This window comes from Mus caroli, unplaced genomic scaffold, assembly GCF_978045245.1.
Source record: "Mus caroli unplaced genomic scaffold, Mus_caroli_1 scaffold_2, whole genome shotgun sequence".
NCBI lineage: Eukaryota > Metazoa > Chordata > Mammalia > Rodentia > Muridae > Mus > Mus caroli.
The window spans coordinates 113686073-113758161 of NW_028227257.1; the positions used below are offsets into that span (position 1 = coordinate 113686073).

Genomic DNA, 72089 nt, shown 5'->3' on the forward strand with positions numbered 1-72089 from the left:
GAGTATGAAGGAAGAGCAGGAATACAGCTTCCAAAGTTTACAGAAGTAACAGAGACAGCTGTAGCTGACTGCCTGGTCAGTCCCCAATATTCTTTATAACACTGGAGCATCTATCTTTAGTCTTCTGGCCCAGAACATCTGAAAGACCTTAAGTGAAGCAGGAATTATGAAGGACTAGCATACCTTGCCTTGGTGGAATTTAAGAGGTTAGTTTTTCCTTTTGCTATCATCTGGAAACTAGAGCTCCAGCCTTGTGCTAGACTTAAACCAATATTGTAAAACCTCATCCTGAGTCAGAACACTAGACCTTTGCAGGGAGGTCAAAGTTTTCCACAAGAGGTCATTCTGCAGATGGACAGCTACACGTTTTTATCAAAGTTATTGCACAGGTCCTTAAGAATTGTACAAGACTTGATGGTATTGGGGAAACTTACATATTCAAGTGTGAAAATGGAAAAATTGGAATAGTTTTAGCCTCAGGAAGAAATGTTCGCTGTAGAGATGCTTTGCTTTATCAGTTTCTCAGCTACAGTGACTACATTGTGTCACTTCAGTCAGGGCAATGCGGAGAGCCTACAGACTTTGACACCCTGTTTTGCTTTGTTTTTTTCTCTTTATCATTTAGCAGTATCTAATAGAACTATTCCTATAGCTTTAACTAAGGATTTGCTAAATTACTCATACAACTCTTTTGTGGATAAGAATAATAGTAATAATAAAACAGTGTGTTTATTCAAATATCATGCCTAACTCCTAACACATTTGGTCCGAGACTCATCACTTCACCCCACAACATCTCTGTTACCTTATTTTCAAAAGAGCAAAGTAGAAAATCCTACTTGTCAGAATGCACGAATATGTGCCATGGGACGAGTGTTCTTATTTTACCAGCTTGAGATATGTAAATTGCAACAGACAGCTAGGTAGAACATTTATCCTCTGAGTGTCTATGCCCGAGGAGTTTTCTTTTCTCCCATAGACATCAAGCAGAATCATTTACTATCTAAACTACAATTGCTTTTTGACTGAAGTTACTTCAATTCAGCATTTAAATCGTGTTGTGTTCTGTTTGTGTAAGCCTTCTCTCTACAACAAGGCTCCTGAAGGGCAGGTGAATCCTCTAATGCATCGCTCCATGTACCTGAGATAATTAGTTCATTATGAAGCCTATAGTAGAAAGTCACCAGGTATTTGCTTAGTTAGGTAACATCACCAGCAGATAGCGGAGGAGAACACATCAGGTTTCCTCTTGATAATTCTCTGGCTGTTTCCTCAGCAGTACAAACCCTCCCTGCCTGCAGCCTTTCCTGACTTGAGTCAAAACATTACTCAGATGGTGGCTGTTGTCAGCAGGATCACAATCACATCCCTCTGAGCCAAACACCAGGAGGTTAATAAAAGCTGTTTTGGTGAGAAAACATCATGTTGTTCTTTGTCTACCAAATTTCTTAGCAGACCTCAAGAGCTCTCACTAGATGAAGACTATAAAGAAGATTTCTATTTGTAATGCAATTGTCTCATAACTAGACTTTTTGTTAGTCCTGTGGTCTGAGGAATAGACTGATAAGAGAACATTCCTAAAGATGCTTTTACTGGATTTTCTGTTCTTGACATACACTGAATCTGTTTGTATTAATGACGGGGGGCGGGGGGGGAGTCTTGTTTCTTCTGCCTGTTACCTTTTTCAGCTTATTGCAACTGTCAAACTTAAGATAATGAATATTTTCTAAGTTAGAGGAGTAGAAAAATCCCTACAGCTGTGGATGCTGCTTGTACGATTCAGTGCAATATCTCCTCCACTAAAACAATACTCCTGACTCTGTTGAGCATCCTTTATTGATTGATTCTCTTTGTCACACAGAACAAACTCACATAGCTTCACCAGGCGAACAGTAGACTCTTCTGAGATTGGCCCAGGTTAACTCTGATAGAGAGGCACAATGATAGGATTCAGATCGGTTAGTGTCTGTGATGACAAAAGATAAAGGCTAAAGACATTGAGAAGGAGCAGAGAAGTAGGAGAGAGAGAGGGAGAGAGAGAGAGACAGAGACAGAGAGAGAGAGAGAGAGAGAATGAGAAAGAAGAGAGGGAGGCAGGGAGGGAGGTAGGGAGGGAGAGAGGAAGATTGCTTCACGACACAGATTGCCTTGTTTGCATTGATTGTTAAGTATAACTGCCATTTTTTAAATGTATAATCCCATCGCACAGGAAGTGATGATTCTAGCATATTATACTATGATTCTAGCATAGCAATAACCTGAACACATACCCAAATTAAAATAAAACAAAACATGCTTATACCCTTCATCGTCCTTACTTTTAGAAACTCAGTTTAAATTTCCAACTGTTTACTCAATAGGCTGTGTTTTTGCTGCAAGAAGAGCCTACGTGATCTTTTTCTCTACTCATGCAATGATTATGAAGCCTAACAGCGGTAGCTCAAAATAGGTAGAATAAATAGAGTTCTTGAGCCTCTCGGACCTTCTATATTTAATCTTAAACATCCTGTACAAAAGAACTGTCACCTGCCACACAAGCCGCACTCAAACTGGATCAGATTACCCTGATATTCTTTCTCTTTGCTTGCTCTTTAACAAGGTGTCACGGTCTATGCTTTGCTGCCCTCTGCTGGTAATATGTGAAGCAGCAAAAAGGAAATGGGGAAAAGGTGTTTATCTTACAAAAAGTTTGTACAGACATTTATATGGAAAATAAATATCGATACTGGCTAACATTTTAAGGACTCTAGGAGCTGAATGGGTTTGCAGCCCCATAGGAAGAACAACAATATCAACCAACCAGAACCCCCAAAGCTCCCAGGGACTAAACCACCAACCAAAGAGTACGGGGGTGGGGGTGGGGGGCACCTATGGCTCCAGCTGGATATGTAGCAGAGGATTGCCTTATCTGGTATCACTGAGAGGGGAGCCCCTAGGTCCTGTGGAGGCTTGATGGCCCAGGATAGGGAAACATTAGGTCACTCAGACAGGAGTGGGTAGGTAGGTGGGGGAGCACCCTTACAGAGGCAGGGAATAGGGGGCTTGTGAACAGAAAACTGGGAAGAGGGATAACATTTGAAATGTAAATAAATAAAATAGTCAATTAAAAATGAAAAAATATTCTTCATTTTACAGGTGTTTGCAATAGTGTAGTTCTTATGTAGCATTATACTGGAAAATTAATGTAATAATTAATATTTTGTCGATATATCAAAATGTTTGACACTTTATATTGTCAAGTTAAATTTTAGAATTTATGTAATTTATTTTGAGGGAATGTCACAAGCAAAGCAAAAATTATATCTTTATAATATTCCCAGAATATACTGATATATTGCATTTAACTGTATTTTTGTACTAGAGTTGCTGTAATTAAGTTGTTGGTTAGACACTCATAAAATTTAGTCCTAATGGCAATAATTTCTCTTTGGCATTCTTTATAATTACAAGGTAAAATAAATGTGTGAAATTTTGCTCTTATATAAAGTGTCTATTAGAGGACATTTAAAATAGTATTAAATGAATTATCCTTCCTCAGTGTTACTGAATTAATATAGATAAAGAATGAGTTGGTAGGGTTAATTTTTACATGAAGAATACAAAATTAAACAATAAGAAATCACAATGGTCTTAGTGGAATTTTAGTCACTATATTAATTATTTGTTATAAAACCAAATTAATCTCGGAAGACTCTTAACACACTTAATTTAAACTAAGAAAATACCTTTGTTCAAATGCGTACAAGAAATTCTTTCAAAAGTTCAACTAATTGGTAGTGACTATAAGTGTATAGAGTCCATAGTCTTAAGTTTGAGGCATAGCACCTTAGAGTAGGAGCCTAAGCCATTTGATTCAAGAGCTGTGATGTATATTTATCACACACACACACACACACACACACACACACACCAGGTCAAAAATTTGAATTTATGCTTAAACTACTTTTGATTCTTTTGTAATTGTCCTTTTTATTTCCTCAGATGACGGGATAGAAAGAGAACTGTACCCAAGATGTGGGAATACACATCTTGGGCTGAAACCAGAGAGTTTCCTTCTCTGTTCTGACTATTCCTAGGCTGAGGCCTGGAAGCTTCTAGCCTCCATATGATCTTCCAAACTACCTAATTCAATCCTCTTTCTCTCAGCTTCTGATTGAATTGTTTTGTCTGGCCTCATCATAACATTGGTAATATGATTTAATCTAGCTCTTTCTCATTCTCCATCTCATTTTGTTTCTGTCCTCATTTATATCTAGCTTGTTCTCTCTGCAACCTCTTTCAGTAAAACTTTCCTGGTGCCACACAGCCACACACAGTCACACACAGCCACACACACACACACACACACACACATCACCACCTCTGTCTCTCTTTGTCTTTCTCTGTCTCTGTCTCTTTCTGTCTCTGTCTCTCTCTGTCTCTCTCTCTGTCTCTGTCTCTGTCTCTGTCTCTCTCTCTCTCTCTCCCTCCCTCCCTCCCTCCCTCCCTCCCTCCCTCCCTCCCTCCCTCCCTCCCTCCATCCTCTTCAGCAGCCTCTCTTCTCCTGTGAGTTGGATTTATCTTATCTCTGACCCACTCTGTCCAATATCTGGTGGTTGCCTTGTCTGCTCCTCAATAAGATGTCACTTTCAAACATGGCTGCTTCCTTCTACAAACTAACCTTACCTTCATTGTTAGGGATGAAAGGTGTGTAATAATGGCATGTCTATACTACAGCCAGATGCTACTGTAATCCAGAGTATGTCTGCATTCCAGTAGAATCATATCTTTGGATGTAATACCTTATCAGAGCAGCCTTGTTGCTAGATTAAAATTCCTCTACTTTCCTTAGGGGAAAAATGAACCATTTAAAAAGCAATATAGGTTTCCTACTAGGCATCTGAACTATTTTGATCCTTAGCATCTACTTTCAAATCAAACTTTTATTTAAACTACTAAGTTCCTATACACTATTGAGAGACATTAGCTGAAGATCCAAAAAAGTACATCATATTCCGTATGAAATACAGCAGAAAAAGCCCAAAAAACAAATGTGTACAGAGTTTATGTAGTAACAATGGAGCTTCTCCAGATAGAATTTAAGATTGGAAACTTAACTAATTACAAATTGTGTATTGTACTTGGCCTTACCTTGCAGAGTGTCTTCTAAGTACAGGTAATATGTTTCTCCTTGCCTTAGCACACTATGAAGAACTGATGTAAACTGCTGCTGATCAAGATGAGCACTCACATACAGGCAAAAGGGAGGGTGGACAGATGTGGGATCGGGGGTGGCAGAGGAGTTACTGGGAAGTGGGATAACATGGGATGGCGGGCAGGGGGGTGATTTAGGGGATAACCAGGAAGTGGGATATCATTTGAGATGTAAGCAAATGGAATGATTAATAATAATAAAAGGAAAGAAAGAATTTAAATGCAACAACAACAACAACAAAAAAAAAAACCAAGATGCTTTGCCTTACTTCACATTTATCCTCATACAAAGCCTTCCAAAAAAACATCGGTCCACTGAGGGAGAAGTAAACCAGGAAAGTAATATCACAAGTAAATACATTATAGGAAGATTTAATCCCACTGATTTTGACTAACATTCTCATGTTCACAAAAACAACATTTACCAAATCCTGTATTACATTGTTTGATTTTTAGTTTAAAGCAACTATGATTGAATTTGCCTATCATCCAAAATTATGTTTTACTTTCAGTGTTTAAGTAACTTATAACCAGTTTGCCATGACCTATTTTATCCAAAGATTTCTACATCTCTATCTAATCAACATTTTCTTCTGATTATTAATAATTTTTAATCGGTCATTTCTACATTATGGGATCATGCTGAAGGAGAAAGCAATAACTGAAAAAGTAGCTTTTTGGAGGATACAGAAGTGACACAGTGAAGGCACAGTGATGCCCTTCAATTCAAAAGTGCTGTTCCACAGGTACCAAGCCAGAGTAAAATCCCCTGTAGACATGTAATCATGATGAGATCTAATGCTTACTGAACCATCAGCATAATTTTCAGAAGGGTTCCATATGAAGCATTGTATGACCATGAGTTGACAGAGCCCTCATAGACAGCTATGAAGTAAGAACTACCCAGAGAGAATCACCACAATAGCAGGCAATACCAGAACTCAAGGCAGATATTGATACTGTAGACTTTAATAACATTGTTTCTCTGCTGTAGCCATTACTGTATCCGGTCTTCTCATTGTATAGCTTCAAGGGATAGAATGAATATATATGGAGGGAGAGAGAACTTAGGACTTCTGTAGTATGTAAGATCCTATGATTTCCATACAGCCTAATCATTTATTAATTGAAAATTATGTCTGAGGTGTGGGCTGCTGTGATAAAGTAAAAGAAAAAGATATAAATTGTTCTGTGAATGCATGTAATTTACTGTGGTCAGTTAAGTGAGAAGCAAGCAAGCAAACAAACAAACAAAACAAGACAAAAGAAACAAAAAAACAAACAAACAAAAACCATGGAACAAGCTTTGTAAGAGGGAGAGAAATGTAAGGGTCCAAACCAACACCAAGGGAACTTTCAGTATGGTGTGGAAGATAAAAGGCATTTGTCGACTTGTAAAGGTTTTGTTTCATCTCTTTGGAGTCCTTTGCTTTGAAGATCCCCTTCTTTGCAGAATAGATTTGGCTGTTGTGGTCACAAACGGTATGGGTTCATACCTAAAAGAAAACAATAACTTTATTATCCAGATTAAAGGACACACATGATATGTACTCACTTATAAGTGAATATTAGCCATAACATACAAAATAACCATGCTAGAATCAACAGACCCAAAGAAGCCAAATAACAAGGAGGGTCCAAGGGAGAATAGTTGAATCTTTCTCGGAAGAGGAAACAAAAATAGGTATAAGAAGTTGATGGAAGGAGGTAACTGGCTGGAAGAGAGGATGTGAAATTGAGGGGGTGCACATGTAGGGAGAGCAGGGGAGAGAGAAGAGAGATTTGCAGGGTGGGGAGGTCAATCTCTAGGTTGTGCCAGAGGTTATGGGGGTAACTCTAGCTAAGACTCCTAAGCATGGATCCTGAAGTGACCAGGAAGCCAGGAAGAACTCTCAGTGGAAGGATAAGGACAGCAACTAACTCAAAACCTTCAACACAAAATGGGCCTTGTCTACAAGACATGAAGGGACAAAGATAATGAAGAGACTGAGGGAATGGCCATCCAGTGACTGCCCCAAATTGAGTCCCATCCCATAGGCAAGAACCAATCCCTGACACTTAATGATACTGTTATGCTTGCATAGAACCCATCAGTGCTAGTAGAAAATAACAGTTCACTTTAATTTCTTGAGTTCATATCTTTATAAGCATAAGGAGAGAGACAGAGACAGAGACAGAGACAGAGACAGAGACAGAGACAGAGAGAGGTGGGACATAAAAGGAATGGTACTTGCTTTTCCTGAGACCTTCATGTTCTTCCAATTATATAAGCACAGTAAATTATAAAGACTCCAGCACAGCCAGAGAGGAGCACGAGAGAGTTCTACACAACACAGGGATATCAAAGATAAAGTTATAAAGTAACGTTTGCAGAACTGATTTGCAACATGTGGATGGATATTTATAGAATTACTACAGTTTCATTATCTGGTCAAGGTGGGAAGGATGGAAATGCATTAAGATTCCTATAAAAGCTGATTGAGCACACTAGATGAAAGAGAGGGAATATGAGGAAAAGCATCCCACAGAAGATGTAATGGTTTAATGTCCTTCAATTACATAGAAACACCTATAGATAGGAACTCAAATGAACCGTGACAAAAGCAAAGCTTTCTTCTTAGTTTGAACGTATTTTTCTTTCTTTGACAAAATGTATTCAGATAATAAATGGTTATTGGGAGAATAACAATGTATCACTTAGGCAAGAAGTAAGTAGATGACAAAGTTTATCACTTGTCCCACTTCAGATATTTAAAAGATGTGCAAATTCACACAGAAGGTAGTTTTGAGGGTAGTTTCCTCAAAAATATTTACATCAAGGCATAGGGGTGCACACTTGTAATCTTGCACAAAGGAGTCCAACTATAAGTGGATGCTAGAGCTTCTACCAATGGGACCCTGTCTTAAAGGGAGAAACACAATAGAAGAAATTTTCAAGCTATAATATCTTGTTTTTCCAAAGCGGTGTGTGTATTATTAGGAATAACTTTTTTTTTTTTTACTATCTTTAACCTTTCCTTAAATACCAGTTGTTATCCCCCTCCTGTCCCACCCTCTAAGAGTTCCCCATCCCATTCCTCCTCTCTCATCACCAAGAAGATGTCCCCACAACCCCACCCTCATATGCACACACCCCACCAGACCTCCACACTCCCTGATGCCCCAAGTCTCTCAAGGGCAAGATGCGTTTTTTTCTCATTTAAGTCAGACCAGGCACTCCTCTGCTGTATATATGTTGGGGGCCTCAGACCAGTCATTGTATGCACCCTGATTGGTGGCTCAGTGTCTGAAAGATCTGAAGGTCCAGGTTCTGGAGACTGCTGGTCTTCCCATGGGGTCTCCCTCCTCCTCAACTTCTTTCAGCCATTCCCCAACTCAGCCCCAGGAGTGGCCGACTTCAGATCATTGACTGAGTGCAAGTACCTGCCTCCATCTCGGCCAGCTGCTGGTTGGGCCTCTCAGGGCAGCCATGCTAGCCTCCTTTCTGTAGGTACACCACAGCATCCGTAATAGTGTCAGGTCCTGGAGACCCCCGTAACCCCTGAGATGGGTCCCAATTTGGGATCGGTCACTGGACCTCCTTTCCCCCAATCTCTTCTCCATTTTTGTCCTTGCAGTTCTCCCAGACAGGAACAAGCCTGTGTCAGAGTTCCTGACCCTGGGATGGCAACGGCATTCCTCCACCCAATTCCCTGTCTTTCTACTGGAGGTGAACTCCACAAGCTCCCTCTTCCCACTGTTGGGCATCTCATCCAAGGTCCCTCCCTTTGAGTCTGAGATTCTCTCACCTCCCAGGTGTCTGGTACCTTCAAGACATCCCCAACCTCCCACCTCCCACCTTCCGAGGTTTTATATCTCCATTCATTCTGCTGGCCCTTGGGGCTTAACTTCTGGTATCCCCCCCCCCTTCCAATGCCTGATCATGTTTCCCTTTTTCTCTGCCTCTACCCTTCTCCTCTCCCACCCAGTTCACTTACTCCCTCTGCCCTCTGCTTTCTCCTCCCTCCCAAGTAGAATTGAAGTATCCTCACTTGGGCCATTTGGCTTGTTAAACATTTTGAGTTCTATGGATTGTGTCCTGGGTATTCTGTACTTTTTTGGCTAATATCAACTTATTATTAGTGACCACGAACCATTTTTGAAGATCATTTTGGGTCTGAGTTACTTCACTCAGGATGATATTTTCAAGTTCAATCCATTTGCCTGAAAAACTCAGGATATCCTTGTTCTTAATAGCTGAGTAATATTGCATTGTGCAAATGAACCACATTTTCTGTGTCCATTCTTCTGTTGTGGGACATCTGGGTTGTTTCCAGCTTCTGGCTATGACAAACAAGGCCAATATGAATATAGTGGAACATGTGCCCCTGTGGCATGGTGGGACATCTTTTGACTATATGCCCAGGAGTGATATAGCTGGGTCTTCAGGTAGATCTATTTCCATGTTTTTGAGGAACCTCCAGATTGATTTCCAGAGTAGTTGTACAAGTTTGCAATCCCACCAGCAATGGAGGACTGTTCCTCTCTCTGAATGTCCTCTCCAACCTGTGCTGTCACCTGAGTTTTTGATCTTAGCCATTCTGATTGGTGTTAGGTGGAATTTCAGGGTCATTTTGATTTACATTTCTCTTATGACTGAGGACTTTGAACATTTCTTTTGGTGCCTCTCAGCCATTCAAGATTCCTCTTGTGAATTCTCTGTTTAGTTCTACTTCTCATTCTTTGGTTGGGTTGTTTGGATTTTTGGAGGTTAGCTTCTTGAGTTCATATATATCTTGGATAATAGCCCTCTTTGGGTGGGGGATTAGTGAAGATATTTTTCCCAATCTGTAGGTTGCTGATTTGTCCTATTGACTATGTCCTTTGCCTTATAGAAGCTTTCCAGTTTCAGGATTTCCCACTTATCAATTCTTGATCTTGGAACCTGAGCCATTTGAGTGCTGTTTAGGAAATTTTCCCCTTTGCCAATGAATCCAAGGCTCTTTCCCACTCCTCTTCTCTTAGATTTAGTGTATCCGGTTTTATGTTGAGGTTCTTGATCCACTTGGACTTGAGCTTTGTGCAAGGTGCTAAATATGGGTCTATTTTCATTTTCCTACATACCAACTGCCAGCACTATTTATTGAAGATGCTTTTTTTCCATTGTATATTTTTGGATTCTTTATCAATGATCAAGTGTCCATAAGTGTGTCAAAGTCTCTGACCATTATTATAAATAATAGTATTATGTGACAAATATTATTTAAATTCAGTAACATAGACTGATATTCTAATTTTAAGTATTTTACTTCTATTTACTTATTTGGGATTTATATGTGTGTGGTGTGTGTGTGTGTGTGTGTGTGTGTGTGTTTGTGTGTGTGTGTATGTATTTGTGTGCATATGTGTGGGTTTGTATGTGTGGCTCAATATGTGTTTTTTGTGTGTGTTGTGTGTGTATGTTCATATGTGTATATTTGTATGTGTGGGGCTGTGGGACTGTGTGTGTTTATGTGTGCGCACATGTACTGTAGGACAGTATGGAGGACAGAAACCTGGTAGAGTCAGTTCTCTTCTTCAACCTTGTAAGCTCTGGAGATTAAGATTAGGTCATCAGGTAACAAACACCTTTACCTATTAAGCCATCTTCTCAACCCTAAGTAGAAATGTTAACTAAATAATCATAAAAGATCATTGACCAGTAATCCAACATAGTGAATTAATAGATTAGACTTATAAAATACACATTTTTATAGCTTATGAGATGAGAACAATGTGTCAGTAGGCTCTAGTAATTATGGACTAAGTTGTTTGGCTTTAGGCTCTAGTTTCAAAGCAACTCTTCTCTTGCTTTATTTAAACTAAAAAATATAGATGTTTTACAACTCATTTTTCTCATTTATATTTTTTACTCATTTACTATGTCATTCACTGGCAATTGAGCATTAATTCTATACCAAGACTTTGGTAAAAGGAAGATGAAGAAGAAAAAGAAGAGGATTTTTCTGGGAAATTGTCCTATCGATTCTCAAAGTGGTTGTACTGTATTCCCCTTCCATGGGCTATGGAGGAGTGTTTCCCTTGTGCCATACTTTTGCCAGAATGTGCTGTCATTGTGTTTATGTTAGCCATTCTGACAGGTGTAATATGGTATCTAAGAGTTATTTAGGGAGGAAAAAATACAGAATAGCTAAAACAATTCCATACAGTAAAAGAACTTCTACAAGTATCATCATCCCTGATTTCAAAATGAAATATAGAGTAATAGTAATAAAAATTACATGGTATTGGCATAAAAGCAGACAGGTTGATCAATGGAATTATGCACTTTATTTTTGAAAAAGAAGCCATTATACAAAGGTAAAAGAAAGCATTTTAAACAAATGGTGCTAATCTAACTGGATGTCTGCATGTAGAAGGATGTAAATATATTCATATATATCACCATGAACAAAACTCAAGTCCAAGTGGGCCAACATAAAACCAGATACATTAAACATGATTAAAGAGAAAGTGGGGACAATCTTGAATGCATTAGCAAAGGAGTCAACTTCCTGAACAGAACACTAATTGTATAGACACTAAGATCAACAATCAATAAATGAGACCTCATGAAACTGAAAAGCTTCTGTAAGGCAAAGGGCACCACCAAGAGGACAAAACAGCAGTCTACAGAATGGGAAAAGATCTCCACCTACCCCCTATTTAACAGAGGGCTAATATTCAAAATATATTTAAAGAAAAAAAAACCTAGAATCAACAAACCAAATAATCTAATAAAAAACAGGGTACACTTTGGTCTTCCTTCTTCTTGAGTTTCATGTGTTTTGCAAATTGCATCCTGGGTATTCGAAGTTTCTGGGCTAATTTCTACTTATAAGTGAGTACATATCTTGAGTGTTCTTTTGTGATTGGGTTACCTCACTCAGGATGATATCCTCCAGATCCTTTTGCCTAAGAATTTTATGAATTCATTGTTTTTAAAAGCTGAGTAGTACTACATTGTGTAAACACTCATGGAAGTTATTACAGAGACAAAGTTCGGAGCTGAGAAGGAAGGAATGACCATCCAGAGACTGCCCCACCTGGGGACCCATCCCATAAACAACTACCAGACACTAATGCATATGCCAGCAAGATTTTGCTGACAGGACCCTGATATACCTATCTCTTATGAGGCTATGCCAGTGCCTGGCAAATACAAAAGTGGATGCTCACAGTCATCTGTTGGATGGAACACAGGGCCCACAATGAAGGAGCTAGAGAAAGTACCCAAGGAGCTAAAGGGGCCTGCAACCCTATAGGAGGAACAACAATATGAGCTAACCAGTACCCCCACCCCCCCAGAGCTTGTGTCTCTAGTTGCATATGTAGCAGAGGATGGTCTAGTCATCATCATCATCCATCAATCGCAGGAGAGGCCCTTGGTCTTGTGAAGATCATATGCCCCAGAACAGGGGAATGCCAGGGCCAGAAATCAGGCGTGGGTGGCTTGGGGAGCAGGGCAGGGGGAGGGTATAGTGGACTTTCGGGATAGCATTTGAAATATAAATGAAGAAAATATCTAATAAAAATTCTTTTTGAAAAGATCTCCAAAATATGAATTACAAATAAAATTAAATTTAAAAATAAAAAAATTAGTTAAAAAAATACGGGGTACAAATCTAAACATAGAATTCTCAACAGAGGAATCACAAGTGGTCAATAAGCACTTAAAACACTGTTCTACATCCTTAGCCATCAGGGAAATAAAAATCAAAATGACCTTGACTTTTTTTTTATTATTATTCAATCCAGGACCATAGCTCGTATAATGATGCAACTCATGATGTGCAGTGTTTCTACTTAAATTAACCTAATAAAGACAATTCCCCATTGGTATGCAAGAGGATGACTTAATCTAGATAATGTCTCACAGGAACTCCCGGAGGCTAACCTAACCTAGATCATTCTTGGCAGGCATGCACAAGGACTTATATCTAAGATTTGTTAAGATATTAGCAAATTGTTAGTCAATATTAACCATCACAGAGTCTTGACTCATTAGTGAATCACATCTATTCTACTTTACATTATCCCCTATTAATTATTTCTTTTCCCCATTTTAGGATGACAGGACTATATTATAAAAACAACTTCATAAGTTATTTCCTTCTCTTAAGATACTTACTTTTATCCAATTTATAACTTTCCAAATATATTCCAAAATATTGCTTTTATGTCATTGCACATTGCATTATATTCCTCTAAAGTCTTCAATGTTTATTTTTTATAGTGATCAAATTTCTTGGTGAGGTGTTCCTCACATAGTGAACACTATTTCAACATTATCCATTCTATTAGAGTCTGGCAAAAATTGTTCCAATTAATTATTTTAATGTTCACATTTTTGAATGTTTATATCATACATAGTTAAGAAAAAAATCAAGCCACAATATCATGAACTACAATAAATTGTAGAGATTAAAGTTTTTTCTCCACCAGACTGCTTGACCTCTTTGTTTCCCTGCATCCTTGGTACATAATTATTACGATGATGTCATCACCTACACCCAGTGTTACCATGATTTTCAAATAGATAATGCAAAGTAAGTATATACATAGTGCTAAACCTTTTTATTAGTGTCACAAATTATTAACAGTTAATCAGGTTTTTACACAGCCCTTCTCCATATTATCCATGGAGACTTTGTTTTTCCTTATCATGAACCTTATGCTTCATCCCACAGAATCCTTTATCTAACAGGTCATTTCTGTTTGTCTGCCTAGCTCTTTTTCTTAAGCATTCTTTGGTGATGTACCTTCTGCAGGGAAGCTCTCAGGATCACACCTTTGTCAATCTTTAAGTCTCTCAAGTTCATCATATAAAAACTTAACAAGTGTTTGCAGAAATAAACTATCATCATTACTGTACTCTCATAAATTTCTCTGTCCTACTCAATATGAGGTGCTTCAAAACACTTGGCATGATTTATGTGTGATAATATTCAAATCTGGAGATAACTATGTCATCTATCACTTCTCCCGTTTTGAATAATTTCTTTATAATTTGCGTATGAATAAACAATAGCATTTATTTAAAATTCTGAGAAATTTAGCACTTAGCTTATAAGGAAAGCTTCAGACTACGCTAAGTTTTGCTTGAATTCTCAGAAGAATTTCCACCTGGCCAGGTGTGATGGCAAGGCCTATAATCTCACTACTCAGTAAGCTTAGGAAGGGATCTTCAGTTTGAGTGCAATTGTGGGTAAACAGAAAGGTCCTGTATCCATGGTTCTCAACCTTCTTAATGCTGCAAACCTTTAATACAGTTTCTCATTTTGTGGTCCCGGACCATAAAATTATTTCATTATTAATCCATAGCTGAAATTTTGTTACTGTGATGAATTGTAACATAAATATCTGATAGGCAGTATATCTTATATGTGACCTTCCAAGGAGATATAACCCATGGGTTGAGAGTCACTGCCCTATATAATGTCAAGCCAGAAAAATGACTTAGAAGTGGGGGTTTATAAATAGTCAGTTTTGAGGTCTTGGTTATTCTACTCCACAAAGTAACCTTTATTATTGTATTTACTTATTTAAAATCCTTATGAGAGAAAACTATTTTAAGCAGTTAAATTCATTTGCTCTTTCAGAATAATTTAGAGGTACTTGGAATTTCAGAATACCTCTAGAAAATAATGACTGTTTATGACTTTGATGCCTGAAATTTGAACATAAGTTTGTCTATTGGCCTGTTACACTAACTAGTAGAGATATTAGATGGAGAGAAGAAAGAATTTACTTATCAGAGATATTCAGATGTCTATTGTATGTAAATATTTGTCATTGAATTACTAATAAAGGTTAATATGATCTAAAATCCCTGATTATAACCTATTATAAGTTTTCAAAAAACCCAAAGTGGGACAAATATATTGAACTACAAAGATGGCCATAGCTGCATGTAAATATCACTACATTCAATACTACCTAACTTTCAGTTTCCTCTGTGACACTAAAATTAACAGAGAGAAGCATGACAGTGGAACTTGCATTGGTCTGGGGATGTAGCTCAGTAATAAAGTACCTGACTGGCATGCTCAAGGCCTAGGGTTCAGTCTTTAATACTGCAACAATAACAACAAATTTAAACAAAATAATCTTGTATGGGCAAAATATGCTGATTTATTTAAGACAGATTCAGTGCATCCTCGGAGAAATATCATCTCTTTTCCTGGGATTGTCTGATATATTAAATGTGTCAGGACAGCTGGAGGTATAGAGAGGACCAGTTTAGCAATCCATTTATCTTATCATATTTTTTGCTTCAAGAAATTCATCTTGACAGTGGCTTTCCCCCCAGCGACCACGGCATAGCACAACCTAGTCAAAACATATTTGGTAAATCAATTGCTCATTCATATTTGAGTACTACATCACTGTGTACAAGAGAGCTGACTGCTGTTAGGGGCACAGTGAATTATTTCTTCTCTGATTTTGTCTGTAGTGCCAGAAAAATGCATTCCTTAAACTTAAGAAGGCAAAGTAGTTTCAGTGGATAAAGGCTTGTATAATCTGGCAGAGGCAAGACTTGGGCTCTGCAGTTTCATTTCAGGGTCCTCAATTTTTCATGTATCATTCATTATATAGAGGTGGAAAATGCTAATTCATTACTCTACTGTATACAAGTGCACATTTTTTTCTTTGAAATTAGTTGAAATTGCATCTTAATTAAGCTTTGCAAATGAAACTTCTAGACTAGAAATAAGTAGATTAATTTCATTTGCAGACAAGGGAGAATGATACAGCTTCAGGGCAGAAAGCCTTCATATTTCTTGAATAAATGACATATATTTTTGTGCTAGCTGAATATCATACATAGCTTTTAATAGACGGTATCACACGTTATAATGACAACTGATTTTATTATATATTTTAGAGTTAAAGAGATAGAGCATCATAGGGACAGAAATATTCATTATTGTTCAACAATATATGTCCTATATATGTAGGACACAGCAAAATTGGTTTTAGCATAGGTATATTTGATTTTAAAACAAACTTGATTATCCTATAAATACTGACTATCAAAAGCACTGTGAGATAAAAAAGAAAACAAACAAAATCCCATAAGATTTCCAGGACTAACCCATGTCACATATCTACTGGATAAACAGGTCTTCCCGTGGGGCTCAGAACTCTTCTTTCAGGAGACCAAAAATCTAGTTGGTTTTGGAGCTGACCATTTTTTTTCTTTTTTTCTTTTTAATATTTTTTATTACATATTTTCCTCAATTACATTTCCAATGCTATCCCAAAAGTCCCCCATAGCGCCCCCCAATTCCCTACCCACCCATTCCCATTCTTTTGGCCCTGGCATTCCCCTATATTGGGGCATATAAAGTTTGCAAGTCCAATGGGCCTCTCTTTCCAGTGATGGCCGAATAGGCCATCTTTCGATACATATGCAGCTAGAGACAAGAGCTCCGGGGTACTGGTTAGTTCATAATGTTGTTCCAACTATAGGGTTGCAGATCCCTTTAGCTCCTTGGGTACTTTCTCTAGCTTCTCCATTGGGAGCCCTGTGATACATCCAATAGCTGACTGTGAGCATCCACTCCTGTGTTTGCTAGGCCCCTGCATAGTCTCACAAGAGACAGCTATCTTTGGGTCCTTTCAGCAAAATCTTGCTAGTGTATGCAATGGTGTCCGCGTTTAGAAGCTGACTATGGGATGAATCCCTGGATACGGCAGTCTCTAGATGGTCCATCCTTTCATCACAGCTCCAAGCTTTGTCTCTGTAACTCCTTCCATGGGTGTTTTGTTCCCAATTCTAAGAAGGGGCACAGTGTCCACATTTTGGTCTTCATTCTTCTTGAGTTTCATGCGTTTAGCAAATTGTATCTTATATCTTGGATATCCTAAGTTTTGGGCTAATATCCACTTATCAGTGAATACATATTGTGTGAGTTCCTTTGTGATTGTGTTACCTCACTCAAGATGATGCCCTCCAGGTCCATCCATTTGGCTAGGAATTTCATAAATTCATTCTTTTTAATAGCTGAGTAGTACTCCATTGTGTAGATGTACCATAATTTCTGTATCCATTCCTCTGTTGAGGGACATCTGGGTTCTTTCCAGCTTCTGGCTATTATAAATAAGGCTGCTATGAACATAGTGGAGCATGTGTCCTTCTTACCGGTTGGGACATCTTCTGGATATATGCCCAGGAGAGGTATTGCTGGATCCTCCGGTAGTACTATGTCCAATTTTCTGAGGAACTGCCAGACTGATTTCCAGAGTGGTTGTACAAGCTTGCAATCCCACCAACAATGGAGGAGTGTTCCTCTTTCTCCACATCCTCGCCAGCATCTGCTGTCACCTGAATTTTTGATCTTAGCCATTCTGACTGGTGTGAGGTGGAATTTCAGGGTTGTTTTGATTTGCATTTCCCTGATGATTAAGGATGTTGAACATTTTTTCAAGTGGGAGCTGACCATTTTTATTGATATAAAAAGACAACATGTGAATCTATATTAATATGACTTAAATTTAAAATCATCCTAAGAACTAGCTGATGCTCTTAGCTCAGTGCCTTGTCCATTCGTTATCTGAGAGACTTCCTTTAACAGCAGATGGGAGTGGATGCAGAGACCCACGGCCAGATGCTATGCAGAAAGCATCTAATTGGAGGTTTCTATTAGGTTCTTTCCCTTGGAGTGTGGGTTGTCTTTCAGAAAAGATAGCAGAACTATTGTGGAAGTCAGAGGGGATGGAGGACACCAGGAGAATATGGCTGACTGAATCAATAAGCAGGACTCACTCATATGGGCTCAAAGAGACTGAAGAGGCAAACACGGGGCCTGATGGGTGTTTTGTGAGACCTCTAACTGTGGGGTTGTGTCTTGATTCTTTTCCCTACTCTTGAGACACTTTATTTACTGTTTGGTTGCCTTGTCCAGCCCAGTGTGATTGCATTAGCTCAATGTATTTTGTTTCGTTGTGTTTAGTTACTATCTTTTGGAAGCCTGCCCTTCTTCTGAAGGGAAACAGTGAGTGTGTGGATCTGGGGGAGGGGGAATGGAAAGAGACTGGGAAGAGGGGAGAGAGGAGAAACTGTGGTCAGGTTGTTTTGTATGAGAGAAGAATCTATTTTCAATTTAAAAAAAGTTTTACAAAAATTTAATGAACAGACTCCAATTTGGGGGGGGCAAGTACTAGCTGAATGCTGAAAGAGCTGTGTCATGTGGATGCTTGATATCCATTATGAAAGATTAATTTGTGTAATGATAAAAGAAAACAAACTGATTTATGGTGGTTCTGTAAGTTTATTCTACCTGTACTATCTGATTGAGATTAGAGAAGATTAATTCTATCTGATTGAGAAGGAAGGCTGTTTTAGATATGATAAAGAAATAAGCAAGTACCTTTAACTTGTGTGAGTTATTGACCTAATAAATAATATGATGGATAAATTGATCAAAATATGTACTTAACAATATTTGTAAAGAAAACGCTCTTTCTACCACATATTTTCCAATATAATTCATTTCACATATAAAATAGTTAACTAATTATGTATGTAGCTTAGGAAAAATGGCTCTTGAACCTGTGCAGCAACTATGGAAACCACAAAGAAAAGCAACTATTTAACAAGAGCTGTCATTTAGAACCCAGGCTCCTCCAGGTGTTAACAGAGTTTCTAGAGTACAAAATGATTTGTCTTCCTCTAAGCTGTTCCAGGGCAAGAGACATTTAATACTGACCTCCTCTGCTCTTTAAAATTCAATGAAGATAAATTCTGAATCAAATTTAAAACAACTTCCATCTTTGAAGAGTAATTAATTACTTATGGAGATTTAAGTTTTTAGTGTTCAGACACCAACTTTTCTTTTCAAAAATAAATCTGATTCTTTGTTGTTGTTGTTGTTGTTAAATAAAACTTTCTATTAAAAAACTGAGTAGACATAAATCTTTATTAAAACTAATCATATCTTCGTGTCATTTCAGTTGTATCTCAATACCAGCTGGTAGAACCAAAATCTATACAAATACTTTTATGTGTATGTGGTAACACTTTCCTGGATAAATCAGAGCATAAATATTATATAGGTGTCACCTTCATTATGTATTTTTAAACTTCATTTGTCACTATGGAAATGTAGAATAGGGTCTCTGATATGACCTTTTAAATTAAGAATCAGACCCCAGTTCTGACAAATATTTAGACAGCACATTACATGGATCTTCACATAAGCAAAATGGAAATATACAAAATAACTATGTTAAAGGTTGATTGAATTAAATTAATAAGATGAAGTATTTAGAATATAGACAGGCACATGAATAATCATTTGATTATTATTCCACAAAATATTGTATAAAATATAAGGGCTTTATTAAACTTTGGAGTCTACATTAAAATGTATGTGAATATGTATAAATAGTTCTCTATTGATTGATCTAAACATTAAAGAAATTTGACTTGTCCAGAGTCCCAATTATATATACTTTTGGTAGAAAATAAAAAAATATTTTAGACACACAGAGAACATATACTAAACATTTTATTTTGTGCTCTTGTTATTTTTTTCTATATTTCATTTAACTTTCCTTACAGAATGACTTAAAAATAACTATACTCTGGAAAAATAATTATAACAGTTGATATTCATGAATGAAAAATCTAAGCATTTCCTCATGAACAATCTTTCTTTTGAAGATCAGGTATTACTTTTTAGTTTTTATTAGTTCATTGAAATTTTCACACAATAGGGTTTGATCAACATAACCCCCTCCCACATCTCCTCCTAGATCTACCTCCATTTTATTACTTAGGCATCTTTGTGTCCCTTCTTATTATTGTTGTTCCCCACCAATTCCAATATGTGCATTCATATATTTTTTGATGGGGATCCTTCCACAAAGATATAACTTACCAGGTGCAAAACCCATAAAGAAAACTGATTCCCCTTTTCACAGAAACTATGGATTGACAAAAGATCCTCAGCAAGAAGTAGGATTCCATGTCTGCCTTCACTTTCCATATCAGGATGTGGACTGGCTTCAGCTTCTACAGGGGCTCTCATGCTCTCACTGTGGGTTGGTATGAACAGAGGCCCCGTTGTATCTGGATGGTACTGCTTATATGCACTGTCTAACAATGCTTGTACCACCTCTTATGCAATGATCCCTGATCCTATAGAGGAGAGATGTGATATTTATGCCCAACTTAGGGCTGAGCATTCCAGTTTTCATTCTCTGCACTTGGGCCACTTGTAGGGTATAGGCTCTGTTTGGTATATGACCAGAGGTACTGTATCTGGATCATGTGGCATATCTATTTTTAGGTTTTGAGACATCTCGACATTGATTTATCTAGTCTCTGCATCAGTTCACACTCTTACCAACAATGCTAAAGTTTTCATCTTTCCCTGCAACCCTTCCAGCATATGTTTTCATTTTTTTTCTGAATCTCAGCTATTCTGATTCACTAATCTTGCAACATGGTTCAACATTTAAATGCACTTGTAACTCTTGAAGAGGACCTGAGTTTAATTTCCATTACCTATATCCAGAAGCTCACTACTACATACATGTAACTTCTATTCCAAGGGATTGATGTCATTTTCTGACCTGTTTAGGTACCAAGCACACACATGGTACTCAAGCATACATGCAGGCAAAAAGCCACAAATATAAATGAATAATTGTAAAACGTGGAAGAAAATCATGATAATTCTGTTCCTAGAAATTTTAAATTAGTATATTGTAGAACAATTGCCCTACTGGATTCAAAACTAAAAATATCATAAGACAGAATTAAATCAAATAAACTAAGTTCACAGCTAACAGTGCCACCAAAATATCATGAACCAAAGCTGAGAAGGTTCAAAAAGGGCAAGGAAATTATAAAGATCCTATCTTATAAAAAGTATTTACTAGAATGAATCAGCCAATAGGGACTGTGTAGTTTAACAACAGCTTAGTGTTTGGTAAAGATGCTGAGAAATACATGGCTGATCAATTCCCAAAGCTAGATTCCTCTGTAACTACAGTTTGATGATGATAGCCTAAAATATTTCTGGAGGATTTCTCTTCTTTGGTACACCTTGGAATCTTGGATTCTGTCTGCCATGAGGGAGTGATACCTAAAACATATACATCAAGGTAGCTTTTGAGGCCCAATGTGGTAACTCACACTTTTAATCTCAGCATTCCGCAGAGGCAGAGGCAGAGGCAGAGGCAGAGGCAGAGGCAGAGGCAGAGGCAGAGGCAGAGGCAGAGGCAGAGGCAGAGGCAGAGGCAGAGGCAGAGGCAGAGGCAGAGGCAGAGGCAGAGGCAGAGGCAGAGGCAGAGGCAGAGGCAGAGGCAGAGGCAGAGGCAGAGGCAGAGGCAGAGGCAGAGGCAGAGGCAGAGGCAGAGGCAGAGGCAGATTTCTGTTAGTTTGAGGCCAGCCTGGTCTACACAGTAAATTTCAAGCCATCCAGGTCTATTTGAAAAGATCCTGTCTCAAAACAAGAAAGAAAGAAAGAAAGAGAGAGAGAGAGAGAGAGAGAAAGAGAGAGAGAGAGAGAGAGGAGGGAGGGAGGGAGGGAGGGAGGGAGGGAGGGAGGGAGGGAGGGAGAAATTGATATGTCATTAAGACTTCATTTAATTCTAATAATCTCATGTCTCATGAAGTATTATTGACAGTAACACAGTTCTTTAGATTCCAAAATGTTCTTTTCTGACAAAAGTAAGAAATTTTGCTCCTTTGTAAGAAAAAAGTAAGAACTCTTCATCCAGGAAGGAGTTAGAAAGGAAGGGGTTGCTTAATCAATGACTCTACTGACTGGCAACTTGGTTTCTGAATTACAAAAGGCAAAGCTACTGGTCTTTGTCAAGGGCACACTTGAAGATTAGGGTACCAAACAAAGATGCTTGGCTTGGTGCTGTCTTTCATTGTAATGATTGTAAAATGTGTCTCTCTACATCCCTTTATAAGTGTCATAAGTTCTATTCATTTGTTCATTTTCTTTATTTAGCTCCTTAACTTCATAGCTACCACTAACACATAGGAATGTTTCAGAATGGCAGATACATTTTATGGGTTCTGTTCTCTCAGAGAACCTTGCCTATTACCAAAAGCAAACAAATATAGGCATCACCAAAAAAGTGAGTGAATAAGCACATTCATTGTGGAGGAGAGGAAAGTGTTTGAAGTGTTTTTGATCACAATTGTGTTTCCTAATGGCTTAATAAGGTGTACAAGAAAAGTAGAGACATTCATTCCAAAGACAAAGCTTAAAAGGAGTATTTTGCTCAACAGCTGACTTTTTCATTACCAAACCTCGATAAAGAATTTTCTTCAAAACATAACAATTTAATACTGACATGATGAAGAGGAAATTTTTGACAATTCCCCTATCCTAACCAGTACCCTCAGGAGCAAAAACAGGTGGTGAAATTACAGTTAATACATCATAGGAGGAGCACAAGGAAATGTCATCAACGATTCAGGCAGGTAGAGCTTTAGAATAGTGCTGGAACCTCTGAACAGACTGTGGAGAGCCTTGCCGCCACAATCGCCATTTTAAGATGGCGCTGGCCTCCGCTGTGCCTAACTAGTAAACAAGCCTTGTACGCAGATGCGAGAGTGAATTCACATCTAGTCACTGACCATCTCGGGGTGTAGTAATGGGGTGATGAGCGAGCAACAAATCAGGAGCTGACACGCCACATCAGGTGCTGAAACACCATGGCTGAGGGCTATATAAGCAACCCCATTTTCCGGGGTCTGGATCTTCCCTCTTGAAGAAGCAATAAAGCTTTTGCTGGAGAAGAATCCAGTTTTCCGAGTGTGTTCTTGCCAGGGAGAACCATAGCTCAGGACAAGTGGCGCCGAGGAACCTGGGAACTTTATATCATCACACCAGCGCAAGGGAGATCACCTGTTCACTGGGTGGAATCAGAACTGCAGGACATTAAGGCTCTGTAAGGTATGTACAGTCTTGAAATTTCTCCAGAGTTAGATGCCCTTTTGATTGTTTTCACGGTGCTCGTTCTTTTTCTTTTGGTTTCATTTTGCTTCCACCGCTGGAACTGCTGACTGGTTCTCAGTTGTGGTCAGGCCTGGACAGCGACCAGTATTGCTGACATAGCTCGGGAAAACAGACCCCAAGGGAGAGGAAGGCACCTGAAAGGTAGAGCAAATACTGATCCACAACAGGAGGGAAGTATCTCCTCTGATCCAATCTTCTTCTTGCATCCCGAAAATTCCTCTCTTTTCTAGATCCCCAATGAAATGTGGTCAGGAGAACCAACCTCATAGACTACCATTTTACATACTTTATGCAAAATGTGTGTACTGTAGGCACATACATGAATATGAGTATGATAAAGGCAAATGTGATATATGCACATGACAAATAATGAGAAGATAGATATTCAACACAGGGAAGCCTAGAAACAGAGGCACAGAAAATAGGAGAAAGATATTTAAAGGAATCTTTAAAAATCAACTATTATCCCATGGTTGAGGGAAAACTTTTAGTATCTCATTGCTGCGGTTTGAAACTTTTTTAAAAAAATGTACATATTTTTAAAAGCAGTAATGATTTCTTATAAAAACACAAAATAACCCCAATAATTTGTCCAAAGAAAAAATAGTGACACAAACAAATATATATGTCTGTATACCCATGTAAAACTGATATTTTAAAACACAAGACAAATTATTTAACATCAAAAAAATTTAGACTTTGTTCTATGTCGCTACATGCCAAAAGATAATAAAACTATGGGTATAAGTTTATCAAATTGATAATTTAAAACATGGGTGTACTTAAAATAATTTATAGTATAGTGAGTATAGTAATAGGAGCCAAAATAGCAAAGATTATACAAAACAGGCCTAAACCAAACCCTGTAATGGTTGTAAAGCAAACTAAATCTATTATAAAGCAAATGAAGTGGTGATATGTATCTTTTTAAAAAAATATCCCAGAAATTTATTTGATGTTTGCTTGAATACATTTTATATAGAAAGATTGGGATTGTTTGTGTTTGGAGCCCCTGGTAAATCTCTGAACCATAAGGGTGCCATTCTAGAGACATGAGAAATGGAAACTGTAAGCCCAATATTAGGACTGCTGTTTAAGATTTGTCTCTCGTCAAATCAAGCCACTCCCTTAAAAAATGCTTGGTGTTAGAGCCACTATGTGAAAATAGCTGACATGAAGGAGGGCATTTAGATGCTGGCTTGTTGAATATTTAATTACTTGGAAATAAAAATATTCAGCTTTGAAGTTTTCAATACTGGAGAACTTTCAAGTCTAGGGTTTACAGCCAGGAAGGGCTGCTTTGTACTCCTTAAATTGGACTGTTTTCCAAAATGCTAATCTTCAGCTTTGGCTTCCATTTCTTCTGCATCATTATCTCCATCCACTTCTGCATTTTCTCTCTCAAGACGTTCTAGCTGTCTTGCAAGTTCAGTCTCATCTGTGTCTGTGACCACTTTGGGCTCCATCTGAACATTGAAAACTCCCCTCTTCTCCTCCATCTTCTCTTTGATAACTGTCATAGCCTGATTAAGGACATAGAGGCCTTCTGTCCTCTCTAGGGTCTTGTTGTCATCACATACCTGGGTGGAACTATTAGATTAATCTTGATGGGCATGGTTTCTGTAGAACAATTCAAACCTGCCCTTGGGGCTTCTTTTACAGCATTAATGCCTTCATAAGCATAGCAAGCTACTTTAATATCTGCTCGAATTTTGACTGCTTATTGGGTCAAACGCCTATTGATATTGTTAATGAGTACTTTTCTTTCATCTTCATTCAAATCTAAACTATCCAAGATAGATGGGTCTGAGACTGCATGCTTAAAGGAGGTGATATGTATCTTAAAAGACCATAAAAGACCATAATATAACAAAAGAGAAATGGAACTCACTACATCAGGGACAAGGCAAGACTGTGAGGCACTGTGCTTTTTTTTTTTTTTTTTTTTATCATCTTACATACAAGTGCTCACAGGGGATATGTTTCTTCTTGACACTGATGTTTAAGTATCTTCTTATAAAAGTAAATGAAACATAAACCTAATTAAACATCAATTATACACCTTTCAATTTGCAAGACACAAAACACATTTCTCTGTCTTTAATATCTCTAGAGCTTATCTGCTGATCTTACTGAAGTACAAAATGATTGGATAAGTTGTGAGAGAGATTTTTATTACTTCTACCAAGCTCCCTAGTCATGAAGTCATCTTTTCTCTTAGATTCTTGAACAGGAAAGGTCTTGAGGATGACTGCTTTATATGTTAAAGTCCATGTTGATCAGAGACTGAAGTATTGTTGCTATGTTCTATTAATAATTCCATTTTACAGATTAGAAGTTGAGACTCACATAACTTAAATAAACTGATCAATACAAGATTTGAATGCAGGGATGTGACTCTAAGAGGACAGACAATAACTAAGGGATTCAAGTGGGAGTTTTACAAACCTAAACTATATTCTTCACTTCCATTGCCCTACTGGAGCAGCTTGAAGTCTCTATTGTGAAGAATTAATTTTTTTTTAATTATTGATACATAAGTGGTGCTGACCACAAGGAAAAATAGTGTACATTGAGACTTGTTCATCTGATCAGGAAGGATAAGCACATATCCACTAGATTCTCTAACTAGAATAGCACCTCTTGGAGGGAAAAATATATAGCAAAGTATTTACAGAATTTTCACTATTAATCACTAGATTGACTTCAGAGTATATATCATTAGAATTTGTGAAAGTTTACCCTGAGTGTTTTCAGGGCTAGTGGACTAAGAAGAATATGCAAACTCAATCTTTAAAGTGATGGAATATGACACATATGTATCTTTAAAGTATGTTGCCTAAATTCATTACAGTATATATTTTTGTGTGTATATATGTGTGTTTATATTCATGTATATGGCAGTTCTATCTGTGTGGAAGCCTAAGATTCACATGTGGAATATTCCAATTAAAAGATTACCATCTGCACCCAGGAGCTAAGGCTGTTCCACAGCCTGCTACACACAGGTCCCGCCAGAAGACAGCTGGTCTCCCAGGAGTGCTGACACAGACTTACAGGCCCACAGAAGGCACAAGCTCCAGCCAGAGACAGAAAGACCAACTAACCAGATGGCAAAAGGCAAACACAAGAAACTTATGAACAGAAACCAAGGCTACTAGGCATCATCAGAATCCAGTACTCCCACAACAGCAAGTCCTGGATACCCCAACACACTGGAAAATCACATCTTATGATGCTGATGAAGGACATTAAGAAGGACATAAATAATTCCCTTAAAGAACATGGGTAAACAGTTAAAATCCCTTAAAGTAGAAACAGAAAAATCCCTTAAAGAACTACAGGAAAGCACAACCAAACAGGTGAAGGAATTAAAAAAAAAATCCAGGATCTAAAAAATGGAAGTAGAAACAACAAAGATATTACAAAGGGAGACAACTCTGGAGTTAGAAAACCTAGGAAAGAGATCAGGAGTCATAGATGCAAGCAACTCAGAGTACAAGAGATGGAAGAGAGAATCTCAGGTGCAGAAGATATCATAGAAAACATTAACACAACAGTCAAAGAAAATTCAAAATGCCAAAAGCCCCTAACCCAAAACATCCAGAAACTCTGCTAAAGAGTTACAAGTCCTTAAAGAAAAACAGGAAAACACATCCAAACAGGTAGAAGTCCTTAAAGAAAAACAGGAAAACACATCCAAACAGGTGATGGATATGAACAAAGCCATATTAGACCTGAAAAGGGAAGTAGACACAATAAAGAAAACCCAAAGTGAGGCAACGCTGGAGATAGAAACCCTAGGAAAGAAATCTGGAACCAAAGATGCGAGCATCAGCAACAGAACACAAGAGATGGAAGAGAGAATCTCAGGTGTAGAAGATTCCATAGAGAACATCTGCACAATAATCAAAGAAAATGCAAAATGCAAAAAGATCCTAACTCAAAACATCCAAGAAATCCAGGTCACAATGAGAAGACCAAACCTACGGATAATAGGAGTAGATGAGAATGAAGATTTCAACTTAAAGGGCCAGCAAATATCTTCAACAAAATTATAGAAGACAACATCCCTAACCTAAAGAAACACATGCCCATGAACATACAAGAAGCCTACAGAACTCCAAATAGACTCGACCAGGAAAAAAATTCCTCATGTCACATAATACTCAAAACACCAAATGCAGAAAACAGACTATTAAAAGCATTAAGGGTAAAAGTCAAGTAACATATAAAGGCAGACCTATCAGAATTATGCCAGACTTTCATCAGATACTATAAAAGCCAGAAGATCCTGGGCACATGTCATACAGAACCTAAGAGAACGTACAGGCCACTATACCCAGCCAAACTTCCAATTACCATAGATGGAGAAACCAAGATATTCCATGCCAAAAATAAATTTACACAATATCTTTCCACAGATTCAGCCCTTCAAAGGACAATAAATGGAAAACTCCAATACAAGGAGGGTAATTACACCCTAGAAAAAAATCTTTTTTTTTCCTTAACAAACCAAAAAGATGATACCCACTTAAATATAACACCACCTCTAACAACAAAGATAACAAGCAACAATCACTTTTCCTTAATATATTTTAATATCAATGGGCTCAACTCCCCAATAAGAAGATACAGACTAACAGACTCTATATGTAAATATTTTGCTGCATACAGGAAACTCCCCTCCATGACAAAGACAGAAACCTCCTCAGAATAAAAGGCTGGAAAACAACTTTCCAAGCAAATGGTCCCAAGAAACAAGCTTGGTTAGCCATTATAATATTGAATAAAATTGACTTTCAACCTAAAGTTATCAAAAAAAAAAAGATAAAGAAGAACACTTCATAATCATCAAAGGAAAAATTGTACCAAGAAGAACTCTCAATTCTGAAAATCTATGCTCCAAATGCAAGGGCACCCATATTCATAAAGAAACTTTACTAAAGCTCAACGTACACATTGCACTGTACACAATAATAATGGGAGACTTCAACACCCCACTATCATCAATGGAAAGATCATGGGAAAAGAAACTAAACAGAAATACAGTGAAACTCACAGAAGTTATGAACCAAATGGATTTAACAGATAGCTATAGAACATTTTATCTGAAAAATAAAAGGATATACCTTCTCCAAAATTGACCATGCTGAGGCCACAAAAAAGGCCTCAACAGATACAAGAAGATTGAAATAATTCCGTGCATCCTATTAGAACACCATGGAAAAAGGCTGGTCTTCAATAACAATAACAACAATAACAAGAATAGAAAGCACACATACATGTGGAAACTGAACAACACTCTACTCAATGATAACTTCATCAATAAAGAACTAAAGAAAGAAATGAAAGACGTTGTAGAATTTAATGAAAATGGAGCCACAGCATACCCAAACTTGTGGGACACAATGAAATAAGTACTAAGAAGAAATAACATAGCTCTGAGTGCCCCCAAAAGAAACTAGAAAGCATATACTAGCAGCTTGATAGCACATCTGAAAGCTCTAGAACAAAAAGAAGCAAATACACCCAAGAGGAGTAGATGTCAGGAAATAATCAAATTCAAGGCTGAAATCAACCGATTAGAAAAAAAAAAACTATACAAATAATTAAAAAATCAAATTTCTCAAAGCTGATACTTTGAGGAAATTAACAAAACAGATAAGCCCCTTAGCCAGACTAACAAGAGGGCACAGAAAAAGTACCTAAATTAACAAAATCAGAAATGAAAAGGAGACATAAAAACAGAAACTGAGGAAATAAAAAAAAAAAACCCATCAGATCCTACTACAAAAGCCTATACTCAATGAAACTGGAAACTCTGGATGAAATGGACAATTTTCTAGACACCAGTTACCAAAGTTAAGTCAGGATCAAATAAACTATCTAAACAGTCTCATAACCCCTAAAGAAATAGAAACAGTCATTAATAGTCTCCCATCAAAAAAAAAAAGTCTAGGACCAGATGGGTTTAGTGCAGAGCTCAGTCAGACCTTCAAAGATTGATGCAAAAATACTCAATAAAATTCTTGCAAACTGAATCCAAGAACACATCAAATGATCATCCACCATGACCAAGTAGGCTTCATCCCAGGGATGCAAGGCTGGTTCAATGTACAGAAATCCATCAACCTAATCTACTACATAAACAAAATCACTTGATCTTTGTCAAAAGAGTTAAAACCATACAGTGGGAAAAAGACAGCATTTTCAACAAATGGTGCTGGTTCAGCTAGCAGTTAGCAGGTAGAAGAATGCAATCCATTCTTATCTCCTTGTACAAAGTTCAAGTCCAAGTGAATCAAGGACCTCCACATAAAACCAGAGACACTGGAACTTATAGAGGAGAAAGTGGGAAAGAGCCTCGAACATATGAGCACAGGGGAAAACTCCTGAAGAGAACACCAATGGCTTGTGCTCTAAGATCAAGAATTGACAAATGGAACCTCATAAAATTACAAAGCTTCTGTAAAGCAAAGGACACTGTCAATAGAACAAAAGGCAACCAACACAGTGGGAAAAGATTTTTGCCAATCCTACATCCAATACAGGGCTAATATCTAATATAAACAAAGAACTCAAGAAATTAAATTCCAGAGAATCCTATTAAAAATGTGGTACAGAGCTAAACAAAGAATTATCAACTGAGGAATATTGTATGGCCCAGAAGCACCTAAGGAAATGTTCAACATCCTTAGTCATCAGGTAAATGCAAATCAAAACAACCCTGAGATTCCACCTCACACCAGTCAGAATGGCTAAGATCAAAAAATCAGGTGACAGCAGATGCTGGCAAGGATGTAGAGAAAGATGAACACTCCTCCATTGTTGGTGGGATTGCAAGCTGGTACAACCACTCTGGAAAATAATTATATCAAAGCTGAGCCAAATGTCAAAGATTTTCCTTGCAAGATTCAAAGAGACCATAAATGTGAGCTGAGACTACAATATCCTGTAAAACATTCAATCACCATGGATGGAAAAAACAAAGTATTCCATGATATAGTTAAAAAAAACCAAAAAACCAAAAAAACTTCAAATCCAACATTTCTACAGAACATGCTAGAAAAAAAGTTTCCATCCCAAGATGGTTAACTGCATGCATTAAAATACAGGTAATAAAACACCTCACACTAGCAAAACTAAAAGAAGGGAAACATAATACATACATACAAACAAACATATATACATACATAATACATACATACATACATACATACATACAAAGACACACACACATTCACCATCACCAACACCAACAAAATACCAGGAATTAGCAATTATTAGTCATTTTTTGATAGTTATGCTGAGGCTAGCTTTGCTATAATGGTATTTAATTCACAGGGATATTGTGTTGAGAATATCACTTGATCATCAGTAATTCCTCAGAATCATTTGTAGTATTGTATTTAAAACCCAAAGTAGTTTTTAAAATAATATTGCTAATATTACTAATAGGAAATTAATAATATTGCTAAAACTACTTTAAAGCAATATTATTCCCAGTAAAACAACTGGAAATAACTTGTTTTAAGTAATGAGCTCCATGTGATGTGTTCCATGTTGGGCTGTCTTCCCATGTAATGTGTTCTGTGCTGGGGCTGTCCTCATCCTGTTGTCGAGTCATCTCACTTTTCTTATTTTCCTCATTGCATTCATTTTATTTCCTTCACAACCATCTCCCTGGGTTTTGGTGTTGCCTTTCACCAATTGATCCCATTGAGCTGGAAGCATAGTATTAGAACTATTTTAAAAAGCCTTGCTTGTTCTCTTGCTGACTCCTGCAGATACCCTTACTGCTGCTGCTTTAACCTAAGTGTGTCTTCCATGAGAGTCACAGATTAGATGGTGTTAATCCTAAGGAAAAAGCTGCTGATATCAGTAAAAATAAAAAATAAAAATTTTAAAAGACTTATTTAAGAACAAAGTGCTTCTTTGTCAAAGATCAAGTGTCTGTAAGTGTGTGGTTTTATTTATGGGTCTTCAATTCTATTCCATTGATCAACATGTCTGTCTCTGTACCAATACCATGAAGATTTTATCACTATTGCTCTGTAGTAAAGGGATGTATTGAGGTCAGGGATGGTGATTACCCCAGTTGTTCTTTTATTGTTAAGAACTGTTTTCACTATTCTGGATTTTTTTCCCTTTCCAAGTGAATTTGAGAATTGCTCTTTCCATGTCTTTGAAGAATTGTGTTGGGGTTTTGATGAGGATTGCATTGAATCTATAGAATACCTTTGGTAGGATGGCCATTTTTACTATGTTATTCTGCCAAGCCATGAGCATGGGAGAACTCTCCATTTTCTGAGACCTTTCTTGAGAAACTTGAAGTTATTGTCATACAGGACTTTCACTTGTTTGGTTAGTTCCCTGAAGATATTTTTTTATTATTTGTGGCTATTGTGAAGTCTGAGTCTCCAAAGAAACTGGAAATTTCCACTTCACAGAATAACAAAATTAACAAAACAAAACAAAACAAAACAAAACAAAACAAAACAAAAAAACAAAAAGAAGGATGTGACACCTAGAAATCCAAATAATTATTAGTTCATACTTTGAAATCTGTACTACACAAAAATGGAAAATCTAAAAAGTCATGGATTTCTTGATAGATACCCTTTAGCAAGTTAAATCAAGATCAGATAAAAATAGACATATAATACCTGAAGAAATAAAAACAGTTATTAAAAGTTTCCCACCTACCCCCCTCCCCAAATTACCAGGTAAAGACCGTGTTAGAGCAGAATTCTATTAGATTCTCAACGAAAAGTTAATGTGAATACGCCTGAAACTATTCTATAGAAGAGAAGAATGAACATTGCCAAATCCATTTTCATGAGACCACAATCACACTGATACCCAAACCACACAACAATTTCACAAAGAAAAAGAATTATAGATCAATTTCCCTTATGAACATGGATGCCAAAATATTCACAAACGCATCCAAGAACACACCAAAAACATCATACTCCATGATCAAGAAAGGTTCTCCCAGAGAGGCAAGGATGGCTGCACATACTGTCAATGAAATCTACCACATAGACAAACTGAAATAAGACACCAATGACACAAAACAAATTATCATCTCATTAATTGCTGAAAGAGCTTTAGACAAAATCCCCAAAACCCTTCATGATAAAAAGTTTTGGAGATATTAGGAATACAAGGGACATACATATAAATAACAAAAACAATTTACAGCAAGCATATATCCAATATCAAATTAAATGGAGAGAAACACAAAGAAACTCTACTAAAATCAGGATCAAGACAAGGCTGTACACTCTCTCCATATCTATTCAATATAGTGTTTGAATTCCTTGTGTGAGCAATGACAACTGACAGAGATCAAGCAAGATACAAAATTTAAAGGAAGAAGTCAAAGTATTGTTATTCACAGATGATAGGATAGTATGCATATGCAACCACAAAAATTCTACAAGGAAATTTGGACAAATGGTAAACACCTTCTGCCAAGTGGTTGGATATAGGATTAACTCTAAAAATTCAGTAGCTCTCCTATAAATAAAAGACGAACATGCTGAGAAAGAAATCAGTGAAACAACACCCTTCACAATAGCCACAAACAATATGAAATATCTTGGAATGATCATAAGTAAGCAAGGGATAGTGTTTCATGATTAAAAACGTCAAGAACATGAAGAAAGAAATTGAAAACTATATCAGAATATTGAAATTTCTCTCTTGCTCATGGATTAGTAGAATTAACACAGTAAATATGGCCAGATTCAATGTAATCCCTACCAAAATTCTTTTAATATTAAAAACACAATTCTTTTAAGACTCCTTAAAGGACAATACAAATTTCAAATGGAAAACAAACAAACAAAAAAACCCAGGATAGCTAAAACTATCCTGAACAATGAAAGAACTTTGGGGGGTATCAGCATCCCTGATTTCAAACTCTACTATAAGTCTACATAAAATTACACAGGATTGACATAAAAATATACAGGTTTAACAAGGGAATTCAATTGAAGACCTGATATCAATCCACATACCTACGGACAACTGATTTTTCCTAATGATACCAGAATACATTATGGAACAACAACAACAAAAAATCCTCAAGAAATCGTGCTGCTACAAATAGATCCAACTCTACACATAAGTCAAATTGGTTTAAAGACCACAACATAAAGCAAGACACACTGAACCTGATAGGAAGAAAGTGGGAATAGCCTTGAATGCATTAATATAGAAGATAACCTCCTGAGCAAGAATACCATTAGCATGGGCACTAAGATCAACAATTACTAAATGTGACCTCATGAAACTGGAAAGCTTCTGTAAGGGAAAAAACATAGTCAATAGGGCAACACAGCAGCCTACTTAGTGAGGGGAGATTTTCATTAACTTCACATCTGATAGAGTGCTGATAGCTAAAATATATAAAGAACTCAAGAAATAAGATATGAAGATAACAAATGATCTAATTTTAAAAGTGAGGTCCTTATCTAAACAGATAATTCTCAATAGAGGAATCCCAAAAGGCTGAGAAACACTTAAAGAAATATATAGCATCTTAGCCATCAGGGAAATGCAAATAGAAATGAGTTTGAGATTCCATCTACACGTGACTTGATGACTAAGATCAATAACACAAGTGGCAACTCATGTTAGCAAGGATCTGAAGTAAGGGGAACAGTCCTCCATTGACAGTGAAAGTGTAGATTTATACAGCCACTATGAAAATCAATATAGCAGTTCTTCAGAAAATTTGGAATAGATCTACCTCAAAATCCAGTTATACCACTCTTGGGCATATACCCAAAAGATATCCTAACACAAGTACACTTGCCTTAACTGTGTTCATAACATATTTTTTCATAATAGTCAGGAACTGGAAACATATGGTTGTTTCTAAACCAGAGAATGAACAGAGAATATTTGGTATATTTATTTACTGGTGTGTATTAGTTGAGTGTTTTAATAATTACAACATGAAATTTGCAGACAAATGGATCAAACTGGAAAGGGTCATACCAAGTGAGGCAACACAGACCTAGAAAGACAAACATGGACTCAGTTTTCAGTGGATATTAGCTGTTAAGTAACAGATAGACATGCATCAATCCACATCCCCAGAGAGGCTAAGTAACAAGAAATGGAAATGCATTTATCTCTCTGGAAGGAGAAATAGTACAGACTTTGTGGGTGAGCTGAGGAGAGGAACAGGAGGGATCAGGTGGGGGATGAAGCGATGGAGAGACAACTAGATGGGGAGAGATAACTAGAATTAAGGAGCATAAAAAGGCAATGTGGAAACCTAGTTTAGTAGAAACTTTGTGGTGTCTGTGAGGGTTACCCTAGTAAGGACTCCTAATAATGGAGGATAAGGAGCCTGAACTGCCCATCTTCTGTAGCCAGAGAAGGCTTCTAGTAGTATAATTATGCTACCAACCCATCAAAAACCCTCGATCAACAAGCTGTTCCATCTGCATGATATTCTGGGGCAATGCTGGCTCAGAACTTGTAGAAGTGACCAACTGGTCTAATCTGAGGCCTATACCACAGAAAGCAGCTCATAGCCAACACTGCCTACATGGTCAGGAACTGGAAGATGAATAGCCCAGAGACCTGGGGTAGAACCAAACACAATTGGGGAAAAATATCAGTGATATTATCCATAATATTATTCATAGATTAGTGTCTAGCCCAATCATTATCAGAGTGGCTTTCTCCAGTGGTTGATGGGAGCCAATTCAGACATTAGTCAAAGCTCAGGGCAGGATTGATAAGTTAGCTCAGTGACTGAAAGCTCGTCCTGGCATGCCTGATGATCTTAGTTTTATCTTTGAGTCCCACATGTTGGAAGGAGAAAACTGTGTCCTGCAGGCTGTTCTCAGATCTCCATACACATGCCATTGTATGCACATGCACAAATACAAACAACCCCCCAACACACACAAATAATGAATACATAAATTGTAATAAAATTTTAAATAAAAATGTATAGGCAACCTAGGTGTGAAGAATACCTAAAACACCAGCATTACCAAATGTGTGTGTGTGTGTGTGTGTATGTGTATGTGTGTGTGTGTTTGTTTTTTCTCCAGTTTGCCCTAAAGATATATCAGAATCTTCAGACTGGATAGTTGGTTTTGTTTCAAATGGTTCTTGAAGTTAATCTGGTGCACCCTGTGGGATGACAGTCACACTTGTGAAAGATGGCTCCCTCTTTTGGGAGGGGGAGGGGAAGGGAGAAGGGATAGGAGGTTTTCGGAGGGGAAACGAGGAAAGGGGATAACATTTGAAATGTAAATAAAGAAAATATCTAACAAAACAAAACAAACAAAAAGATGGCTCCTTCTTGTTGGCACATGTCCAGAGTGCCCATTGCATTAATGGACATATAGGCTCACAGACAGGTGGTCTAGAGTCAAAGAATAGAGTCAGCTGGAGTGTCTCTCATTAACTTGGCCTTCTTCATCTACTTCACATGGAAATCACAGAACAGTAAAGCCAGTTTCATGTAGGGAGTCCATTCACTCATTCTACCTTAAAGTACTCCTATAGAAACTGTATATATTTCTTTCTCATAATATAAAAAAATACAGAAACCACTAAACTTACTCAAATTTGACAGCCTAGCTCCCCCCATGTGTGTTCTGTTTGGTAGCTGTCATTCAAGGAATTGCCAAAGATATAAATTATATGAAGCCAAAAAGTTAATATTAATGGTAGGTTTCTTTTTGTTTGTTTGTTCTTTTGTTTTGTTTTGTCTTTATACTATTGACAGTATTTAGAAAAGAACAGCCTGTCTGTGCTGTATGTAAGGATTTTAGTTACATTTATTTCTTTATTGTGGGGTGTGTGTGTGTGTGTGTGTGTGTGTATGTGTGTATGTGTGTGCGTGCACATGATCAGGAGTATGTGTACATTAGTGTGCACATCTGTGTGTGTGTCATGGTGCCCGTGTGGTGAAGAGAGTACAAACTGTAGGGGATGTTTTTCTTCTTTCAAGTGGGTTCAAGGAATCTAAGTCAGGTCATCAGGCTTAACACCTAAGAAAAACTTGTCAGCACTCTGTCTGTTTTTAATTCCCATGTTACATACCTTTTATTTAGTTAATAAAAGAGAAAGGAACAAAAGATAAACTACAAATACAAAACAGTTGTGTGTTTCCGGGACTCACTGAGTTAATTAGGATGCTCTCCACTGGTCTTCTGAAACATCAGATGGTGACAAATGGATCACTTCCCCTTCAGCAAGTACCAGGTAGTAAACGCCCTCTGCAGAAGTCTTAGCTTTAAATGAAGTCAACTATAATCACGTGTTTGCTGAAACTCATGCACCTGTAAATGTTATTAACTTTGCAACCTACTTGGCATATTTAATCACTTAGTTTACAAACTAAGACGAAAACACACTTTTTTGTTTCGTTATATTTTGTTTTTTGTCACAGTCAAACACAGGGTCATTAGCTCCAGGCTTCGGGTTTCATGACACATCTTTAGGTTTATTTGTGGTTATTTTCCTTAGGAGGCTGTCAGTTGCTCTCTCTGCACTTGCTTTATTGATATTTAGAGAACAATGGCACTTCAAACCAAAGAACTATTTCAATAGCAACACATAATTAAAACAACACCCTAAAGATGTGCTGTATTACTGGAATCTGAAGATTTAGAAGTCACAAACAAAAATAGACTCCTTCGCAGCTTGAGGTTGCTAAAGAAAATTACCTGTTCTTTTGTAAAAATCTATTTAAATCAGTATTTCTAATGGTAAAGAAACCGGTGATGTTAAGTGTTTATAATGGAGAGGTATGTGGGAGGAAGATCAGGTAATTATACAATACAAAATGACATTAGATTCTGAGATCAAGTGCAATCATCACCATTTATAAGCATCCTTCAAATAATTAATAATTTAATGTATAAATATGTGTCAAACCTATTCTTTAATTCTCTTCATAGTTTAAATAAATAAAACTGCTTTATTGAGATGATCATATGTGGATAATAAAATGTGGCATTGCACAGGTCTTCATCACCTTCAGTCTTATCTTGCTGCTGGTGGAGAACAGGAGAATAGCAGCTATGCTGCTGAAAGATCAGCATGAAAAGAGGACAGGCACCGACATGGGAAGGCCATGCAGTGTGGTGAAGCTTTTGATAAATTATGGAGCAAATGCAGTTAACCAAAGAGGATCTGAAGAACTAACACAGAGATCCAGGCAGCTGGTTGTATACAGAAAAAGCAGCCATTTATACACAGGGTGGTTTACCATCCCTGTGAACAATGTTCACAGGTAAGCATTAGCAATCTGATCCCTCCCCACTTGTAGTATGGCAAGTCAGTCAAATTGAAATCACAGAAAACAGAACTCTGGAAAGATTTGTGTGGACTCCTTGAAGGAGCCTAGAAGAAGTAAATCATACACAGCCATTCCAACTTCCCAGAAGGAAAATATACTGGGAGGTGATTTTAATTTCTCAGCAAAAGCTGTCTAAGGCATGGAGATCTTTGGAAAAGAGCAGTTATCTGGCATGTGGAATGGTCAATCTCAGCGATATTTATGGTCCATAACTTTTGTTTGGCTTCCTCTTTGGGAGGCTCTTTATAGAAACTGACATGAAAATCCACAGTACTTGGAATCCTGCCTTGATTTATGCCAACTTGCCTTTAATACATGAAAATCAGCTCACCTAGCTACACAGAACAATGGGGTCTATACAGTTCTGGGCGTGGCAGAGGGAAAATTTTGCCTCTCACACCAGCAGTGCAGCCTCTCACAATAGCTTTCTGCTCAGATTGGTTTTCAAAAGCAGCATTGTGGAGAAGATGGGAAGTAGTCATTGATCTATTAGACACTCTCCAAATCCATCTGTATGGCTTGACACGTAAGAAATAGAGACCTTAGGAAAATAATCCTGTGGACAGAACAGGAGCTTCCAACTGGGAAATGGCAAAATGTGAACTTCTTTGTGCCCTGAGCTTTTAAGACAGCGTCTAATTGCCATAGTGTTCCACTTATAGCCACTCATGAGAGCAAAAGTTCCTCCATAGCCTCCAATTGAAAAAAAAAAAAAACAACTTTTTAAATCCTAAACACAGCACAGGGTGAATGATGCTGTAATATACAAGAGATGTGTGTCTGGAGATTAAGTCAGGACAAGAACCCATCTCCCTTCTTAGTCCCTGTTCCTACAGCTGGGCCATAGAATTTTCTTCAAGAGCAAACTGAACAATCAGGTCTTAACTCATGTGGTTTAATTTGTAAGAATCAAAAATGAAAATAAAAAGCTCAAGTCAATTCTTGACAGGCGTCTTGAAAATGTAAGTCACTGCCATGATCTGATTTCCTTGGTAATGTGAGAATAAGCTAATAACCTTATCTTTTTAATGGAGGTCAACAACAAGGTCACATTAAAGAGATGACTTTGCCCATCTATGCTTTGGTACTTCATCTGCATTCAAAACTGAGATAGAACAGCATCTGTAATTGTGGTATCAGATTTTTTAAACTACTGATATTTTCATAAATTTACCTTCCTATATATCGCCATGTGAAACTGGTATACCCATATATAAGTTTCCTGAAGGTATTGTGTGTTTTATTTGTACCTTAACTACACACACATACACACACACACATACACACACACATATACACACACACATACACACACACACATACACACACAACATATAAACACAGACAGCACACACACACACACACACACACATTTCTGCAAGTTAGTTGTATGACATTATCCTTTCAATCTTAACCATATTAATGTATATAAATTAGTTCTTAGTTTTAGATGTTTAAAATATTTAATTAATAGTTTATAACATTACTCTACAAACATTCCTCATTCTAATATATATATATATATATATACATATTTGTTTATCATTTCTATAATATCATTTTATATAAACAATTACATAAATAAGTAATCTTCTATGTTTTTACATTTTAAGGTCTAAAAGTCACTGAAGGAAAATCCCAGACTCAAATAATATGTGAAAGCAAAGAGCATTTATTCTGCAGAAACAACCAGCATGAAGGGAGGTCATTTATTCATACAAAATGGTTGTGACCAGTTAACCTCACAGGCTCCTTTTAAGCCCAGCTAGGGGGAATTTTAGGGATGGTTAGGTATCTTTAATATGATTTGCTAGGTAAGCAGCAGTTACTTTAGTACATATTTTATTGGCCACTATATTAGTTTTACCACTTTTGGTCAGGTCTTACAGAGACTCCGGGAACCCTCTCAGTCCTTGAGCTGGGTGTCTCTCTCAGGTAGATATCCAGACCATTGCTCAGTAGTGACCTTTGCCTTCCTCTTTCAGAAACTGAAGTTTAATGTTTAACACAGGTGTTTGTTCTAAACTGAAGAGAATTAAGTCCTCTCAATGTGTACATGTGTAAAATTCCGTGGTGTTTTACAAGCATGTATTGTGCCTTGTTATGTATAAAAATTCATGTAATGGTGTAAACACTTGAAATAATTAAATGTCATGTGGCATGATCAGCCATGACATGGCATAATATTATATGATGTGATTAAAAAAGATAAATTAAAAATAACATGTAAAATAAAAAAATTGTTTTTAAAATCTTATTATTAAATGATACATAAAGAAGATTACTGCCTTATCATAGCCCAATTAATGATTTCAACCTTATGAATTCATAGACATGATACATATTTAGCATAAATATAGAAGTTATACTTCAGATTTGAATTTCTACCTTCTCCTAAGCTAGTGATTTGTAATATAGTACAATTTTTGAAGGCAGTCAGTATAAATGTCTGGGTAGCCAGCTGTGAGGCAAAGATGAAACATATTGTGTAGTGAACTGTGGAGCTAAGCAAGGATGCTTTGTAGGCTAGTTGAACTAAGTTCATTTGCGTTTGTGATATTTTTCACTTATGATGCACTCATTGACACACAACCCCATTTTCTAAAATGTAGAAAAATGCTACTTTACTTATATAGTGAGAAGTGGAATTATAAGTATGTAAATATTTTGTATTATGTCTATTAGGTAGATATCATTTTATAATATACATTGTGTTCTATCATATAAACTGAAGGCAATAAAGACAGTAATATGTATAAGGCAAGTGATTCTGAAATAATAGAATTAATAAGCCATAACACACTCTCATCATAGTTAGAAAAAAAGCACTCTATTGTATTATAAAATCATAAATTATGGCAAATCTTTTAAGGACACAGATAAAGGTCTCATCATTCCCTCATAAGATAAAAGTTTGAAGAACGATTATTACTTTTAATTGGACATCAATAATATACCCTTAATATTTTAATAATGCTAAGAGAGCTGAGAAATAATCTAATGGCAATAATTTGGTAGCATACAGAAAGCTAGATGTTCACGTAGCACAGAGAAAAAAAGTCAACCTGCAATAATATCTACCAGCGTTCTAAACTAAAAGAAGTCTCATCAGAAGGACTATGTTCAGGAATGCCAGATTCGAAAGGAATGAAGAGCTGATGGACCCGTGGAAAGGCACAATCATCTCAGGAGTCATCAAAGAATTACCAACAGTTCAGTTAATGCCACTTGGATGTGTCTGTGTCTTAGTTATTTTTTGTTGTTGTTGTTGTTGCTATATTTAAAAAGTAAGTAAAAGGAGGAAGGGTCTATTTTGACTTATTCTTCCAGAGGGGAAGACATCACAGTTAGTCTGAATAGTAGCAGTAGCAGGAAGCTGATTGCTTGATCATAATACATACACTCTCAGGAACAAGAGAGTGAACTGGAGATGAGCAAGGCTACAGAGCCTCAAGGTTCACTCACACAGTTTCCCACCTCCTAAATGTTCCACAAAGGCCTCAAAGCCAGAACTGCGAAGCATGTGTTAAAACACATGAGCCAATGCTTTGTATTTCACCTTTAGACAACAATATATTACAATATTTTTTCTGGTACAAAAAGCTTGAGGAAATTTATAAAATATATAAAAACATTTATTATTTGCAGGAAAATATGTCATCAAAATAAGAGTGGATATAAACTCGATAAAATATAATTAAATTGAGATATAATTGTGGTAAATATTAAGTGAATGTTACAGAAGATTTTAGTGCTTTAAGCATTCAGTTGTTAAATTATGTTTGTTTGGCACTGTTTAAATAACTTTGCATACTCAATGGAATCAAATGTAAGTAATAATTTTAATTCTGTAGATCAATAAATTTAATTAGTAGCATTTTATTCATGTTTAAATACTTAGGAAAATTATTGCTCAAGTTTTATGAACCCAAAACATGCTTTATAAACTGCAAAGCTAAGCTCAATATACACAAAAGATACAATGAATATCAATTTTAAATCCTCACATATCAAGAAAGAAATAAGATACTACTAATTTATATTTCTACATTTAATATTATGTTTTTCAAGTTACAAAATAAATGCCTTATTTAGTCAAATAAAACATTTAAATTTGAGCAAAGTGAGAGATTCACATTCATCTCAAATCTCCCACAAAAATCACACTCAAATTGGGTAATGCATATCATCACCTTTACAACTTGTTCTTCTTCATTTTGGTGCCTCAAAATGTACACATACAGGCACTTGTTTCTTACCCAGTATCTACCCATACCAAACTCATAGGTTTTCAAGTTGCCTTTTCATGTTTCATTTTAAATAGCTGTTTCTATATTACCAGATATTAATCTGCTCCTTAGTAAAGTTAGAATTTCTAAATCTACACTAGGATCATTTTCCTGCTTTTTTTTCTTTTCTCTCCTCTTAACTCACCTTCTTCCCTTACATTTTTTAGTCACACCACGGTTAGACATCAACAGAATAATATACATCACAAGTGACATGATAGATCTCACTGAGGATGTAGTCCATGTCACCTTGAAACAAATTGCACCAGTAATGGAGATTTAAGCTATTATAGCTAATAAGATATTCAGTTCTTATACACTATGGCTGTACAACTTTTTCAAATATTCCAAGATATATCCCAAAGATCCGGTCAAACTGGATGGCAGAAAACCTCAAAAGGTCTCAGTCCTACGTAAAGAACTAGAGACCAGTGAGCAAATCAGGATCAGGAGAGGTAGTCTTCCCAGGGAAAGACATATTGATTAGCTGTCCAATGCCAAAATTGAACCCTGACAACATGCATACAAGTAACATGATATGAACTAAAAAGGTTGTATTTAGGAATATACATGCATACACAAATATATGCTTGCAATAACAACGAAAATGAGAAACCATAAATCAGAAGAGAAGCAGGGAAAAGTATGTGGGAGAATTTGGAGGAAGGTGAGGGAAGGAGAAATGCTAACTACATTGTAATCTTAAAGTTAGAGAATAATAGAAGACAATATTTACTATAATTGTCATTTTTAAATGCTAAAAACCATCACATATGAAACAAAACAAGTAAAGTTTTGTTAACTTGCTTGAAATGCTCCAATTTATATTTGTTTCAGATAAACATTGTATCACAATTATTTCTGCAGGAAGAAAAACATTCTGCTTTCAAATCTGTGTTTAGCAGAGGCTGAAAGAACACTAGGATTCATGCCTCTGGCTACTCAACAGATTCCAAATTGTGATAGGTTTGAGGTAACTTCCTCAAACCACTTGCATTTAAAGTTGCATGGGCATAAGCTATAATCTAGTTCAGATGCTTCATTAAGATGGGGGAAATGAAGTCTCAGAGAGAAAAGGGAAATCGCCCAAAGTTTCATAGCTAATTACAGTCAAATATATGATTCTACTGCAGCCTAGAAATGCTTCTTGTTTGTTTTCTCAATATTAGCTTTCTCTTGAAATGCTAAGTTGAGCTAAAATTTCACTGGCGATACAGAACATTTAAGAGATTACACAGTTACTCAATGTCCTAAAAATGAAGGCTTCCTTCAGACCTGAGATTGGAGATTCCTTTGAGGGGGCATGTGTAGCCTGAAAGATTTGCACTGGAGAACTACTAGCTCTTAGCATATAGACTATAGAATAAATAGCTAGAGCAATGTCCTCGCAGTTGAGAACATCTGCTCATCTTGTAGAAGAGCCAAATCCAGTTCCCAAAATCCTCACAGGTGGCTCATTCCAGTTCCATGGGTTCGGATGCCCTCTTCCAGCCTTTGAACACTGGTGCACACATAGTACACATACAGAAATGCAGGCACACGCATACACATCAATACAAGTTCAGATTTTTTTAAAATAAAGATTCAGTAACGGCATATTTCTCTCCCATGTAAGTTAAGCACAGACCCTAACATGAACCCTACTCTTCCAGAAAATCTTTAAATAGCATTATAGAAAGCACACCTAAATCAGAGTATGTGTTTCTCAAGTAGCATTTAGGGGAAGTACCCCTTGTATGGGACACAAGCTTCTTTATTAGATGGTAAATAATTGTCTTCCACTATAGTCACAAAAATACTTTTCGTGACTCTCAAACCACATCTCAAAACATTGACTGAAACCTGTTAACGTGTTTCCCTTTCCCTCTTTTCCTATGGGCAGGAGAGATAATGGGAGGTGGTCCTGAAGATACCTTGATGCTTTGGTTGGAATTGTTTTGATACATAGAATTAGAAGCCATTAGACTTCTACAGAATGTTACTACTTGTTACATTATAAAACATATTGTACATATCTATATCTTCCAATGGTCTTAGCCGAGCCCTTGGAAAGGGAAGTTTGACCACCACAAAAAGGGTAGGTGACAAACAGGTTAAGAACCTCTGCTCTAATACTCTGTCACACTACTAGAACTATGTAACCCAAAGGACCTACCTTATATTACTGTGATTTTGTTTGTTTGTTTGTAGCTAAGCTTTGCTTTCACACTAGGTAACTCAAGACAAACAAATGCATTGTATTCAGCATATTATATTTGCTACTTTTCTGTTGCTTTCATAAAATGCCCTATAGGGAATAGTTTAGCAACCTGACACTATATTTGGCTTGTGCTACACACTCACATTCTTCTTCAAATAAAGTGCTTGACAACTTAAGACCTATTAGCAACCCATAACACTTGCCTGCGCCCAGCTGCACAAATACTGTATTCCCAACATACAGTGAGTTTCTGTACCCCTTAAAGTCCATCAAATTTAGATTCTATTCCATTTTTCCTTGGCTATTTGTAGTTACAAGAGTCAGCAAGCCTATCTGCCTTTAAATGGTTTTTGGACACATGCTCAGTAAGGCAAACTGTTCTCTAATCAGACTTCTCAGGTTAGAATTCCTTATCTATAATCCACACCTCTGTGTGACTGTGGACACACAAATGTCTTCATGTAACCATTGCTAAAATAGAACATGTCACCTGGTGCAACTTGAATCTATATTCCACTCATATTGACCAAAATAAATTATGATATTTTTCTGATTTTGTGTCTCTGTCTGTGTTCATGGTAAGAATCAAAGGAAAGGCTCTGTAGTTAGAATGTCTCTACTTGATCAAATAAGTACACTGTTTCCAAGCAGAGGTAAGATTATAGAGGAATTTTGATCCAGCAATATGGCTACTCTGATCACATCCAAAGACCTTCTAGGTCTGGATGATCTGGATGAAATTCAGACAGGCCTTTAGTACACACCTTTAATCCCTCTGGCTGGAATCCTCTAGTATATGCATTTAATCCTAAACAATGATAGCTGGTTGAGGACAGACAGTGTGACTAATTAGAGAAAGATTTAACCGAATGAGTCAAAGATAGGATGCACCCAACTCTCAGGCCAAAACTTTGTTAAGAGCATCACAGAGAGGGTAAAAGCAGTTCAGTTATCACTTGAGTGGAGTTGAGATCAGTGCAATGAGTTTGGAGTCAGTGCCATGAGCACAGTGTATTTGAGATTGTTTTTGACTTTATGCAGTTCAGTGCAGGTCAGCAGAGGCAGTTGGAGCCAGAGAACAAGAAGGAGCCAGAAAAGTTAGTTTGAGGCCATGTAGAGCAATGCCGTGAGAAGCTGAGAAAAGCTGGATTAAAAGTTACCTTGGAGAGGAGTTGAAGTCAGAACAGCTGAGTTGAACCAGGCAGATTTAAGAACTAAAAGGGATGAGCTTATTCAGCAGGAAGTCTCCAAGATGACAATTACATCTGGTGAATAAAAGTTACTCTTACACAAGATCATTGAGATGATGAAGCTAGAAGTTCTGATTCATAACGAGGTCTAGTACTTGCTAATTCAGTTTGAAAAAAGTGGTACAAACTACTGAGTTTACATGTTTTCCTTCCTAAAATAAGAATGTCAAACACTATGAATTTGCACTGAGATTACAGCAGATCATCCAAGTCTAAACTTGGTGGCTGTACTCTTCTACTGGAATAAGAACCAGAAGTACCTGGATGAGAATTGACTTTCTTGATAAGGACATGCTCTATTAATATGCTTCCTGGATTTAGTATATCCTGGACCAGGAAAGATGAGAATGCTTGAAGCCTGGCTGGCCTCACCATCTCCTGTTATCTGTGTCTACTAAGCAAAGCCCTTCATATTATCCTACTGAATATCATTCTTGTTTCCAGCTCTCTTTACTCTAGTTTCCTTCTACTTTTCTGTTACTTGAAGTGGTTCCTCCTGTGTGGCCAGGGCAAGGCTCACACTCACAATCCACCTATGCAGCTGGGATTACAGATGTACACTAACACACCTTGGAAATTCTTGCTTAATTTCCTTATAGCTCTGGGGAAACATTCATTGCTCAGCCCTCAATTGATGGCTGAATTCAAGAAATGGAAACATTTCTTCTTTTTAGAAACTCAATGAATACATATTGTGTGAGTTCCTTTGTGATTGGGTTACCTCACTCAGGATGATGCCCACCAGGTCTATCCATTTGCCTAGGAATTTCATAAATCCATTCTTTTTAATAGCTGAGTAGTACTCCATTGTGTAAATGTACCACATTTTCTGTATCCTTTGCTCTGTTGAGGGGCATCTGGATTCTTTCCAGCTTCTGGCTATTATAAATAAGGCTGCTATGAACATAGTGGAGCATGTGTCCTTCTTACCGGTTGGAACATCTTCTGGATATATGCCCAGGAGAGGTATTGCGGGATCCTCCAGTAGAACTATGTCCAATTTTCTGAGGAACCGCCAAACTGATTTCCAGAGTGGTTGCACAAGCTTGCAATCCCACCAACAGTGGAGGAGTGTTCCACTTTCTCCACATCCTCGCCAGCATCTGCTGTCACCTGAAATTTTGATCTTAGCCATTCTGACTGGTGTGAGGTGGAATCTCAGGGTTGTTTTGATTTGCATTTCCCTGATGATTAAGGATGTTGAACATTTTTTCAGGTGCTTCTCTGCCACTCAGTATTCCTCAGGTGAGAATTTACTCACTTATAAGTGGATATTAGCCCAGAAACTTAGGATACCCAACATATAAGATACAATTTGCTAAACGCATGAAACTCAAGAACAAGGAAGACCAAAGTGTGGACACTTTGCCCCTTCTTAGAATTGGGAACAAAACACCCATGGAAGGAGTTACAGAGACAAAGTTTGGACCAGTGACGAAAGGATGGACCATCTAGAGACTGCCATATCCGGGGATCCATCCCATAATCAGCTTCCAAACGCTGACACCATTGCATAGACTAGCAAGATTTTGCTGAAAGGACCCTGATATAGCTGTCTCTTGTGAGTCTAGGCCGGGGCCTAGCAAACACAGAAGTGGATGCTCACAGTCAGCTAGTGGATAGATCACAGGGCCCCCAATGGAGGAGCTAGAGAAAGTACCCAAGGAGATAAAGGGATCTGCAACCCTATAGATGGAACAACATTATGAACTAACCAGTACCCCTGAGCTGCATATGTATCAAAAGATGGCCTGGTTGGCCATCACTGGAAAGAGAGGCCCATTGGACTTGCAAAATTTATATGCCCCAGTACAGGGTAATGCCAGGGCCAAAAAGTGGGAGTGGGTGGGTAGGGGAGTGGGTGGGGAGGGTATGGGGGATTTTTGGGATAGCATTGGAAATGTAAATGAGGAAAATACCTAATAAAATATTAAAAAAAAAAACTCAATGAAGCCATAAAATAGTTTCAGGCATTTAAACCTCTTCAACTAAAACAAGGGTTAATATTGCTATTATCATTTGTAATGTTCTAATGACTTAATACCCTTAGCATCAGAAATGCCAGCAGATATAATTCAGCCACATATCACAGAAATGAACAAGGCTAAAGGCAAGTCGGGGAACTTATACTCTTTGACCACACTTGGAATGATGTTGGGTGATGGTTCAAGATTTACATTGAAGATGATTACCTCATAGAAATGAGATGGTGATCAAAAGCTTGGGTATGTAATGTTAATATCCCAGTTTGTTTGGTTTGTTTGGTCAGCATATAATCAGGTTGAATATCATCTTGGAGTATTTTCTCACAACTTCCCCTAAGAGCTGTGGTGATGTTGAAAAGATTGCTGCGGCTACAGAAGGACTGCCATTTCTCTTAAGGTCTTCATCCATCAGGTGAGTTGTTCCTTAGATGAAGGGAGTGAGATGAAAAGAGCTCAGGAGAACTCAAAAGAAACAAAGAACAGAGTGAAAGAAAAAGTAAAGTGAAGTACTATAGGTCAAGGTCGGTCCCTCCTCTATGCAGATGCCCACAGGGACAGAATTTTTGCTTACATTATTTTTAATTAATTAACTAATTAATTGATTTATTTATCATCCACCCTCCAACTACTTCACATCCCATACCTCCTCCCCACTCCCATGTCTCCACCTGGATATAACCAACCCTACCCGACCTGACCTCTAAATTCCCTGGGGCCTCCAGTCTCTTGAGGATTAGGTACATGATCTCTGAATGAACACAGACTCAGGAGTCCTCTACTGTATGTGTGTTGGGGGTCTCATGTAAGCTTGTGTATGCTGCCTGTTTGGTGGTCCAGTGTTTGAGAGATCTCAGGGGTCCAGATTAATTGAGACTGCTGGTCCTCCTACAGGATCGCCCTTCTTCTCAGCTTCTTTCAGCCTTCTGTAATTCAACAACAGGGGTCAGCTGCTTCTATCCATTGGTTGGGTGCAAAGATCTGCATCTGACTCTTTCAGCTGCCTATGGGGTCTTTTGGAGGGCAGTCATGCTAGGTTGCTTTTTGTGAGCACTCCATAGCTTCAGTCATAATGCCAGGCCTTGGGACCTCCCCTTGAGCTGGATCCCACTTTGGGCCTGTCACTGAACCTTCTTTTTCTCAGGCTCCTCTCCACTTCCATCCCTGTAATTCTTTCAGGCAGGAAAAATTACAGGTCAGAATTGTAACAGTGGGAGTGCCCCCTCTCCCTGATTTGATGCCCTGTCTTCCTGCTGGAGATGGGCTCTATTAGTTCTTTCTCCCTACTGTTGGGCATTTTATCTAAGGTCTGGCTGTCTGTATGTAGAAAAATGAAAATAGATCCATACTTGTCACCTTGCTCTAAGCTCAAGTCCAAGTGGATCAAGGACCTCAACTTAAAATCAGATACAGTGAATCTAATAGAAGAGAAAGTGGGAAAGAGCCTTGAGCTCATTGGCACAGGGGAAATTTTCCTAAACAGAACTCCAATGGTTCATGATCTAAGATCAAGAATTGATAAATCAGACCTTATGAAACTGGAAAGATTCTGTAAGGCAAAGGACATAGTCAATAAGACAAATTGGTAACCTACAGATTAGGAAAATACTTCACTAACCCCACATCCGATAAAAGGCTAATATCCAAAGTATATAAAGTACTCAAGAAAGCTAATCACCAAAGAAAACAACAACCCAATCAAAAAATGGGATATACATTTAAACAGAGATTTCACAACTGAGACATTTCAAATGGCTGAGAAGCACCTAAAGAAATGTTCAAAGTCCTTAGTGACAGAGAAATGCAAATAAAAAAGATCCTGAATTCCACCTTACATCTTTCAGAATGGCTAAGATCAAAACCACAGGTGACAACACATATTGGAGAGGATGTGGAGAAAGAAGAACACTCCTCCAGTGTTGGCAGGATTTCAAAATGGTACAACTACTCTGGAAATCAATCTGGAGGTTCCTCAAAAAATTGGAAATAAATCTACCTGAAGACCCAGCTATACTACCCTTGGAAATATACCCCAAAGAAACCCCACCATGCCACAGGGACATGTGTTCCACTATGTTCATAGTGGCCTTATTTGTGATAACCAGAAGCTGAAAACAACCCAGATGTCTCATGACAGAAGAATGGATACAGAAAATGTGGTTCATTTGCACAATGGAGTACTACTCAGCTATTAAGAATAAGGACATCCTGAGTTTTGCAGGCAAATGGATGGAACTAGAAAATATCATCCTGAGTGAGGTAACTCAGACCCAAAAGGAAATGCATGTTATGTACTCACTAATAAGTGGATATTTGCCAAAAAAAAATAAAATAAATAAAAGTATAGAATACCAAAGATACAATCCACAGGACTCAAAAAAGTCAACAAGCTAAAGTGCCCAAGTGAGGATGCCTCAGTCCCACTTGGGAAGGAGAAAAAAGCAGTCAAAAGTGGGGAGGAAAAGAGGAACTGTGGAGTCAGGGAGGGACCTGGGAGGGAAAGTGGATGTCCAGGGGGGAGCAGTGAGATGGAGAGGGGAATCTGGTCTGGAATTGGGTGAGGGAAAAGACTAAAGCCCTGAGGGCCAGCAGAAAGAATAGAAACAGGCAACCTTCAGGAGATAGGAGGTTGGGGGGACCCCTCCAGAATGCTTACTTTATTTTTAAACTCAACTCATTCTGGACATTCTTAATACTTGTTGGAAAGATTCAGAGTAAATAGTAACCAAGATTTTCAAATTGTTCCATTAACTTGCTAAATATCTCAACAAGTGGCTCAAATGGAATCAATGGGGAGAAGTGACAGAAAAAAGAAGATAAAGTTTTCTTTTCTTAATTGGATATTTTATGTACAATTCAGAGGTTATCACCTTTCCTGGTGTTCCCCCAGAAAACCCTATCTCATCCTCTTTCCTGCTACTTCAATGAGGGTGTTCCCCTACTCACCCACCCACTCCAGCTCTTGCATTCCCCTACATTGGGACATTGAGCCTTCACAGAAACAAGGGCCTCTCCTTCCATTGATGCATGACAAGGCCATCTTCTGCTATATATGTGGCTGAGGCCATGGGTCCCTCCATGTGTACCCCTTGGTTGGTGGTTTAGACCCTGGGAACTCTGGGGGATCTGGTTGTTTGATATTGTTGTTTTCCTATGGGGTTGCAAATCCCTTCAGCTCCTTCAATCCTTTAACTCCTCCACTGAGGATCCTATGCTCAATACAAAGGTTGGCTGTGAGCATCTGCCTCTGTGTTTGTCAGGCTCTGACAGAGCCTCCCAGGAGGCAGCTCTATCAGGCTCCTGTCAGCATGCACTTCTTGGCATCCACAATTGTGTCTGCATTTGGTGACTATATATGGGATGAGTCCCCAGGTGGTATATGGCTTTTCCTTCAGTCTGTGGTCCACACTTTATCTCTGTATTTCCATAAAATAGAGACTGAAGGAACACTACCCTATTCATTCTATGAAGTCACAATTACTGTGATACCTTAACCACACAAAGACCCAACAAAGAAAGAGAACTTCAGACCAATTTCCCTTATGAATATTGATGCAAAAATACTCAATAAAATTCTTGCAAACCAAATGCAAGAACACATCAAAATGAAACAATCACCCATTATGATCAAGTAAGCTTCATCCTTTGTAATCCACTATATAAACAAACCCAAAGTGTGTGGGGGGGAACACATGACTATCTCATTAGATGCTGAGAAAGCATTTGACAAAATTCACCATCCCTTCATAGTAAAAGTCTTAGAAAGTCAGGAATTCAGGGCCCATACCTAAACATCGTAAAAGCAATATATAGCAAACCAGTAGCCAACATCAAACTAAATGGAGGGAAACGAAGCAGTCCTACTAAAATCAGGTACTAGACAAGGTTGCCCACTCTCCCCCTACTAATATAGTACTTGAAGTCCTAGGCAGAGCAATTAGATACAAATAGTAAAGGAAGAAATCAAAATATGACTATTTGCAGATGATATGATAGTATACTTAAGTCAACACAAAAACTCCACCAGAGAAGATAAACTTCTAACAGCACTCCAATCCAATCTGCCCCTGATTTTAAGTGGTTATGATCAAGGTACAATGAGTAGAATCGTCTTGAAATTCAAGTTGAATTCTTTAGCTTAGTCCCTTTTTTTCCATTTCAATCAGATGGAGGAAAAGAATGAATAAAGGTTCATAAATATACCTTCATTGTAACTCTCTATATGTACTTGCTTCTTGGAGTTAACTTAAGTACTCATAAGAAGTGTCTCTAAAATAGAGAGAAGAAAGCATCTGTATTTGTTACAACTTTTTCCTTCTATTTTCTTGCTTTTTTGAGAATATTATTTCTTTCCCTTACCATTAACATGCTTAGAAAACTGTCTCTAATCAGTAATTTGTAGCTACAACCTAGAGTTAAAACTGCTTATTTTTCTTTGAATATGGGCTGGTACAAAATTTGCCTTGCCTCACTCTCTGGCTGTATGTACTACAACAACTTCATACTGAACAGGAACAAAGAGAATATGTAGGGTTTAATAACTGATAAGAAAAGGAATATAATTTTCAGAACCTCCTGAAAAGCAATAGGGAGTAAAATACCATTAAAATAAAGATGACTTCAGAACAGCAGCATTCTTTTAAAAAGCCCACTTGGAGGTAACTGTAGGTTGATGGCTCATTTATCATCCCCCTACTCATCAGCTTATGAAAAATTATGGTATTAAAAAGGCCCACTGTGTCTTGTAGATATAAAGTCAGAAAATCAATTTGTGAATCATAGGAGTCATGGTAGGTACTAGCAATGAGGCAGCTTTTGAGATTTTTTTTTTAAAGCTTTTTATCCACTCTTTATGGTGTGGCAGAAATAGGAAGCTTTGAATCATAGCAACACTTTTATTTAGGTAGTTTACAATGAGTATGCCTCTCTATACAGTCTAAGAATCTCTGTAGTCCTTAGGTAGGACAAAATTTATTAAAATATATAAGTTTATCTTAAGCCAAATTTGGAATCTAAAATTGTCCTTTTTCTCTCCAATGTAAACATTTTAATATAATTTTATATTAATGGATAAAGCATGAGTTTTGCCCAAAATAATATAGATTAGTATTATAGATAAATAAATACTTTCAAAGCAATTGAGCCATTGGGAAAATGGTAATTTTGGTCCAGCATTTCACCTGTATTCACCTTTTACATATTCTTACACAAATTTATATTCTGAGTTATTTTCCTGTCGATATTTTCACCCTTGGGTCACTGTAAGGCATTTTACTCATTCTATGTTATGGAATATAGAAAAACACAGGCATGTAGGAAAAATGAAAGATTAATTCAAACTTTTGAATCACTCCTGCCTTCCTGCGACTGAGAAAAAATGCCACAAACAAAGCAACTTAAAGCAGAAAGGGTTCAGTCTGGCTTCAGGTTCAAAAGGGGTAGAGTCCAGAATGGCAAAGAAGGCCATTACGGCAGTAGGAACAAAAACACTCAGAGAGTCAATGCAAGTGGTACCATACAATAGACCCACAAAACCAGTGACATACTTCCTCCAGGAATGCTGTATTTCTTAAAGGTTTCATACCCTCCCCATCTTAGCTCCTTTTCTATTGCTGTAGTAAAATACCATAACCAAAGCATCTTATAAAAGAAAGTGTTTAATTTGGCAATGGCTTTCGGTCACTTTGAGCTCATGATGCTGTGGCAGAAGCATGGCGCCAGGAGCAGCTGAAAGCTCTCTTCATGGTCCAACACCATGAGACCAGAGACATACTGGGAATTCCCTGTCCCTATGACACTCTTTGTCTAACAAGGTAACACCTCCTAATCCTTCCCAAACAACTCTACCAACTAGGAATCAAGTATCGAAATGTATGAGTCTGTAGGGACTACTCTCATTCAATTCACCATACTCCCCAAATAGCCCCAACTTGGGACCTTCTTATATGTATATGAGTCTATAAGAGACATTCCTCATCGAAACCAACAAAACCAATTTAGAATATAAATTTTGGTCAAAACCAAATGAATTTTCTTTGTACATAAATGGTTCTATGTAATTGGGAATTAGCAACAGATAGTTTATATCTCATATGTACAAACATCATGGATACTAAAAGTTTAATACATCTCTATGATTTTACATATTGAGCTATTTTCCCACCAGTAATTTTATTAATGAATCATTATAAGGCATTTTTACTAACTTCTATTCTATACATTGTAGAAAAAATACAGACATGAAGAAAGAAAGATTATTCAATAAAGTAGTTCCAAACAGCATATGATGCCATGAAGCACATTCTATATTTAAGTAGAAAAAGCCAAACATAAAATCATAATTCAGAGACTGAAATAAATTATCTTCATTAAATTAATTGATTCAAATATTTTCTACCTCCAGAGACTTACTTTTTTATCCATATCTGAAAGATTCATTTATTTCATTTTTTTATTTTTTGTGTATTATTGTGCATTCCTCCAAAAAGTCTCCAAACTATGAAAATGTATCCCAATAGCCCAGCTTCATTCAGCCAGTGAGCAGTCTTTTTGATGAATCAGAAGGCAGCCTACATATTGTAGCCACAAGCATTCAAGCATTCAAAAATAAAGGTTATTAAAACTGATCAGAGAAAAAAATTGAAAACTTTACCTGATGGTTAAGTATTTTGTCATATTGACTGAACTAAGGAGTTTCCAGATAGCTAGCAAAACATGTTTTTCCTTTATATATCTGAGAGTGTTTCCAGAAAGCTTAACATTTCATTTTGCAGACAGAGTAAAATTGATCACATCTACTAATGTCTTGGGGGTCATATACCACCACCCTAACCCCCATGCATTTAGATAGGACATAAAGTTCTCTCTTCTTCTCTGTTTGAGAGACTGCTTTCAGTTCTCTGATATGTAATTGGGACTACACTATTGGTGTCCCACTTTTTCCAGCATTAAAATTTCAACTAGAATTACATCATTAGATTCACTGGGACTTTAGCATATTGAGGGCACATCATGGTGCTTATCTTCTCCATTATCAAGGGAGGAAATCTCTCAAAGTTTCTTTGTACATATTGCCATATGTCTATATCTAACAATATATGTGACACATGATTGCTATATATGGGATGTGTTTATTTTTCTGTGTATACCTCCACCACTAAAAATGTCCTCAGGGAAGTCTTTGAAACTGACCCTCCAAGCATCCAGGATGGTAAGTCAGCTAGACAAAGAACTATGATCCTAAGCTTCAGTTCTAAAAAGTGGGGTTTTTCCTTTGTAATTTTATGCTTAATTCAGATTAGCTATGATCAATCACATCCTTTACTTCTATACTTCCCTAAATCCATGAATTCTCAACTTTGTATTATAAGCATACCACAAAGTGTGAATAGGAGTTGGATTAGGAAGGCAAGTTGATCAAACTGAATTGTACGCAATAAGAAAATGCCTGAGAGTAATAAAGTCTTTGTCTTAGAAGTCCAAACTGGGTTTTTAGTATATGAGTGTGCACATTCACAAATATAACAATGGATATTACAATAATACTTGAACTTAAATTCATTGATTTTTGCTAATTATTCCAAAAACTTGCATCTAAGAATAAATTCTATTAGGTGACCTTGGTGCTTAATATTGAGACAATACAATAGTTCAAACTAGATAATAATTACATTTTCTAATTTCTTTGTAATAGGTACAGGTTTTTCTATTTTATTCTCTTATTTTATATACTAAATGTGAATTATGTAACCCTTAATTATCAAAATGAAGACCAAATTACTATCAATTTGTTTTCCATTTTCTTTAAGATGAAAATCAACTATTATTTTAAAGTAGCATCTGTAGGTTTATATTTTTTAATCTACTTTAACAGAAGTTTTAAACGCTCTAACTTTTTTTTTAGCCCGTCACCCACAAGAGGTAGTGGAAAGGAAAGGTTAATAGGGCAAAGGAGAATGTAAACCTGTATAGAAATAATGTGTGTAGGGGTGCAATTTAAATCTATTGTCATGACAGGATAGCAGCAGTTCAGTTCACATGAATCCACACTGGTAGCTCAATTCATTCATGAGCATCATCAGCAACGGCAGTTCAATCCAGAAGAAACCTTGAGGCTCTGCCAACTGGCCTGAGTCTGTGGAAGCAGCAAGGAACCACAGGAAGACAACTAGAAGTTCTTTGGTGTGTTTCTCTTTACAAAGTCATGAGAAAGATGGTCAGTGAAGAAGGCAAGGTAAACCAATGCCACAGTGTCATCAGCAAAGACCAGAGTCAACAAGACCAACAAAGACCATCACGACCAGCAGAGAGTGGCAAGGTGAAACAATGTCATACAGCATTAGACACTGTTTTGTTATGTTTATACAATTTCCAAACATCAAGCGTCCACTCTAGCAAAACATTCCTTGCCACTTTACAGGCAGCTTCCAGAAAAACATCATGTGCTGCTCTCAGCAAAACATCCTCCTCCTATGTGCCTGCCTCAGCAAAACATCTTCTTATAGTTTCCAGAAAAAACAAAACAAAACAAAACAAAACAAAAAAACCCCACATGGCACAATTGAGTCTCCAAAGAAACCAAGTTTTTACTTCAACTATCTATAAAGTTTGTGCTAATGATATATAAACTGAAAAAAAATAGAACTTCTAAGTAGGAAGGCGAATTTCTTTATCTCAGTTCTCTTATATGAGGGCCATAGACCTAGTCATGAGTGTTCCGCCCTCACGACCTCCCAACACCTCATATTTATTTGGGATTAGGATTTCACCATATTATTTTGAGGAAAACCACATATTTCAAACACTAGGACCATATTAGTATGGTGTCTATTTACAATTTCTACCTGGTTAGGCATTACTGACATAGGTTTTTCTCCCTTAGATTCTTGATTTCATGCAGTGTTTTGGTCAGCATTAAAGTAATAATAAAATTCAACCATTAAGAGCCTAGTAAGAAAATTCAAAGGCATGAAGAGAATTCCTTTGCTTAGAAACACTTCATGCTAGCATTTTTTTTACTAGATTGTATAACTGCAATAAACTTAATGCTCCAGACACCTCTAAAGTGCAGTTTCCAATATAAGTTTTCCAGCATAAGACTCCTTGGTTTTGCCCCAAGGGCACATCTAAAGCTTAGATACATGTCAGATTCCTTTCAGAGATCATAAAGCAAAGAAGAAAAGATCATCGAAGAAGGAACTACAAAGTAATTTTAATTAGGCCAATTTACATTCTCTTTATTCCAGCCACACAAGCCCAACAACCTGCCTTTTTTCTTCTACATAGACCCCCTCCCACTCCTGATCAATTGTTCTTTGCACAAACTAAATGACTAGTATGTATAAATGGCATGTCATTTGATGGTATAGGAACCATATCTAGGCCAATGATTTGCTACCTAAATTTTTTTCTCTTGTAGAAATTTTCAGTATAGATTCAGTGAAAAAAAGAATGCAAATGGTTATGCCAAATTTAGATTTTGTCTGGAGTAAGACAGAAACAGATGATGAACCACCACAATATAATACTCAGATCTTCCCTACACAATATGCTGTAAATTCAAAGCTCCTGGAAGTCAAGGTTTTTCTGAGAGATTCTTTTTACAACATTGGAAATCTGTGCACTTTCTCTTAGGAGAGAGATCTTTGTTGAGGCTTTATGACAAAATGTCTTAGATACATTGATCTATAAGCAATGAGCCCATTTTCTGCACATTATTCAGTCCCAGCTTGTTTCCTTAGCCATACAGAAACCTTTTTTTTTTTCAATGTTATGAGGTCCCATTTGACAATTGTTGGAAAACTGAAAAAAATATAAAGAAACTTATCATGACCTACCCAGCAAGTTTTTCCCAGCAGTGCCATAGTGGCAATTTATGTTGTCTACTTAGACTTAAGGGTTGCTCAACAAGAGGGCATTTATGTGTGGTACTGTAAATTTCGCCATCTAGCTGCATAGAAATGGATAGACCCCAGAAGAAAACCTACTACTGTCATTTTGCTAAACCGACAACATTCCGAACTGTATTCTAAATACTTATCCTACTTATAGATAGAGGTTCAAAACTGATACGAGCGTAGAGAACATCTGACAATAGGGTGCCTGTTAGCCTCTATTTGATGCACTGGCAATGCTACTCTTATACCTCAGGCTTCCAGAAAATTAAAGAAGAAGGGGTAAGAAGATTGTAAAAGCCAGAGGACCAGGATATCTGAGTTCTATACATAATTGGGTTGTCACATAAGTGGAATCTCAGGATTAAAGTTATCTAAACAAGGCCTGTGTAGTAAAAACATCAGTTGATTTGCCATTTTGGATGAAGGACATTTCACAAGTCCTCACCATTAGATGAAGAGCTACAAGCTATGAATGGCTGCTGAGAGAAGGAAGACCAAGTTCCTTAAAGGATGGGGCACCTGATGCCTTATCCAGTATGAAGGGTAAGCCCAAAACACATATACAAATGAACAATACTAAATGGAGCATCACATGTGTATATGCAGTGGAGGGATAATAATTAATGAAGAGGTTGTGAATTTGAGGGAGAGGGAGGTATGGGAGGAGTTGGAGAGGTGGGAGTAGACATGATTTTTCTTGATGCCTGGCTCTTCTTATAAAACTTCAATCTTGGCTTGAAACTATTCTTCTAAGCACCATTTTTTTTCTCACATTGGAGTTAGGAGATTGTCTTCAACATATGGACTAGGGCTAGTTTGTCACTGTGGGTCATTAAGTGCTGGGGAAGCTACTGGGCATGAGAAGCCATCAGGCACTGAGATAAAATACTGAGATAGGGTGGACCATCATAAATAGGCTGCCTATAATTTCATATAAAAAATAAACCTGCTTATCTGACAGGAATCTCTTTGTATAATAACAGATTTCCAATTCATATTTTCCCCCTCATTCTCCACAGCCCTTCAGGAGGTCTAAGGCATCTTTGCTGCAGATCTACTGCTGAAAGGGGGTCTTTGAGGGAAAAGCTCCTGATGGAGAAAAAAGCAGGACTCCTACAACATCCAGTAACAGTGACCTTTACAGAAAGTACCTTTTGGGTATTGCGTTTTCCACATAAACCATGAAACCAAAGGTACAGCAAACTAACTATACACAACTAGCAAACCCCTCAGGTTTCATATATTTTCTTGTGCCCCCATGTAAACAGTTTCTCCCTCTCAAGGTACTGAACATAAAACAAAAATGTTGGAGCTTTTAGAGTGTAAGAATGATCAAAAACAACAATGATGATGACGACAACAACAATAACAAAATCCAACCTCCACCACTAATATCAACAAACTTGTGAGAAGTCACTGAGACAAGTATAATCCTTATGTTTTTCTGAATAACTGAAACAAAAGAACTTAATTTTAATTTGGTACTGGCTGAAAAGTATTTTTTCTTCTGGGCAAATGGGGATACCTGGACCAGCGAGTATATGCCATAGTCACTGTATTGTGCTGGTGATCTCTACTAATCAGAAACCTTAACAAGTTACTATCTTCTTCATTCCTTCCAAATGTGGTCCAAATGTCCCATAAGATAAAAATCTCAAAGATCTGACTCTTTTCAGCTCAAGACAGTCATCATGTTTTTCAGTCCTACTAGCTTTCATATAAGCTAATGAACTAGGATATTTTGGGATTTCATTAATTTTTAGATTTGTTTTTTGTCACAACACATTTTTATGTTCTTTCATATTATACATCTATGTACATATGTTTTTTTTATGTTTTTTAAAACACCATGTTTTGGAACAATGTAGGAAATACAATCATATATAATAAACTTTAGAATTTGTAATTATGACTTTCATTCATAAAACAAACAATGCAATGAAAAATGAGACTGGATTACATTGTCCTAGAGAAACCAGACTATATGTCATTGTTATTAAATTACCTAACAGATAGATTTGTCTTTATTTTCAACTTAGAAGACATGACAAAAATAAATGATCTCTTGCTTCTATTTGTATCATCCCTTTGTCTTACATCCATGAGACAATGGCCACTTTATACAAGAATAAACTTACTAGCCTTCTCATACATTTCAAGTCATAGGAATACTTCATTCTCATCTGGGTAGGTTTGTTTCTTCAGTCATTTAGTTTTAGTGTGAATCTGGCCATGGCTCAAATCTGCTATGCCTATTTCAGTTCAAAGCCTATCTCATTGTTGAATCCTTTATAGCCACTCAATCTAATGTTCCAAACATTTCAGGCCATTCTCTGTGAGCTCATTTTGCCTTATTTTTCTCAGACATGACACTATGCTCTTAAAATATGGGTTTTCTTATTTGTTTATTGTTTCCCTAAAATAATGTAAATTCATGAGATAGAGAAACAGTCTCTCCTTTCCCTGTTTTTAGCATCTAAAACAGATGCCAAAGAATAACACATGCTTAATAAATATTTATGGAATGAATGATTGAATGCTAGTTATCATTTTTATCAAAATACTGTTTTGCTTGTTGCTCATCATAAAAGCAATCTTGATGTAGTTCTGCCTTAGCAATCTGATCTGAAACCTTCCATGGTAATAAGAATGATGACCCACACTCTGACCAGATGGAGAAATAACACAGCAAAAAAATCATATGATTAAAAGGAAGAGAAATCTGCTTTTCTATTCTGGTCTGTAGGCTTATTTCAAATCTTGGTTAATAAATGTAGTGTAGTGATTGCATCAATAAATTAATCAATGTACCTTACCTTGTTTCTGTATTCCTTTACTTGCAAATTTTAGTCCTTTTCCCAGAGGCACTTTTACTGGGATGGTTTTAAAGAGTCAGGTTGCAGGTGAATACAAAGTGATTCAAAGAATGATGAGGAGCCAGAAGATTAAAACAGATTGTCAGAGTTAACTTGAGACCTAGCAGAGTGATTTAGTGAGAAGCCAAGCGAAGCCAGTTAGAATTAGGCAGTGTGGAAGAGAGTGTGGTCCAGAAGAGCTGAGTTGAACCAGCCAGCCAGAGTTCAGAAATTGCTAGAAAGGTTGAACTTACTCAGTGCTAAGTCTCAGAAGCTGAAATGTTCTGGGACTTGGTTAGCCGAAGAAGACTGAGACCTGAAGACATCAAGGTTGGGTTTTCAAAAGATTAGACTATGTGGAACTCAAGAGTTTCCAATCCTAGGCCTAGAGATAATTAGAACAGAGAAAGAAACACTGTGTTCAGCCCAAGCCATGCCATAACATGTATTCGCACTGCTTGGGTACTGCTTTCATTCATCACTTCATCCGAGGAAATAAAAATGACATTTACACAAAACCAAGCTACTAAAGCCTAGTTAGCTGAAATGTCGATTTGATTTAGTCTATTGTCATTTGAGAGAAAGGCTTCCGATAGGGAGTTACCTAAGTCAAATTAGCCTATGGGTGTGGGGGATGGGGTGGAGGGTTGTGTTGTTTATTAATGTGCTCTAGACCATTATAGGTGGTACCATCCTTAGGCAAAGTGGAGAGAATATAAGAAAACACACACCTGTAAACAACCCAACAGGAGGGACTTCTTCATCCTTTCTGCTTCAAGTTTCTGCTTGAGTACCTGCCCTGCCTTCCTTTAAAAGTGGATGCCAACAAGAGCTTTCTGACAGGAGCCTGATAAAGCTGAATATGGAGAGGCTCTATTAGTGCCTGACAAATACAGAAGCAGGAATGGGTGGGTTGGTGAGCAGGAGGAGGGAAGGGGGTGGGGAGAGGATTTTGGGAGGGGAAACTAGGAAATGTAACTTGAAATGTAAATGAAGAAAACATCTAATAAATAAAAGAATGGACTGTATGCAAACTACAAGCTGGAATAAACCCCTTTTTTCCTTAAGATGCTTATTATCAGTAGTTGGGTTTTTTGTTTGCTTGTTTGTTTGTTTTAATCTTATCACAGAAAGAAAACTAGAACAATTATGCGTTTTCATGGCTTAATTTGTTTAAAAATTCTAGCTGCCTCTAATTGAGCAATCATTCCTCTGCCTGGCCCTGATCCTCCAAGGCTGCATGCTTTACCTTCTCTCAGAAGCCTTCTAGGAAGTACTTTTGGAGCCATTTTGACTCCTCCATCTTGCCACATTAAGCAGTTGGTAAAGCTATGGTTGTGCACTCTCTGTTGCTGTTCTTCTTCACTGTGTAATCTCGTGTTTCACGCCTGTGTCTCTGCAAAAGATTGAGGGCCCCTGAGTGCAAGCACATGCCTTGTTAAGCGTGGTGTGCCCAGCATCTGGCACATTGCAGATATTCAGTGAATACAATCTGAGTGAAAATGAATAAATGCATAAAACGTTTCTTTCTCTTGTCTACTCAGACTGGGAACAAAACTCATTTGGTTGATGAGTTCTCAAAAGGAACAAGAAAGCATTTAAATGAAGATGGTAACAAAATGCAAAGAAAGTGTGAAGGTGTTGAATATTGCCAGAAAGATTCTAATAATCTATTATCTTATCATTCTCTAGAGGTAATTTTTTCCTTGATCACAAAATACATGCAGACACTGGATCAAGACTTTAGCATGACACTGCATTCAATTGTTTATAATTCAAAATGAAGTATAAAATCAAGCAAAGTTTTGTATGACTTATGATATGTAATTATTTATTTCCCTGCCCCCTTTTTATCTATTAAAGATTCTTGGCAATGTTATAGGTATCCTATGCATGCATAATCACTTGTAAACTTTGATCACATTTTATATATTAAACATCAGTCTTTTTTAAGATTTATTTTTATTTATTTTATGTATATGAGTGCTCTATCTGCATGTACAACTGTGTGCCAGAAGATGGCATCAGACCCCATTATAGATGGTTGTGAGTCACCATGTGGTTGATGGAAATTGAACTCAGGACCTCTGGAAGATAAGCCAATGCTCTTAACCACTGAGACAGCTCTCCAGTCCCCCAAAATGTTAGTCTTATTCAAAAAAGGCATGAGACAATTTTTTTTGTGACAGAACCATATTTTATGAAGAAACAGAAGCACTTCAAACTGTCATGTTGAAAGTCTGTGCAGAACAAAAGATGACCAATTCTTTCTTTATTCTGAAAAATCAACATTACATCATAAAATTAAATACTTAAGTTAGTTGTTCATTGAGCTTTTTCCAGTTTTGAATTCTGCAGAAGTACTGCCCACCATGAAAAATGGAGTAAAATTGTGTGTGTATGTGTGTGTGTGTGCATGTGTATCTGTAAGAAGCCAAAGGCCAAGAATAGGCGTCTTCATTATAGGCTTCTACCTTGTTTTTTGAGATAGAATCTCTTACTGGACCCAGTACTCATAGGCTGACTAGATTGGTTAGCCAATGAACTTCAAGAATTGGCCTATTTCTACCTTCCTCTACTGCATGAGTATGATCATGATCACAGCAATTGTTTAATGTGGGTTCTTGAAATCTGAACCCAATTTCTTATAATTTGCTGCAAGAATTTTGCTGGCAGCCATATTCCCAGATCTAATCATTTATTTATAAGAAAAATTAAGAATCACCTACATATCTTAATCTAAGTATCCAGTATTATATTCAGCAAAATAGTTTATTTATTTAAACATTAATATTTCAAGAAAAATAGAACAAATATTTTTAAGATATTTTTCAGAAAAGAAAAAGCAGATTTTCAGACCCATAATTTAGGTCAAATAAGGCCTTACAGTGTGACGAAAAGTGTTCAATAAGCACACATGAATTCTGGTAAGAAGGTTACATTTGTTTTTTCAGATAATATTTGTTTTACAGATAATATTTATCATTTATAAATGGTCTTCGTTTATTTTTATTGGATATTTCCTTTATTTATATTTCAAATGTTATCCCCTTTCCTAATTTCCCCTCCGAAAATTCCCTATCCTCTCCCCCTTCCCCCTGCCCTCCAACCCACCTACTCCCACTTCCTGGTACAGCCATTCCTCTATACTGGGTCATAGAACCTTCACAGGACCAAGGACCTGTGAATGAGTATGATCATGATCACAGCAATTGTTTAATGTGGGTTCTTGAAATCTGAACCCAATTTCTTATAATTTGCTGCAAGAATTTTGCTGGCAGCCATATTCCCAGATCTAATCATTTATTTATAAGAAAAATTAAGAATCACCTACATATCTTAATCTAAGTATCCAGTATTATATTCAGCAAAATAGTTTATCCCATCAATGACCAACTAGGACATCCTCTGCTACAGCCATGAGTCCCTCCATGTTTTTTTTTTTTTTTGGATTGGTGGTTTAGTAGCCTTATTTATAATAACAAGAAGCTGAAAAGAACCCAGATGTCCCTCAACAGAGGAATGGATACAGAAAATGTGGTACATTTACACAATGGAGTACTACTCAGCTATTAAAAACAATGAATTTATGTAATTAATATGTATATGCCCAGTAGTGGTATTGCTGGATCTTCTGGTAGAACTATGTCCAATTTTCTGAGGAACCGCCAGACTGATTTCCAGAGTGGTTGTACAAGCTTGCAATCCCACCAACAATGGAGGAGTGTTCCTCTTTCTCCACATCCTTGCCAGCATCTACTGTCAACTGAATTTTTGTTCTTAGCTATTCTGACTGGAGTGAGGTGGAATCTCAGGGTTGTTTTGATTTGCATTTCCCTGATGATTAATGTTGAACATTATTTTAGGTGCTTCTCAGCCATTCGGTATTCCTCAGTTGAGAATTTTTGTTTAGCTCTGTACCCCATTTTTAAAAGGGTTATTTGGTTTTCTGGAGTCCACCTTCTTGAGTTCTTTATATATATTGAATATTAGACCCTATTGGATTTAGGATTGATAAAGATCTTTTCTCAATCTTTTGGTTGCTGTTTTGTCTTATTGACAGTGTCCTTTGCCTTACAGAAGCTTTGCAATTTTATGACATCCCATTTGTCAACTCTTGATCTTACAGCATAAGCCATTGCTGTTATGTTCAGGAATTTTATAATTAAATAATTGTAATTCATGTAATTTAACCATTAGTGTTATATGTAGTGTCTATGTATATGATTATATAATATGTGTATCGAACCCATGTGATGAGCCATTTGGCCATATCTTTTTGAGTTACTTGAATTTATCGTAAGTGTGTCCAAGAGAGTTTGACTAACTGAATAATATCCTGTGTAGAATCATAAATCACTGGAAGAAAATTATGATTTTGAATAGCTTGTAATTTATTTAAAATAAAAATTTAAGATCTATCACTTGATAATTTTATAGACTTGATTTTTAAAATTTCAGCTTCTTTGTTTATATTCATGCCTCAAAACTTATGAGTTATTTATTAGATTGTATATGTAAATTAGGGTGTCTTCAATACAAAAATGAAGGTTGTTGTTCTCTTTATTCTTTATTTTTATTTTTGATCTAATATAACAAAAAAGAATTAGCCCATTGTTTTCAGTTATAGTGTTGATTTTGTTTGTTTGTTTTGTTTTTAAATTTGTACCAGTGCAGCTTCAAGTGGTTTAGATTTCCTATTTTAAAGGTGTCATTCATTTGACTTTATCATAAGTCTTCAATTAAGGTGTATATTACACTCAGCTATGTGTCAGTGAGTCTGGTAGAGTCAGATGCAGAAAACCCTATAATCTACAACACCTGGGACATGGGTTAAAAAGAAAAACATACTTTCTAATTAATATGAATATCCCTTGGATTTCTCATATAGCAAACACATCAGTGGTTTGGACTAACTGCACAGACCTGAAGAGCTCATGGTCAAGTTGTAAAAATTCCATTTGCTATCTATGGCTTTATGCAAACTACTGCTCTTTCCTGATACTCTTTGTGGAAAATAACAGGAGCTTCTGCAGATGCTAGACATTAAATAAGATGATGGAAAGGAGCACTTCTAACAATGTCCAACCCATGTATACACCTTATAGTGATACGTGCAGGTCAAAAATACCTTTGCTTTAGTTGTGTGCAATAAGGACACTATTTTTTAAGAATTGCCTCCAAGTACAGGACACCATCCTCATAGCATGAACTTCTTCATTCTTCCCAAGGATTAGCATGTTGTAATTGCCACTTTATACTCTGTATTAGTTAGCATATTTGTTCAAATTGATACAGGTTAGAGACATCTGGGAAGAAGGAGCCTCAGCCAAGAAAATGCCTCTATCAAATTGGCCAATAGGGAAATCTATGGGATAATTTCTTGGTTGAGAATTGATATTAGTGGACATACTATGATTGGTGCCACCCCTGGACTTGTATAAGAAACCAAAATGAGAGACTAGAGAAATGGAGGGCTGGCTGCTCTTCTAGAGAACTTAAGTGCAATTCCCATGACCCACATAGCTATTAACAAATGTCTGTGATTGTGGTTTCAGGGAAATCAACAATATCCTTTGGATTGCACAAGAACAAAGCATGCATATGGTGTACAGATATACATGCAAGCAATATACCAATGCACATAAAGTAAAAATTAAGAAAAAGTTAAAATGTAAAAGAGCAAAAACAACCAAGAGAACAAGCCAATAATCATTCCTTCACAGCCTCTACTTTATTGTCTGCTTTATGTTCCTGTTCTGGCTTTCCATCGAGATGGATTTTAAAATGTACACTGAAATAAACCATTTCTTATCCACAGAAAGCAAACTGAGGCATAGTATATCTCAGAAATATCTTTTCATGAATTCTCTTTTTATTTTTTCCAGACTTCATTGAATCTCTCTCCAGTGTCTCCTTTGGACAACCCTTTAGTTTGTTCATGGACTGTGAGATCTAATCCTTCCTCATAAATTAAGCTTGTCTTTCCCCTGCTATAGTGCTATGGGGGAGCTTCTGTTCTATCATCAGTACCCATTTATTTTTAGCATCCTGGGCAGTATCAGCATGTACCAAACATGCCTGGCACACTTCCAGACCATCACTTCTCCACTGCAGAAAACTGTCTTTAAGCAAAACCCATATCCTCTGCTTTCTCTCAAATCTATAATACTATGAATGAAACCATGCATGTTGTTCTGTCACTTATAGTCTCTATTACTCAATATTGGATATATTGAATTGTTCTGCCTTGTCTTTATTACAAAGTTAATCCAAATGCATTGGAAGCCAGATATAAATGATGTAGCAATTTGATAACTATTATACTTCCACTCTTACCACAAACATCTTATCTGTACTACTACTATATAGTAGACTTGCTTCTCAGATATTATTTAATACTCTAAGCATCAATTCTCTCCATTCTGAGAGACTGGAGCACTGTGGCAAAGAAATCCTTAATCTATATAGAACTGAAGTAGACAATTAGTATACTGGAAGTGGCCCAAAGGCAAGGGATATTGACAATGATTAAAGCATTCACACACTGTTGAGCCTAAAGCAGGAAGTAAAGTCGAGTTAACCCATTAGCAGTCTACTTTTCTTGGAGAAGTGGCATAAATGAAGATTTCAGGGAGCAGTATTTTGGGGAACCATTTGCATATAGCTTTTCATTCAGCCTCCTTCTGAACAAGAACCCAGATATGCTGCACATGTTTAATACATACCTTCAATTCTATTTCTGTGACTTCTATGGGGCAATATTTTAGATAAGAGCAAAAAGCGTGAAATAAACTAGGTATGTTCAGGATCTCCAGACAAATATGATAAAGATTTCCCCAGCTGACTCAGATCATTTCTTATGGATTTGAAGTCAATGGTAAAGATAAGAAAAGTAATATTAAAAAAAATCGCGACAGAGATGAGTTTGGTGTGATAGAGAAAAAAGACAAATCAGCACGATTTTAAGGTGGTGAGAAATTAAATGAAAGCAGGGACTTTCCTTTCAGTGTGGTGGGAATACACTGTAAATCTAACTCCAGAAAATTAAATTATGGAATATTGTTAACCCCAGGAATGCAAATGTACAAACAGATTTCTAGAACTTATTCTTCTTGCATAACTGAGGCTATATCCATTGATTAGCATCCCATTTCCTACAAGAGGCAATCGCAATTCTATCCTGGCTGTATGTTAGAGGACTTTATGCACATCATATAAATGTGATCTTACATCATTGTGCCTTTGTGACTTGTTTACCTGATTTAGCACAATATCTTCATCAATCATACAACATATTACATTATTTTATAAGAATAAAAATTTAAATAAAGCACTTAAAATCCTAAATAATATTTTATTCCATGTCTTTTTCTCTATTTATCTATTAATGAGCTTTGAAGTTTTTCAATCATACTGGCTCTTATGAATAGTGTTACAATGAACACTGGAGTGTGTTTCAAAGAGCTAAGCTAATTTTAGGATATAAGGAAACATTGTGTTCAACATCTGTCCTCTCATTTATCAAACGAGAGGAGGAGGCTGAATAGACTGACTGTGCAAACGTCCCATCCATCCCTCAGAATTCTATGTCCATCATCTTGATGATTTTCTTTGACACAGGGGGAGGGCAATTGCCTGGCAAAGACTGAGTGTCTATGTTCTTCGAGAATACTCAAAAAAAGCTCTCAAAGACCCTCATTTTAATGAGAAAAGACAGAGAATGAAATGCATGGGTCACATTTGAATTGTATTTTTAATTTGAGGACTAGCTACACTGGTTTTTATAATGTCCCCATCATTTTTCAGTCCTATCCACAGTGCACATGGATGTTAGTTTCCATACATTTCCACCAACTTGTGTCTTGGGTGGTTGTTCATTTCATGTGCTACTCTATCAAGTGTGAGCAGTGTTCCTCTTGTTGATCAATGCTTCTGGAATGACCTCACCTGATTTCAAATATTTATATTATAAAGCTATAGTAGTTAAAACATCATAACTTTCAGAGACACTAAACACAAGGAAGTCAGGGATACCATCTTCAAAACTAAACATAGTGACTTCATCTTTACACAAAGCGTTCCATATACCCGTTTCTAAATAAATAGCATCATGCAGATATTGTTACTGCATGCTTCTTCCTGAACGCATAAAAGCACAAATAGCTCATTTGTATCATACTTATTAGCTTAGGGATTTGTAAAGGTATTGTCATGACAAATGGCATAAAATTCTGTCATCTAGCAGTTTTATGTGTGTTGTCTATAATATGTGGTCTTTTATAATGATCCCAGGACCTCATCAGTCCTTGAGTATTTCTCCATCTTTCTTTGAAAATGTTTTGCTTGTGATGGTGTTTTAGTCACTCTGACTTCTTTTTGATTTGACATAATAGTCTTCCGATATTTTGAGAGTGTTCTAGCTTGGAGACTGCAATGGCTGACCATTCTTCTGAGAGCAGCCTTCCCTCCTCACAGAGAATGACACCATCCTTTTTGTCACTTTCATCTTCTTCTGGTAATGAGACCTCCATGTGGGCAAGCACCTGCCTTTTCCAATCCGACTCTACCCCCAAGTCTCTGAAAAGAACCAACCCTCAAAACTTATTTGGTGTTCTTTAACAAGTGACTGATATGTTTTTCTTTATAAACATATTAAACCAAAGAGCAGTCTTTCCTTTAAAACATAAATCTATCGTGAGAATTCTTATGTTTGGTGTTGTTTTTTTTTTTTTAATTTGGTATGTCTTGAAGACAGTTACACTATGTTCTTTATCTTGAAAAGAATTGCTAAGATTACAATCACAACATGTTAAGAAATGTAACAAATCAAGGAGAGTTTTAAATGAATAAACCCCAAATTCAATATAAATAATTTTCAAACTTTCCTCTACTCTTGTGTACTTTCTGCACCATTTACTCCATGTTACCACACTGTGATAATCCAAGCAGACTATTTTCATCTGTCACAATTTTGAACTTACACATTTAAGCAAAATATTGTATACACATACACACACACACACATACACACACACTATGCCACATCTTACAAACAAGTGATTCTAAGCAATCAATAAGTATCCAGTAATTGAACAGTATTGGGACTTAAAGAAAAATTAAAAGGCTGATACCATCCTAGGATCCCTGGGTGGCTGGTGACCAGCAATTCAGTGAGTATATTAATAATTTTCAGAAATGTTAGGAAAAAATATTTCCCTAGAAGCACAGCTTAAAACAAATATACTGTACTTTCACTATCAGATAATTTAAAATTGAGGGAATGGAAGGAGAGAGGAAGGGACAGACAGGAATGGGACCAGACATACTTACTAGTCCAGCACAGCACAAGGACTAGTATGTATGACTAAATCTGATACATCCCAGATATTCAAAGGTAATTCAATCCACAGTCAATATAATGTATCATATTGGAAGAACCAAGGACAGAAATCACATATAATATCAGTAGATAGAGAACACACTTTTTTACAAATTAAAAAAAAAAATCCCTTCATGATAAAAGCTCAGAGGAAACTATGAACTGAGGAAACATACATGAATATAATACAGACAGCAGCATTACCTGAGATCTTAAGTCACCACTACACTAACTAGTGAAAATCTCAAAGTATTTCTACTGAATGAGAAAAGGCTGTCAGGTTTTTCAACTCTTATTGAACATAGTTCTTAAAGTCTCATCTTCAGCAATAACAAAATAGAAAGAAAGAGGAGCATAGATAAAGGGATGGCAGAAGTCAAATGAGTTTTATTTGTAAACTATGTGGTTGTATACATAACAAGCCCTAAGAATTCCACCAGAAACTATTTTTAGATGTGAAAAACCCTTTCAACAAAGTTGCACGATGTACAGTCAACATATAAAAGTCAATAGTTTTCTTATATGCCAATAACAAGCATGTGAGAAAGTTATCAAGTGCAGTATCACATTCATTGTTTCTTCTAAAAAATCAAAATAAACATTTATGACTATGGCTGCACTATCCACAACACCCATGTTATAGAATCAACCTGGATTTTCATCAATAAACCAGTGAATGAATAAAATGTTGTATATACACGAGAGTTTTTTTCAGCCATAAAGAAGTCTGAAATTGTGTCATTTGTAGAATAATGATCAGAACTGGGGCTCACCCTATTAAGTAGAGTAAGCAGACTCAGAAAGGCAACTATCATTCTTTCTTGAATACATGGATCCTAGAACTTATACAGATACATAAATCATTTACACACATGTGTTTGTATGATGTGTGCATGTGTGTGTGTGTGTGTGTGTGTGTGTGCATTCATGAGAGATAGACAAACAGAGACAGAAAGAGGCAGAGGGACAAAGAGATACAGTATTAGAATAGGGGTTGGAGAGCAAAAGAAAATACAGTAGGTAGAGGAGAGAGGGAAAGTATTGGGGAGAATACATGCAATGCATATAATTTACTCAGATGAAAGTGTCTCAATGAAGCCCTCTGATGTGTATGATGAATATATGCTAATGAGATATACTGAGAATTTCTGTGGCCTCATTAATTTTTTTACAAATTTAACTTACTGTTATTAATTTCCATTTCTGTAATTTGGTAATTGTTTAAATGTAAATTTTAAAGTTATGTTTTGGAAATATACTTCCTTTTACATTATTCATGTATGCATTTTAACTAAATATTAAGGCAAGATATTTAAATGGTGGAGGCCCAGGTAATTGCAGATAAAATAAGATATAACAGCATTTATGTAAATCCAAAAGACCCACGTATGAATATGATTCATGTGGTTTTCCAGCTCATCCTCTCAGCCAGACTGCATTAGCAGTGACGGCCAGCACATCTTTATTTCACATACAGGGAAATGGCAGTTTATGGACAGTATGTAATTACAGAATTAGAGAATGGACCAGGATTAGAAGATGTAAACATGACTTCTAGACCGTTCTCTAATTCCATAATACATTATTTAATTGCTTTTAGAGCATCAGTGGCATTTTCAGAAAACTATCCCTGGCTTGAGGATAGCAATCGAGTCCGCATCAGTGAATCCACTTTTGGCCAATCAGCCTCTGTGGCTCTAACCTTGCCCTTGTAATTTTACAAAATAATCATTTCCACACTTCTAGTGAACTGTGTATTTCATACAGAGTGGGAGGAAGCAGTAGCCCCAGGCTACACGGAAGCAACAGAGCTAGTATGTCTCTAGGAACTGACAATAGAAATGAGTTAGGGGAAAATTCCTAGAGTACGTATAAATTGAAACAATCTTTCAGCATTCTGTGAAATTGTTTTGTTTTCCTTTTATAGCTATAATGATCTCTAATTTTGTATGTTCCACAAATTGTGAGTTTTACAAATTGCTCAAAATCCTAGCAGGTCCAGATTCTGCAGCAAGCCAGATGCAAGGTTTACAGGATTATTACTCACTGCCGTCAGCCTGGCTCACCGATCTCATATTCCATTTTTTATTTATGCATGGAAATTACCAACACTGTCAACAAGAAGACTATAATCCAGCTCCCTGGAAAATCATGTTTTATTGGAATAGAGAGTATCAAATCTCAAACTTTTAAATATGCCTTGTTGCTTTTTTCTTTGCTCTATGTTTCCAAAGTAAAACTAAACTGAATTCAATTAACATATTGATTTAATTTCTGCACCATTTTTGTAGTGATAATATTAACATTATTTCATACATTGTCTATTTTAATACATGCTTTCTTTCTGCTCATAACAGCACAGCATATCCCCAAACATGCCAAGTAGAGGCAGAACCATGATTGATACATCCCAGGATATTGCCTTTGTTAACCAGACATATCAAAGTAGGACAAGAATTATCTTCACAACACACGCACACACACACACACACATATGCCAAACATTCATTCACTTTCTGTGTATGTTCAATGTTCTTTTAAATGAAAACAACCATTGCTCTCAGGAGTTATGTGTTTTGTTTCCCATTTAAGCACAGGGCAAATTAGCAACGTTGTTGTTGTTGCTGCTGCTGCTGCTACTGCTGTTGTTGTTTTCTACTGTTGAAGAACAAACCCAAAAC

General features: G+C 36.9%; 1 pseudogene; it reads right to left on the reverse strand.

Annotated features, from left to right (window-relative positions):
* Positions 1-24538: 24538 nt before the first annotated feature.
* Positions 24539-38036, reverse strand: LOC110306103 (eukaryotic translation initiation factor 2 subunit 1 pseudogene; annotated as a pseudogene).
* Positions 38037-72089: the final 34053 nt, after the last annotated feature.